Source organism: Balaenoptera musculus, chromosome 17, assembly GCF_009873245.2.
Source record: "Balaenoptera musculus isolate JJ_BM4_2016_0621 chromosome 17, mBalMus1.pri.v3, whole genome shotgun sequence".
Lineage (NCBI taxonomy): Eukaryota > Metazoa > Chordata > Mammalia > Artiodactyla > Balaenopteridae > Balaenoptera > Balaenoptera musculus.
Genome location: NC_045801.1, coordinates 52,340,471 through 52,408,243, shown reverse-complemented (window position 1 = coordinate 52,408,243; position 67,773 = coordinate 52,340,471). Strand labels below are relative to the sequence as shown.

General features: G+C 35.4%; 1 protein-coding gene across 4 annotated transcripts; it reads left to right on the top strand.

Moving 5' to 3' along the window:
* Positions 1-12,021: 12,021 nt before the first annotated feature.
* LRRCC1 (leucine rich repeat and coiled-coil centrosomal protein 1) lies at positions 12,022-47,431 on the top strand. Of its 4 annotated transcripts, none has more exons than XM_036830891.1 (19): positions 12,022-12,252; positions 14,601-14,806; positions 15,120-15,185; positions 19,714-19,881; positions 21,874-22,049; positions 22,150-22,234; positions 26,547-26,724; positions 27,003-27,150; positions 28,100-28,248; positions 33,920-34,124; positions 34,644-34,783; positions 36,188-36,389; positions 36,934-37,119; positions 37,874-38,048; positions 38,950-39,113; positions 41,761-41,969; positions 42,062-42,199; positions 44,704-44,839; positions 46,718-47,431. In XM_036830891.1, exons 1-19 carry the CDS (start codon positions 12,164-12,166, stop codon positions 46,838-46,840), a joined length of 2,943 nt encoding a protein of 980 aa, XP_036686786.1. In that variant the 5' UTR covers positions 12,022-12,163; the 3' UTR covers positions 46,841-47,431. The 4 variants fall into 4 exon arrangements, with proteins under 4 accessions (XP_036686786.1, XP_036686785.1, XP_036686788.1 ...); XM_036830890.1 differs by having other exon boundaries at positions 22,150-22,359; positions 26,528-26,724; XM_036830892.1 differs by lacking the exon at positions 14,601-14,806 and having other exon boundaries at positions 12,072-12,252; positions 22,150-22,359; positions 26,528-26,724.
* Positions 47,432-67,773: the final 20,342 nt, after the last annotated feature.

Here is a 67,773-nt window from a genome sequence, read left to right as displayed (position 1 = left end):
CCCCAAACACGGTAGGTTAAACAAAATGAGAAGGCAGAGAAACACACAGCAGATGAAGGAGCAAGGTAAAAACCCACCAGACCAAACAAAGGAAGAGGAAATAGGCAGTCTACCTGCAAAACAATTCAGAGCAATGAGAGTACAGATGATCCAAAATCTTGGAAATAGAATGGAGAAAATACAAGAAACGTTTAACAAGGACCTAGAAGAATTAAAGAGCAAACAATGATGAGCAACACAATAAATGAAATTAAAAATTCTCTAGATAGAATCAATAGCAGAATAACTGAGGCAGACGAGTGGATAAGTGACCTGGAAGATAAAATAGTGGAAATAACTACCACAGAGCAGAAAAAAGAATGAAAAGAATTGAGGACATTCTCAGAGACGTCTGGGACCACATTAAACACACCAACATTCGAATTATAGGGGTCCCAGAAGAAGAAGAGAAAAAGAAAGGGACTGAGAAAATATTTGAAGAGATTATAGTTGAAAACTTCCCTAATATGGGAAAGGAAATAGTTAATCAAGTCCAGGAAGCACAGAGAGTCCCATAGAGAATAAATCCAAGGAGAAACACGCCAAGACACATATTAATCAAATTATCAAAAATTAAATACAAAGAAAAAATATTAAAGCAACAAGGGAAAAACAACAAATAACACACAAGGGAATCCCCATAAGGTTAACAGCTGATCTTTCAGCAGAAACACTGCAAGATGGAATGTTCTATATATGTCTAGACGTGTTAGGTCCATTTGGTCAAAAGTATAGTTCAAGTCCAACATTTCCCTATTGATTTTCTGTCTGGATAATCTATCCATTGTTGAAAGTGGGATATTGAAGTGCCCCACTATTATTATCTTGTTATCTGTTTCTCCCTTCAAATCTGTTAGTATTTGCTTAATGCAGTCAGATGCTCTGATGTTGGGTGCACATATTTATAATTGTTATAACCTCTTGATAAACTGACACCTTCACTGTTATATACTGACCTTCTTTGTCTCTTGTTACAGTTTTAAGTTAAAGTCTATTTCGTATCATATAAGTATAGCTACTCCTACTTTCTTTTGGTTTCCATTTGCATGGAATATCTTATTCTATCTCTTTACCTTCAGTCTATGTGTGTTCTTAAAGCCATGGTGAGTCTCTTTTAGGCAGAAAACAGTTGGGTCTTGATTTTTTTTATCCATTCAGCCCCTCTATGCCTTTTGATTGGAGGATTTACTCCATCTATATTTAAAGTAACTATGACAGGTAAGGATTATCTGGCTGATTTGTAGTTCCCTTGTTCCTTTCTTTCTCTTATGCCGTCTTCGTTATGATTTTCCATAATGGTATACTTTGATTCCCTTCTCTTTATCTTTTGTGCATCAACTGTAGGTTTTTGATTTGTGGTTAGCATGCAGCTTACATAGAACATCTTATAGATATAAAAGTCTAATTTAATCTGATAACAACTTTTTTTCTGAATAATGATATTATGCCTTAACTTTGTTTTCTGTTATCTACATTTACACACACACAAAGTACTTTCTTTTTTCCTTTTTTTTTTTATTGAGATATAGTTGACTTACAATATATATGTCACAGGTGTACAACATAATGATTCACAATTTTTAAAAGTTATACTCCATTTGTAGTTATTATAATATATTGGCTATATCCCTGTGCTGTACAATATATCCTTGTAGCTTATTTATTTTGTAGATAGTAGTTTGTATCTCTTAATCCCCTACCCCATCTTGTCTCTTCCATTTTCCCTGTCCCCACTGGTAACCACTGGTTTGTTTTCTATAATTTTGAGTCATTTCTATTATATTTTATTCACTTTTATTTTTTAGATTCCACAAGTAAGCAATATCATACAGTATTTGTCTTTCTCTGTCTGACTTATTTCCCTAAGCATAATACCCTCCAAGTCCATCCATATTGTTGCAAATGGCAAATTTTCATTCTTTTCTATGGCTGAGTAGTATTCCATTGTATATATATACCACTTGTTCTTTATCTATTCATCTGATGATGGATACATAAGTTGCTTCCATATCTTGGCTATTGTAAATAATGTTGCTATGGACACTGGGATACATGTGTTTTTGTTAATTAGTGTTTTCATTTTCATCAGATATGTACCCAAGAGTGGGATAGCTGTATCATATAGTAGTTCTAGTTTTAGTTTCTTGAGGAGCCTCCATACTGTTTCCATAGTAGCTGCATAAATTTACATTCCCACCAACAGTGTACTAGGGTTCCCTTTTCTCTACATCCTCTCCAACATCTGTTATTTGTGCTCTTTTTGATGATAGCCAGTCTGGCAGGTGAAATGTGACACGTATTTTGGTTTTGATTTGCATTTCTCTGATGATTAGTGATGTTGATAATCTTTTCAGGTGCCTGTTGGCCCTCTCTGTGTCTTCTTTATAAAAATGTCTATTCAAGTTTTCTGCATGATTTCTAATGTTGTACCAGATGTCTCTTAAACTGTCCTCATTTCTTTTCATTCTTTTTTCTTTTTTCTGTTCATCTTCAGTGATTTCCACTATCCTGTCTTCCAGCTCACTGATCCATTCCTCTGTATCATTCAGTCTATGGTTGATTCTTTCTAATGTATTTTTCATTTCAGTTATTGTATTATTAATCTCTGTTTGGTTGTTCTTTATATTTTCCAACTCTTTGTTAAAAACTTCTAACTTCACACTCTGTGCATTAATTTTTCTCCCTAATTCTTTGATCCTCTTTACAATCATTTCCCCAAACTGTTTCTCAGATAGGTTGCCTATCTCTACTTCACTTAATTCTTCTTCTGGGGTTTTATCTTGTTCCTTCATTTGGGACATGTTCCTCTGTTGCCTCATTTTGCCTAACTTGCTGTCTTTATTACTGTGTACCTGGTAGGTTGTTTACATTTCACGACATTTGCCAGCACCAGTGTCCATGTGGTAGAAAGAACTTCCAAAAATGGCTGCCACTACTGTCTATGTCCCCAGGGTGAGCTGCAGTTGCATCCTGCTTCTCCAGTAGATTCCCCCAGTAGGTCTGACCCAGACGCCTTTCAAATTACTGCTTCTGTCCTGGGTCCCTGGGCATGTGCAATTTTGTGTGCACCGTTTAAGATTGGAGTCTCTTTCTCCCCCAGCCCCCTGAGACTCTGGGACTCCCCAAAGTAAGCCCACTGGTCTTTAAAGCCAAACGTTCTGGGGGCTTGTCTTCCCAGGGCAGGACCCCTGGGTTGAGAAGCCCAATGTGAGGCTCAGACCCTCACTCTTTTGGGAGAACCTCTGCAATTATAATTACTCTCCTGTGTATGGGTCGCCCAGCTTGGGGTATGGGTCTTCACTATACCATGACTCCATCCTTCTTACCTGTCTCATTGTGGTTCTTTATATCTTTAGTTGCAGAACATCTTTTCTGGTAGATTCTGGTCCTTTTCATCAATAGTTGTCCTGTAATAGTTGTAATTTTGGTGTGCCCCAGAGAGGATGTAAGCTCAGGCTCTTTCTACTCTACCATCTTGGCTGATATCTCAGTAACAACTTAACTTTGATTGCATACAAAAGCCCTAACCTTTTACTCCCCCCACCAAAACCTTTCATTTTGATGTCACAATTTACTTCTTTTTATATTGTGTAGCCATTAACAAATTATTGTAGCTATAGAAATTTTTAATATTTTTGTCCTTTAACCTTTACACTAGAGTTAAGTAGTTAGCATGCCACATTAAAGTATCAGACTATTCTGAATTTGACTATATACTTAACTTTACCAGGGTGTTGTATGTTTTCATGTTACTGATTAGTGTCCTTTCTTTTCAGCTTGAAGAATTCCTTTCAGCATTTCTTGTAAGGCAGTTCTCGTGGTGATAAACTCCCTCAGCTTTTGTTTGGGAAAGTCTTTATCTCGCCTTCATTTCTGAAAGACAACTTTGCCAGGTAAAGTATTTTTGGTTTGCACTTTTTTACTTTCAGCACTTTCAATATGTTATCCCATTCTTTCCTGGCCCAGAAGGTTTCTGCTGAGAAATCTACTGATAGATTGATGGGAGTTCCCTTGTATGAGAGATTTTTCTTTTCTCTTGTTGTTTTTAAAATTCTTTGTCTTTAATTTTAGACAGTTTTATTATAGTGTGTCTTGGAGAAGATTATTTTGCATTGAAATGTTTGAGTACCTATTAGCATTGTGAACTTGGATGTTTAAATATCTCTCCAGATTTAAGAAGTTCTTAGCCATTATTTCTATAAATAAGATTTCTGTTCCCCTTCTCCATCTCTTGTCCTTCTTGGACTCTAATAATTCATAGATTATTTCTCTAATGGTATCCTATAGTTCACGTAGGTTTTCTTCACTCTTTTGCATCCTCCATTCTATGTTCTCCTCTAAGTGGATAATTTCAAAGGACCTGCCTTCTACTTCACAGATTCTTTCTTCTGATTGATCCTTTTTGTTGTTGATACTCTCTACTCCATGTTTCTATTCGTTCACTGTATTCTTCAGCTCCAGAATTCTGTTTGGTTCTTATTATTATTTCTATCACCGTGTTAAACTTTTTATTTTATTCATTTATTGTTTTACTGTTTTATTGCTTTCCTGATTTCACTGACTTGTCTTTCTGTGTTTTCTTGTAGCTCACTGAGCTTCCTTAGAACAGCTATTTTGAATTCTATATCTGGTAAGTCACAGATCTCCATATCTTTGGGTTACTGGGAGAGTATTGTATTCCTTTGGTGCTGTCATGTTTCCTTGATTTTTGATGTTCCCTTAAGTCTTGTATTGCTATCTTTGCAGTTGAAGAAGCAATCACTGTCTCCAGTCTTTAATGACTTGCTTTGAGATAAAAATCCCTTCTATCAGACCTTGTAGAGATTCTGAATGCACAGTAAGCATTCAACAAAAATGATCAAGTAAGCTCATACTCTTTGCAAAGTTGCTTTCTTTTATACTATATATTACAATGAAACCACTTTCAAAGATTACATAAGCAGTTATTTTTTATAAGTGGCCTCATTTTTTTTTACAGAAGAGCTGAAATACCTGGTAAAAATATCTTGTAGTAGAGGAAATATTTATCTGCCAACTATTAACCCTTTCCTTCCACACAGACACCAACACCACTACCTCTTCTGCCTCCACACAGTCACCATCCATCACTCATCACCACCTGACATATTATACATGTGTGTTTATTTGTTTGCTTACCTCTCCTGACTAGAATAAGAAAGTACTTTGTCCTGACTAGAATATAGAAGGTTTGACTGTTTTGATCCTTCATATAGTGGGTACTAGATAAATATTTGTTGCATTTTAGGGGGTCTAGAGATTTTGAGGCTGATAAAGGGAAAAGATAAGATCAGCTTGTGATAGCACATACAAGACTTACTTGGGCAGCACTCTTACTGGTTTGCAAGTGAGAGAAGTCATTCACAGCATGAGACTTCCCAGAGGCCATGGCAGGCCACTGGAGGGGAGGAAGGCAAGAAAATTCCTGGGGAAAGGAGAATCAGACAGAGGCTTGTGCATCTAGAAGATGTCACTCAGCAGCATAGCATGCAGTCTCTGGACCAGAGAGTTCCCAAGGGCAGCAGTGATGTAGAGTCTTTATTGCCCTGAGCTTACCTTACTCGTGCTAACAGATGTTGTGTGCAGTTTCACAGGGCATGCAAAGCAGGCAAGTTCTAAATGGCTAAAATATGATTATTTGGACTATATTTAAAACAATGGAATGTTTAAAAACTTGCTTGCTGGCTTTAGAGCTAATGGGTTTCAGCCTGCTGTGAGGAAGCAGACAACCTAGAGTCCAGTATGCAGAGGTCATCTTTGGCTCCTTCACATACCATGTGTGAAATGAACAAAACATCACAAGTTAATTTCTCTATAGCTGATCCTGCTACCAAATTAGTGGCGGAATAAATGTTTGAATTAATGAATAAATATACATTGGGTAAATTAATACCTATAAACTGGTAGAAGAGCAGTAGCCTTGCATCAATTTAATACTAGACTGGTTTGCATATATACTCAGGCCCAATATAGATATACTAGTTAATCCTAATTGTGGTGTAATTAATCCTAATATGTGAGGTAATCCAACAGGTGTTTCACATATATTATCTCATTCAATACTATGGAGCTTATACTACAATATTAAATTGTTATCTTCATTTCATAGATAAGGAAATGTGGATTCTAAAAAAATAACACAACTTGCTAAAAACCATGCCGCAAGTAAGTGGCAGAGTGGGATCCAAACCTTTGCTCACTTGAATGCAAAGTTTACATTCTTTCCATTAAACTACAACTTCCTCCCTAGATACTCATCTACAAAGTATTATTTGAGTTAAATAATATCATTGTTATACCTCCAGTGGAGACTTCTCCACCCAGAACCTTTGAAATCATCCTTTCTTAATTAGCTGTGACTAACTTGTTCAGTGACATAGACAATTTTTAAAAAATAATTAACGTGTGAAACATTTTAACTCTGGCCTTCAAAGAGGTCACAACATTGCATAACAATTCACAAGTAAATCATTTTTAAAACCAAATTAGGTTTAATAATAAAACGCTTGTGGAAGGATGAGATGGCTAAATTAAGGCCATGCCACTGTTTGGGGAGCCTTTCAGGAATATGGAAGGAAAGTATAAAGACACAGCAATCCACATGAAATTTTAAAATTATTTTTCAGGATTAAAAAAAAAAAAAAAAAAAGCATGCAACTCCTGAGGGCAATAGGATTCTTCTGTGGAAACATTTTAATGTTTAGTGCCACAATAGGGGCAGGAATCTTTGTCTCCTAAAGGGGTATTGAAATATTCCTCACTGAATGTAGCTGTCTCCCTGAGAATTTGGGCTGCTTGTGCTGACTTTGATCTCCACTCTCAGTCACACAGAGCTGGGGATGACCTTCCCTAGAAGTGGAGCACAGTTTTATTTCCTCAAAAGATCTCTTGGATCCTCTGTTACTTTCCTCAGTCTTTGGATCAAACTTTTTGTTAATCCCTTAAGAATGGATGCTCAAATCTTATTACCATCTGGCTATATATTTCAGACTTTCTATGCCAGGTTCTAGGTGTCCATGGAGCGCAGGTGGGGAAGCAGTGAGGTTAGACAGTAAAAGACTGTGAAAAACATAATTTTGTAAATTTGTTTTATTTTTTACTTGAGTGAGCAAAATTTCTCATCGATGGTGACCATCAAGAACTTGAAGAGATCATCATTAAAACTTTTTGAATTAAAATTTTATAGTCATTTCAAATATAAAATCTCTTTTTCATCTTCAAAATTAATTTTTGAAACCATATACATTTTAGAATAATTTTGTCAAGTTCTATAAAAGATTCAGTGGGGATTCTCATGATGGAATTTTATTTGAAGTGTATTTGGGGAAAATTGCCATCTTTATAATAATGATTAAAGGTTTCTCTTGATTAAACTTTTTGATAAACTTCAGTTTCTTACACAAAATTTTGCATACTTCCTGCTAGACTTATTCCACAGCTTACAATTTTTGTTGCTATGTTGATTTAGAAAATCCAAGAGAATCTATGCAGAAAATTATATCTTATGCAAATAAAAGCAGTTTAATCTCTTCTTTTTAAATTCTTAAAACATATTTTTCTTTCTTACAGCATTGGTTCTAGTTCATTTTTAAAATAGAGCAGGAATCCTTGATTTGCTCATGACTTTAACGAGAATACTTCTAATGCTTCATATTAAGTATGATGTTTGCTGTAGGTGTTTAGAAAATGCTGTTTAGTTACAGCACCATCGTCTACCCTTCACTTGCTAAGATTTAAATTATGAAAGAATTTTGAATCTACTAAATGACCCTTGCTTCATTAAGATAATTATGCTTTCTTAATCAACTAATGTAGGGCATCTTTTTTAGCTTAATGAGTCTTCCCTCTTTTTTTCTGTTAGTCTAACAGTTTCTTCATTTTATCTTTTTGAAAAACCAACTCTGTTTTGTAGATTTTTCCTAGTGTTTTTCTAGTCTCTAGTTCTCTTTCTGCAGGAGCCCATAGCCTTTTACTCCCTCTGGTGCCCGACTGATGTACTAACTAGGGGCCAGGATGGAAGGCAGTTCCACTGCTCTCCCTGCTTTCCTGTGGAGAAGCCTCAAGCCCTGGCCTTCTCCCAACCTACCAGAGCTGTGCCTGGGTGCACAGCAAGGCTCTCATCCCTTTTCCTTTGTTCTTAGCTGCCCCAGCAAACTATGCCAAAACCAGCCCCACTGGCAGTGCCATGAAAGGCCAGGACGTTCTGGCATGCTCTACCCAGTGTTTGGAGGGGGTGGTGCATACAACTAAGTAACTAGAATTCATGAGTGATGCAAGTTCTTTCAAGGCCACAAATCACAAAGGGGACTGATCTTATGCTCCCATGCCATTGACCTGATGTTCTGCACTGGGATCTGAATGTAACAAGTCATCATAAAATTTTTAAAGCTTTGGGTTTTATTTTGAAAAAAGCTTATATATTTTTTAGATGGTTAAAAAGCCAAATGATGCCTTTGTGTATCTTGTCTGAGAAATTAGCATAAAAGTGCTAGCTGATTCTAACAGAAAAAGACAAACGTAAATAACAGGATGTAATAGCACCATTACATTTTGGTCTCACAGGAATGAGGTAAAACACAAAAGGATATTCAAAAAATATCAATGAAGAAAAAGTTAACAACTATAGTTGCCTTCTACCCTGCATCCAAATCAGTCAACAAAGTTTATAAAACCTATGTTATTAACTTCTCCTCAGGTATTTTTCTCTCCCATCAGTCCCACCTCTAGGGCCTTTGTCCAGGCCTTCATTTTCCTCAGCTGGTTTACTGCAACTGTCTCTTAACGCCTGCTGCCAATCTTTTCCCTCCAATCCAGCCTCCACTCAGTTTCTAGATATGTTATAAAACACAAATCTAATCCTGTTATTTTCCTTCCTAAATACTCATCTTGTTTTCTTGCATCTCCTCTCAATCTCCCTCTCACAGCTGCTGCAACCACCACACCATCACTCCATCATCACCTGTCTTCAGACCAACTATCAACTCCTAACCTGACTATGGCAGGTTCTCCAAGATCTGACTCAAGCCTAACTTTCTATCCTCATCTCCTGCCTTCTCTTGCACACATACACCCTCACCACACGTCAGTCTTTCTAAACAACTTATCATTTACAGAATAGATACTATTCTCTCTACCTCCCCAGCAATGCCATCTCACCAGCCCCAGCCTGACTGCCTATCTCATACTTGATGTCATACTGGTAAGATTGATTCCAGATATATTGCCCATTTTGCACCCATGAATACATCATAGATATCATGTAAAGCAAGTCCAAGGCAGATTGAAGTACAATTTAAAAATATAAAATAAAACTGCAGAATGTAGTTATTGAAAAGAGTTGATTACAGATTATTTACAATTACAATTATTTACAATTACAACCTATTAATGATAGGTTTTTTGAATTTTAGAACTGAGATGTCCTATAGAAACTACTTTAATAATTTTTGTTTTGCAGATAAAGAATTAGAAGCAAAACTGCAGGTTTCTAAGCACTTGTGATTTTAACAGGCAAATAATAGAAATACAAATTCATCAAATTATCTTTCTGAAAAATCAATCAACCTTTAAGTGCTGAGGTAACCCAGATACAATCTATAATTTTTAAACTCTACTAACTATAATAAATATCTTGATTAATTAATTTAATTAATTATAATTAATTACATAATTTTGGAGGAAATATCCAGTACATTTAATATCATTGCAGAATGACTTGTTTCTTATATCAGTTGTTTGTTTTAGGTTAGACTATAATACTTATCCTCATTGAAAAAAATCTCTATTTTAATTGATATTCAGTTATCGTATTAGTGACTTATCTGTCATCTAATCCTATCTCCTCCAGAACAAAACAAAACCCTTTATTTAGCTCCTATTTCTGTTATTTGGCAATTTGCACTGGTTCAGCTAGCTGCTTCCAGGCTCATGCATGTATCTGTGTGTCCTTAGCTGGGGTGACTTGTTTCTGCTACATGTAGCTTGCTCAAATGGCAGCTCAGGCAGTCTTCCAAGAGAAGGAGCAGAAGTGTGCAAGATGTCCTGAGGCCTAGCATTAGATGTCTTGGGACTAGCACTAGAATTCCAATGAATTCTATTGACCAAAACAAAAAGTAACATGTAAGCCCAGAATCAAGGATCCAGTAAAGAGTTTATACCTCTACCTCTTGTTAAAAGGAGTTGCAGACACATGGTAAAGCATGTAGCTATAGGAAATAGTGAATTGTGGCTACAAGTTTTAGAATATATTAGGTACAGCTAAACACTAGGAGAATAATGACAGTTAAGTCTGGATATATCTTCAACATTAGAAAGTTAGCCCTTTATTTGACGGCCAATGATAATCAATAAATGATCTATAATAAAAATAGGAAAGAGTTTTATTCCAGCCAAACTAAGAACTATAGCCCAGGGGACACAGATTCAAGAAGTACTTGAATTATGTTCTGCTGGACAACAAAATGGGAAAAGTAAAAAACAGCAAAATTATATAAATTGTCAAGAATTGGGCTTGGAGCTGGTTAAGAAGTAAGGGTGTTTGTTAAGCAAGGTTAGGTTGGGGTCTGAAATGGTTGCATAGTTACAAGGGGAGACTTTGAGACCATAATGTTGCAGCTGGCAGCTGCTAGCAGATATTGTTTTGAAAACAGCTGGTGGTGTCCTTGAGTTTGATACAGTTCAGAAAATTCAAGTTCTGGAAGATGCAGGAATGTGTTTGAAACCACATCTACAACGGCTGCTCAGCTCCATTTTGAATGCCTGAATCAGTTAATCCATTTTGATTTTTAAATGCATTCTTTCCTTTAATGGTTAAAGCAGATGTACAATGCATGTTTGACGTAAGGTAGGCTGTTCCAGTTAGCATAAAGCCAAATCATCTATAAGCCAGAATGACTTCCCCATGCCTCAGTATGTGAAAATTTCTTCTGTCACCAATGGGGAACCACGGAAGATTTTAGTTTAGGATAGTGACTGGTCCAGGGTTGAGATAAACATTTTGTCTCCATTTAAAAATATTCCCTTGGGCTTCCCTGGTGGCGCAGTGGTTGAGAGTCTGCCTGCTAATGCAGGGGACACGGGTTCGAGCCCTGGTCTGGGAGGATCCCACATGCCGTGGAGCAACTAGGCCCGTGAGCCACAATTACTGAGCCTGCGCATCTGGAGCCTGTGCTCCGCAACAAGAGAGCCCGCGATAATGAAAGGCCCGCGCACTGTGATGAAGAGTGGCCCCCACTTGCCGCAACTAGAGAAAGCCCTCGCACAGAAACGAAGACCCAACACAGCGATAAATTAATTAATTAATTAATTAATTTAAAAAAAAGAGTAACCAGATTTAAAAAAAAAAAAAAATATTCCCTTGACTCAGAAAGCAATGTAACCAGGAGGGTTCTTGCACCTTATTTGGGTATTGTTTTCCTACCTGGAATGCCATTCTGTCCAGAACACACTGTGAGCTAGCAAGACTCTGATCAGTCATCTACTAATGACTTCCTTTTATAAAACATTCCCACTACCCACAGGAATATACAGTTGGCTTAAATGCTTCTGTGCTATTCCTAGCACTGGCCCTGCTGCACAGCAAGTCTCCTTCCTCCACTGAACTATGAATGCTTCCAGGAACGAGAATGGGCTTCATCTTATTCCTCACTGCATAGGGAGGTGCCTGGCACAAGTAAGGCATCCAGTAGACGCAATAACCTGGGGGAACAACTTATAGGTGTGTAAGACTATAGGTCTGTAAAAACAAACTGCTGTGAAATCGCCTTCAGAAGTCAGTCGCTTACAATGCAAAAATCATACAGAAGAGCCACAAAGGTAAGACCCATTCCTTCCCCAGCCACCAAAGGCCAGGCAAAATGTTTCGCTTTACGGCAAGGCTCGGGAGTCGCGCCGTAGATACCGTAAAAGGGAGGGAAGCCCTCGTTGGGGAAGCTCAGGCTTCTGGCTTTGCGACACCGTCGGGGCGGGAAAGTGCCGGCTGTCGGTTGGAGGGAGGGTCCTCGGCCGCCCCCTAGGGCCGGACTTCCGCGCACCCGGGAGGCGTATTCCGGCCTTTCCGACCCAGCGCTGGGCGCGGGTTAAGACCCAGCTCCGCGTCGCCGGTGCCATGGAGGCGCCGCTGGAGGCGGAAGTCGAGAATGAGGACGGCGAGAGCAGCTGCGGGGATCTGTGCTTCATGGACAAAGGCCTGCGGAGGTAAAGGGCAGCTTTACCGGAGACCGCACGGCAGGGGCCGTGGGCAGCGGGCGGTGTCGGTGGAACGGAGGCGCGGGGCAGCTTTACGGAGACCGCACACAAAGGCGTCTGGCTGTCGCCCGCCGTTCTCCGCCACAACTGCGCTGCTGAAGTGCCAGATCCAAATCCAGCGAGCCCCCTTTCCTTTCCTCCAGGGACTAATGAGCACCCTGGAAACTGCCCCACGTCCTGGTTCCCTGCCGGCGTTTGACCATCCTCCCTTCTTCGCTGGTTCTCCTTTCTTTACTGGCAATTATTTCTTTGCTTGCCCTGTAATTGTTGGTCTTCGCGGGTTCTGTCCTCTCTTCTTTGCTCTTTCTCTATGACAGAAAGTGGTAAAGTAGTATCTCTGGCAACCGTAAAGCAAGAGTGTGCTGCTCTTCATTGGTTTTGCCTTGATTCTCTTAGCTCCTGGTCTAATTTCTACTTTGCAGAGCCCTGTGATACACATACTGTTATACTTCTTGAAAATACTAAACATAACATATTTAGTTCACCGCTTTCCTCTTTCATGCAGTCCAAATTTGTTCACGATACTAGGCTCTTGGTTCTGCGTTGCTGATTGGTCCCTCTCTGCCTTTTCAGTCTTACCTCTTAACCTTTCTCCGGTTACACCCTGTGATTAGCCACACTAAGCTACATGCGGGCAGTTCCATAGTAGGCTTCTCTGTGCCTTTCCACACACTGTTCCTTTGTTGCCTGCTCTCTCTGTGCACCTTGCTGATAATTAAAGCAACTTGTTCTGGATCCTGATCTAAAATTTGCCAGAAAGCCCCAGGAAGGTGTTTTTCAAAAGAATATTTATATTTATATTTAATAATAGCTGCCATTTACTGAATGCCATTTGTGTATCCATGTTACATATATTATCACAAATCTTCACAACAATTCTGCAAGGTAGTAATTTTATGAGGGACAGATCTGAGATTCAGAGGATCTTTATAATTTTCCCAACATCATGCAGCTGGATTAAGTTTGAATTCAAAACCATTTCTATCTAATTTCACTGTCTGCTTTTTCGACTATACTATATTATATGCACAATACTAATTTCCAGAAACCGAAATGCTTCAGAAAATAGATGGCTGTCATTAAGAGCATGTGTTAATAGCATAAAGTCTGGCACTAAATAATAGCTCAGTAAATGACAGAAGCAAGATAATTGGAAAATATTTAAAACAGTCACATTTAGAGATTGCTAGTTTGAAATTTAGAAATGCTTTATCATTTTCTGCCAGGGGTTCTTATGTGCTTCAGTCTGAAGACTAAAGGATAAGTTGAATGACCTTATGTCATATTCATACTTTTCGTGTTTTAATTTTAAATTTGAGATTCTTAATGCAAATTTGGAAGCAAACTTGAATTCCTTGTTTTCCCTTTACTCCCTGACTGCTAAACTTCTCATTTTCCTGCTACTAGATTTCCTACAGCTTTACTATAGCTGCTATAGAACATAGAACAGATGCCACTGACATTGTGTGTCCCAGTTCAAGCATCTCTGAATTATGTGCACTGTAGTTTATATCCCTGGAACTCCTATCTTCAGAAGAGGTTCCAGTTAAAAATAGCAGTAATTGACAGCATGAAGAGATGAGTTCCATTTAGAGGAGATGCTTTCCAAATTTCAGCAAGGGAGGACAGGGACTGTTGCACTACGAATAGCAATAACTAGTGGTTTATTTTGAAATCAACTACATTCTGGGTTAAACAGTCATAGCAGACAGTGAAGAGAATAAGATTGTAAACTCTAGTGCCAGATCTGTATTTATACTGGCTCAATTTGGTAATAGCTACAAGAATTTGGACAAGTTATTTAATTTCTGTAAACCGTGGCATCCTTTGATACCTACTGCTTGGAGTTGTTCTGAGGATTAAATGGGCAGAGGAAACAGGTAATTCATTTACTCAAGTAACACAGCAAAAGTGGTAGAGTGCAGATTTGATCTTGGGGTGGTAATTCATTTACTCAAGTAACACAGCAAAATTGATCTTGGGGTGTTATGATTCTAAGAACTGACTTTACAAATAACTGCTTTCACTCAGTGCTGATGACTTTGTTTGCATATAAAAGCTAGAAATGCCTGGTATCCCTTGCCTCTCTTGATAATGGTCCAAAATACTGGTTAGTTGTAAGAAGCACTGTACCTTATGAGACATTTCAAGGCTACCACAAGTAGGAAGAATTTTATTATAGAATGAATAGAGCACATACTTACTATCTACATGCTGTTTGGTTAATTTTAGTTATTTGGTCATGATTTTTAATCCATTTTTTACTTGTTTTTGATAATATATATTTTCCTTTGTAGCATATCAGAGTTATCCTTAGATTCAGCCCTTCATGCCATCAATCTTCATTGCAATAACATCACGAAGATCAAAGCCATTGATCACATTTGGAATTTACAACATTTAGATCTGTCATCTAATCAAATAAGTCACATTGAAGGGCTAAACACACTGACAAAACTACGTACTTTAAACTTGTCCTGCAATTTGATCACAAGAATAGAAGGTTTGTAAGTGATTTTCATCTAATACTTTGCATAGGGGAGCTGATTTAAGTCCATTTTTCATCTTCTTCCCAAAAGAATGGGATAAGTATTATCATAAACTTTTCAAAACTGACCCTAAAACTCTATATAAAAAGTTTTCTTCTGGAAAAATTATCAATTTTTAAAAAATTATTTTGTAAAATACCAACAGAATTGATTTCACTGTTATCAGACTGTAGATTTGCTTCAGAGCAGTCTGAAATAGTATTGTAATACCATATAACTCTAATTAATTGATTATTTGAATCTTATAATGGCTTTATTTTATTTTAGGACTTGAAGCACTAACTAATCTGACTAGACTGAATTTATCTTATAACCACATAAATGATCTTAGTGGTAAGTAGATATGCTTATGTTTTCTATAATGCTGAGTATTTGCTACGTGTAATGAGTTAGACTGAGCTATGCATATTGAAGAACTGAATAATCCAATTTTTGACCAAAAATCTTATCTAGAGGGTGTTTCTCAGTCATATTTGGTTTTTGTTGGTGCTAAAGCTACAGCTGGATAAAAAACTAGGAATAAAAACCAGAGTAATCAGTAACAGAAAAAACTTGGTTAGAAAGAACCTACTTTGGGAGAATAATGTTTTAATCTTAGATAATTAATATACTATTATGTAGAGAGGAATAGTTCCAGCAGAACTTTTTACAATGATGAAAATATTCTGTATCTGTGCTATCTGGTACGGCAGTCAGTAGACAGATATGGCCTTTGAGCCCTTGAAATGTGGCTAGTACACTGAGGAACTGAATGTGTAATTTTATTTAATTTTAATTAAATTTTTATTTAAATTTAAAAAGCCACATGTGGCTAGTGCTACCGTATTGGACAGTGTAGGTATATAGCATTCCAAAGGCTATAGCAAATTAACAATCAAGGTTTTTTTTCTTTTAAAGATTTATTATTATTTGTTTATTTAATTTATTTTTTTGGCTGTGTCAGGTCTTAGTTGAGGCATGCGGGATCTTTTGTTGTGGTGTGTGGGCTTCTCTCTAGCTGTGGCGTGCAGGTTTTTCTTCTCTAGCTGTGGCACGCGGGTTCCAGAGCGCATGGGCTCTGCAGTTTGCGACATGCGGGCTCTCTAGTTGAGGCGCGCGAGCTCAGTAGTTGTGGCACACGAGCTTAGTTGCCCCGCAGCATGTGAGATCTTAGTTCCCTGACCAGGGATCGAACCCGCATCCCCTGCATTGGAAGGTGGACTCTTTACCACTGGACCACCAGGGAAGTCCCAGGATTTTTTTTTTAATTTTCTTTTTGACTGTACCATATATAAGAAGGTTAAAAATTGTTAATCTTTTAATTGATTAAAGTGATACACTGATAAAATGAACGGAGTTTTATGATAATTTTTAAAATTATCTGTCAGAACTAGCAGAATTTCTCTAATTATCTTCATAATCCTTATCAATATTTGAAACAGTCTTATTCATTTGTTTGTTTTTCTCCCCTGCTAGAAAAATACGACCCTACGCCAGGTATTTAGTACACAAAAAAATAAAATACAATGACCTAGTCCCTACCCTTAACCAAGGTAGCAACGGTATTTTAATTTTTAAAAACCTTTTTCCCCCAAAATGTGAAAGTATTAGAATTGAGTATTAACTGTAGCTCTGTCTCTGCTGTGTGATGCTGAGCAAAGTATATTGTTCTTTGGATGCAATTTCCTTAACTGAAAGATGTGCATTTTGGATAATATAGTTCATTCATTTACTTCTTTAGTGATGAAAAAATAACAACAACAAATAGATAAAGTTCTTATCACAAGGCTTACATTGTAGTGGGGAAGTAAAACAAATAAATGAGATCATGTCAAACCCCCCCAAAAAAATAAGCAAAAGATTTGAGCAGACCCTTCTCCAAGAGGATATCCAAGTTGCAAACAAGCCCATGATAAAAAAAATGTTTAGCATCCTTAGTAATTAAGGAAATGCAAATTAAAATCATAATGAGATCCACTTCATACCTCCGAGAATAGATATACTTTTAAAAACTTAAAATACAAACCGCTGGTGAGATTGTGGAGCAACTAGAACTTGCATACATCGCTGGTAGAATTCAAAATGGTAAAGCTACTTTGGAAAACAGTTTGAAGGTTTCTTATAACGTTAAACAAATACTTAGCATATAATCATGCATTTCTACTTCTAGTTGTTTACCTAAGAAAAATGAAAACATGTCTAATCAAAGACCTGTACATGAATGTTAATATGATTATATCACTTTTTAATATAATCATGTTTATATGATTATTTATAATCTCCAAAAACTAGAAACCACCCATTTGTCTATTACCTGGTAAATGGATAAACAAATTGTGATACATCCACAGGGTGGAATACTACTTGGCAATAAAAAGGAATGAACTATTGATATATGCAGCAACATAGATAAATCTAAAAAGAATTATGCTAAGTGAAAGGAGCCAGACACAAAAGATTACACTGTATGATTCCATGTATACGATATTCTGACAAAGCCAAAGATACAGGGGCAGAAATGAGATCATTAGTTACCAGGGGTTGAAGATGAGGAGAGAAGATTGATTTACATAGGGACACAGTGATTTGGGTGATGAAAATGTTCTGTATCTCCATTGTAGGGGTTACGTAACCGTATATGTTTGTTAAAGCACATCAAACTCTACTGTATATATTTTCTGCAAACCTATTAAGTTCTAATAGATAATTCTTAGAATGATAATATTTTATATGTTCAGAAACACTTCAGTAAGTAAATAATGACAGTTCATACAATTAAGAACATGCAAAAACACTAGGGCGTGATCAAGCTTGCCATGATAAAGGCAGAAAGAAGGCTGCTGTGGCTAGAGCATAGCAAATGAGGGATTAATGTGCTAAGAAAAGAGATACAAAACAGGCAAAAGTGAGATCACGTACAGCTTCATAAGCAGGGTAAAAAGTTTGCATATTATTCTGAGTACAATAGGAAACCATTGGAAGGCTTTAAACAAGTAAGTGACTCAATACATCTGTTTAAAGGATCACTTTGGCTGCTGAGTAGCTGAAGAATGGACTTCAGTAGGACAGGGGTGAAAGTCAGGTGACAAGAAGCTATTCCAGTGGTCTGGATGAGAGATGATGGAGACTTGGACTAGGATGGAAACAATATAGAGGAGTACATACATTATGTTTTGCATGTGGAGTTCATAGAACTTGCTGATGGATTGAGATGAGGAGATGAAGGGAAAAGGAATCAAAGATAATTAAGAGTTTTCTTTGTAGTAACGGGTGGATGATGGTACTATTTCCTGACATGGGGAAGACTGGAGGAGGAACAGGTTTAGAGATGAAGGGGTAAGAATGAAGGATCCTATCTTAAATTCGAGAGCCCTATTAGATATATGTGTGTGTATGTGTGTGACCTGCGGGTTTGGGGTAGGGCATCAGGGGTGGTGTTGCAGGTTTGGCACATCAGTGGTGTTTGTTGCCTTGACACTATAGGAGATTCTGGAGAGTGTATGAATAGAGAAGGGGGCGACCAGGAATGCGCCCTGGGGCACTTTAAAATCAAAACATAAAAGGGACATGAAGCTGCAACATAAGAGAAAGAACCAGTAACATGGAACAGGAACTTAGAAATGTGATGGTAAATTAAGAAGAAATGCTGAGTACTCATAAGAATGCTTGACAGGAAATCTGATCCTGTAGTGAGTGGTCAGAGACTTTTCTGAGGGTGTGACGGATGAACAGAAGTTAGTGATGAGGACTGTGAAGAAAATAAAAGAGGCAACCCTGTAAAACAGATGAGTAGAAGTTAGCCAGATATGATAAAGATCATTGAGGAGAGAAGAGTATTCCAGTCAGGTTGAAGAAATTGAAGGGGAAAAAAAAAAAAAAAAGGTGAGTAAAGTTGAATTTATACATGGAGAGTACTAAACTAGGCAAAATTGAAAAATAAGACCTTCATCTGAACAGTGTAGAGTGTATCTCAGAATGGCCCTTCCAAAAGAAGGAAGGCTAGGGCATTCAGCCATGGATGATTCTCCTTTTGTTGAGGGGTTCCTGGAGGTGTTAACTCCTTCACACTTCTGAGCTAAACTCTTGCTCAACAAGCTCCATTTTGAAGAAAATTCTGAGGCATGGCCCCTGTCCACCACAGCTGCAGCTGAAGTCAGGCTGGCCAGGGAGATGTGCCAGGAACCAGTAGCCTCTGCTACAAACCTAGTTTCTAACATTACCATGCTCTAGATAATCTCATGCAAGAAATGTTACCAGGGAGCTAAATCAAATGGGTGCTATTTATATTTATTTTATGCTCAAACCAATGAAATTGGAGTGTTAGCTTATGTCTCCTAATTTAAAATAATGTGTTGATTGAGAGCCTAAAGCCATTGCTTTATTCTTATTCTCATAAAAGTACATGGGCCCGTAAAATAGATAGCTAGTGGGAAGCAACCGCATAGCACAGGGAGATCAACTCTGTGCTTTGTGACCACCTAGAGGGGTGGGATAGGGAGGGTGGGAGGGAGGGAGATGCAAGAGGGAAGAGATATGGGAACATATGTATATGTATAACTGATTCACTTTGTTATAAAGCAGAAACTAACGCACCATTGTAAAGCAATTATACTCCAATAAAGATGTTTAAAAAAAAAAAAAAAGTACATGGGCCTGGGGAGGTACCCCTGGGCTAAGGCCTCAAAGCGATGCCAAACCTTTGTTTCTTCAAAACAACAATTGACTTTGCTGATAGCCTGTTCATTAGATATAGCTGTTTACAGAAGGGTCTTATTAATGCTACTCCTTTGCCTCTTGAAATACAACTTATATAAAAATTATTTTTAGTTAGCTGTTAGAAAAATTACTGTTGTGACATCAAAAAATTTTTTTCCTGTTGCAGGTTTGATGCCCCTTCATGGAATTAAACATAAACTTAGATATATTGACCTACATAGTAATTGTATAGATAGTATCCATCACCTACTTCAGTGTACAGTAGGATTGCACTTCTTGACTAATCTTATTTTGGAGAAAAATGGAGAAGATAATCCTGTCTGTCATTTACCAGGTATGATCGATTAATTTAATACTTTTTGTAACAGTTGATTTTCAGAGCTCTTTTATTTCCTGCAACTTGTATTTATGACCTCCTTGAATTTGTCTTAAGCTTTGCAACTTTTTATGATGTATTTGGAAACGTATAATTGCAAATAAATTATTTTATTAAGACAAACTAAATTGCTGTTAAAAGAGGAATACAAGCTGAAGAGATAAGTAATTCTCTTTAGACAGTTTTATATTTGATAAGTGAATGCCTCAAAATTAAATTGTGCTTATGATATATTCTTATAGTATAATACTAAGCAGCCATAAAAAAGAATATAGAATCTCTTTAGCTACTGATAAGCAGTTATCTCCAAGATATACTACTGTTAAGAGAAAGAAAAGCAAGTTGCAAAACATTGTGTATAGTACGCTCCCATTTGTGTGCAAAGGATAACGTGTGTGTGTGTGTGTGTGTGTTTGCTGAGTATATATATATATAAAATATCTAGAAGGATACACAAAAAACTGATAATAGTGGCTAACTTCAGTATTAGGTAGGTAGGGATGAGGAAATGAGAAAAGGGCATCTGGGGATCAGGAAATGTTAGGAAAACTTTTTACTGAGTACCTTTTGAATTTTATACCATGTGAATGTGTTCAATTATTAACAAGTAAATGACTTTTTTAAGAAGAAAGCTTAAACTTAATATGAGCTTAAACTTATTAAGATACAAGATATATAGACGATGCTGCTGAAATGCCATTTGACCTAATTCAAAATCATTGAGGTTGGCAAAGATAAAGCAGACCAGACTGCCATTTCTAGAACTCACTTACTCAAATTGCTTAACCCAACAATAAGATACAAACGTAGAATATGAATATACATTCTAAAGATGTGTTTGGGTAGAAGTTGGCTGCAGAGGCTGTGTTCTCATTAATATGCAGCTATGAGAAGGCTTTTGCCAGAATGGAAACCTATTTTGATAATTTTACTTTGCAGAAGAGTGTATTAGATTTGAGATCCACTATTTTCCTAAGCCCATATAATGATAGAGTCTCCCTAAAAATCAGAGCAGATTTCCATTTTGGGGGGAAACCCTTTTCTTGGAAAAAAAACCTTATTCCTAAGACAACTTTAATTTACTGACCCACAAGTTGGATTTTTTTTCCTAATAATCTCGTCTCAAGAACCTCTAGTTCCTATAGTCTGAACCTTTGTTTTTCATTTTCTTTCCTAGATGAGGTATTTCTCTGAACACAGTTGCCCTCCCCCCAGAATTATTACTGAAATTACTTTTCTTTCCTCAAAATTTCTAACATGAATTTGCCAGACTTCTTTCTTTTGTAGTTCTTCCAACCACTTTATTTTACTTGGTTTTAAAATTTATCAAAATTGAAGTGTTTCTATTAGCCTAAACACCAAATTAATGTTAATTTGCCAGACTTCTCATATGTAATTAGGGAAAATAAACATATTCTTAAATACTTGATTGATTGTTTTAATCCTAGTTATATGGAATTTAAGAGGAGAAAGCAGGAATGTTTAAGTTTGTTAATGCTTAGGCCTCACTAGCAAAATTCTTGCTTCTCTGATTGTTATTCTCATCATCCTGATTTACATCTATACTAATCATATTACAAATAAACAAGAGATATGTTTGGCTTTCTGTCTGGAATAAATTGCCACTGGTTTCATGCATTTATAGCTTTACAGCAATTTTATGAAAGATAGATCCAGAAATGATGATATTTTAACTTTCTGACTTTCATCAGGAGGGTTGTTTGGGAGGGATTGGGGGGGGGGGGGTAGTGTTTTGTTTGTTTTGTATTTAATGATTATGTACTGGAGAAGAACTAAGTAGTTTTTTATTACACGTTTATTAGTTGCATTCCAGGACTAATTTTATCATTCAGGTGATATATCTGGTAGCTGATAAATTTACTTCGTTCTAGAAATAATTAACCTTTCTTTCTATGCTTGAGTTTTCATTTTGAATGATTTGTTTCCAAGGGTACAGAGCAGTTATGCTCCAGACTTTGCCACAGCTTAGAATCCTAGATTGTAAGAACATATTTGGTGAACCAGTAAATATGGCAGAAATAAACTCATCACGCCTACAGTGCTTTGAAGGTCTTTTGGATAATTTAGTTTCTTCTGACTCTCCCCTAAATATAAGTGAAGATGAGGTATAGTACAGTTTTTTTTTCTAATATAAAAGATATCTTCAAATTTTAATTAATAAATAAATGTAAATTTAAAGGATTTTGGTTTGTTTCTGTGTCATAGATCATTGACAGTATGCCAGTGGTAACACCACCTATCGATGAAGTAGCTCCCTTGGATCACTTTGCAAGTACACCAGCAGATACTGGTTTGGCATCCTTTATATCTGTGTGTCCTTCTTCTGAGCCAGAGAAAGTTAATAATGAAAGTGATTTTCAGAATGAGATGAAACTTCAGAAATTAGATGACCAAATTTTACAGCTTCTCAATGAAGTAAATATTTTTCCTACTTTTCTAAGCAATGTGTTTGTTGAAGAAAAAAATAGTAAGAAAATGTGCAATAAAATTGCATACAAGCTGACCCACCAGAAACAATCTATATTTATTGCATTGGTGTGTATGTTTATTTTTTTTTTCTTTAAAATAGGATTCTATTGTAGTAGCGGTAGAAAAAACATACTTTTTTCACTCATTTTCCTTAATGTCCTCCTTCAAATCTTCATTATGTAATTCCTTTGTTGTTCTGCTGTACTTCACATTATTTCCACCCACCCACCTTTTATTTCAAGTAAATAGAACTCTTTGGATTCAGTGCTTATTAACATAGAGGCTACGTGAGCTACTTTTGGCCTCTACTTTCTCTTCAGTTGTTTCATGGTCAAAACCACTTCTATAACCTATAGCTAAATGGCAAGTTATTTTATATAATTCCTGCTTCAATTCCTGTTTGCAGCAGACCCTTACCAAATAACCTCTGCTTTCTTGAAATACTAATCCTTTTTTACGCCTGCTACTGGTTCTCTGGTTTTTAGAAATCTTTGAACTATGTGGATGATCTGTAATTCCTAGAATTTTCTACTATTTGAGTCTCCAACCTTCTCTCTAGCATTCTTGCTCTGATCTATACTGACAGTTGTTTCCTTAAACACTACATCTCCCAGAATGCAATGGATTTTTCCTTTATCCCCTACCTGGACATGGGGGAGAAAGACTGTGGGATAGGCCTGAAAGGCTATTAGTCAAAAGTCAGTTTGACCTAGAAATTTGTAGTTGAATTTTAATATTTAAATTTTTTCTGAAAATGGTGGGTAGTGGAAAATGCTTATGGAATGATTATGGTTCAATGGGTTTTTAATAATCCTGAACTATTGTCTTAGCTATAACATTAGCAATGCTTGATAAACATGAGGTCTACCTTAGGTGGGTGCGTGAATAAGACTATAAGGATTCTGTGTGCCAAAAATCCCTAGAGATTTCAATTTGGGCCACAGAGGTAGATTGTAGTAGAACTGGGACAAGAATGCTGGCAGATGCATTCTTTGACATCATTGATATATTACTGAGATACTAGGCTCTTCATCTCTTCAGGTTTCATCTTCCATCTTAGAATGGCTCACTCTTCTTTCTCAATGTCAGAACTTAGATTTAAGCTTAATAACCTAAATTTGAAGTGAACTTTTCAGCTTCTCTTATGCCATCCTCATTTCATTCTCACAGTAACTCAATCAAGTAGATAGGGATTAATATATCGTTGTTCTTGTTTTATAGAAAAGAAACTCAGTTTATTTAAGAGTCGTTTATTTTAGTGAGGCAGAGTTGAACTTCAAACCCAAATGTCCTGATATCCAATCTGATATTCTTTCCACTGTCATGCTTCTTATGCAGTTAGTGATAATTCTTCCTACTTTATAAATAAGAATAGGAGTCTAGCTCTCTGGGGGAAAAAGGATGATTTGTTGCTATGCATATAAAAAATGTTTAGGAGAAGGACTTCTTGTTTGCTAACTTACTTGCTATAAAGGGTAAACATACAATTTGAATTTCAGTTGATATATACACTTAAATTATAAGTGAAGTCATAAAGTTACTGAAAATGTGCTATAATATAATGATGGTTATTGTTCTTAATTACTGGACTTATAATTGTTACACTGATTTTGAGAATTCTCTCTGTGAAAGGCTGTTTTGTCTTTAAGTTTTCATTTTTCCCCCACCGTTTTATTATGAACATTTTAAAACTTCGAGCAAATTTAAGAGAATTTCTTAGTGAATTAGCAGTATACCCACCAACTAGATTCCACCATCAACATTTTACTATACTTATTTCATCATGTGTCTATCCATCTACTCATTTATCAAACTATCTTATTTTATGACACATTTTAAAGTGAATCACACGTATCAGTATACTTCCCCCTAAATACTTAAGCCTGCGTATCATATCATTATAGTTCAGTATATTTTTACAGTTTTTTTACTTTTACTTTTTCTTTTTTTTTTTTTTTTTTACTTTTGATGTAAAATAGCGATGTGTGTATTCCCTGCATTGACAGTACGTAGGCCTGTTACCCAAACGTTTATGAAGGTAAAGCATCACTGTCCTAAAATGTTCCCTCATGCTGCTGCTCACAGGCATTCCTCTCCTGCACTCCCCACCCTCACCATCACTTTTCTCATTTTTTTTGACCATAGATTATTTAATACTCCTTCCAGAACCTAATATAAGTGGAATCATACAGTATATGTACTCTTCTGTGTAAGGCCTCTTTCACTCAGAATAACCTTGAAATCAGTCCATTATTATGTGTATCAGTAGTTTGTTTTTATTGCTGCGTGGTATTCCGTTGTATGAGTATACCACAGTTTATTTTTCCATTATCCCTCTTGATACGCCACTGGGTTCTTTCCAGGTTTGTGGATAAAACTGCTATGAACATTACAGTACAAGTCTTTTTGTGAACTTAGGTCTTCATTTCTCTTCAGTAAATAGCTAGAACTAGAATCTCTAGATGATACGGTAGGTGTGTGTTTAGTTATATGAGAAACTGCCAGAGCTTTCCTAAGGTGATTGTTCCATTTTATTCCTGCCAACAATGTATAACTGACTGTTCCAGTCGTTCCATATCCTCACCAGTGTTTGGTGTTAGCATTGATTTTATTTTAGCCATTCTAGTGGGTGTATACTGGTATTCATTGTGACTTTAATTTGCATTTCACTAATGATCAGTGATGTTAAGCACTTTTTCATGTACTTATTGAATCTTTTGTGCAGTGTTCAGAAATTTTGCCCATATTTTTATTGAGTGATTAGTCTATTACTGGGTTATAGGAATTCATTTTATATCTTGAATACTAATGTTTTGTCAAATATATTTTCTCCCAATCTGTGGTTTGCATATTCATTTCCTTAAGGGTCTTTTGATAAGCAACAGTTTTAATTTTACTGATGTTTATTGTCTAGTTCTATCAGTTGCATGTGAGATATTAGATTCTTCAACTATGATTGTGGATTTGTCTACTTCTTCCTTTAATTCTCTCAACATATGCTTGCCATATTTTTAAGCTCTCTTACTAAGCACATACACATTTATGACTACTTTTTCTTCCTATTTAAGTGACTCTTTTATCATTATGCAATGTAAATTTATGTTTTTACTCAATTTTGGAATTTTTGGACATCATTGCTTCAAATATTTCTCTGTCCCATTCTCTCTTTTCTCTTTTTTCAAATTCCATTTAGACCTTTTGATGTGTCCCACAATCCCCTGATGCTCTGTCTGTTTTATCAACTTTTTTTCTCTGTATTCTTCATATTGAATAAGTCCACTGAACTATCTTCAAGTTTACATATTCTTTCTTTTATCACCTCGTTCTGTATTAGTCCAGCCACTCAATTTTTACTTTAGACATTGTATTTTTCAGTTGTAAAATTTCCCTTTTTTTAAATAATTTTTACTTCTCTGCTGAATTTCCTTTTCATTCATGATAAGCATTTTTTATATCATTGAGCATACTTATGATCACTGTTGTAAAGTTCTTCTCTGCTTATTTGAACATTTAGGTCCTCTCAGGTCTCCATTGATTGTCATTTCTCTTGAGAATAGGTCATATTTTCCTGGTTCTCCCTATTGTGAGTAATTTTGGATTTTGTCCTGGACAATGTGAATGTTACTTTGTGGAGAATCTAGATGCTGCTATAGGCCTCCAAATCCTTTGCTGGGCTTCTTGCAGTCTATTCCATACTATCCTCAGATTCTTCAGACCCAAAAGTTTGTGGGTTTCCCACCTGAGTTTTAAGACTCCCTACGTAGTGCCGATTGTGCTGTTTTCTTAGGATAAAAGCCATAAAGCAGAAACAATCCATTCTGGTCATATTTCCAGGTGTCAACGCTCCTCTAGAATAAGACTACTTTTGTTCACTTTCCAGGTTTGTTGTTGTTTTCTTTGTATTTTTCCCCGGTTTGTAATTGTTATCTTGAGAGCATCAACCTCATAGGAGCTTACTTGTCCATACCAGAAGTTGAATCTTGTCTTTAATTCCAAACATACCTAGTTTATAAATCTTTAATCTTGTAAAAAGTTATAACATTTTAGAAAATGTCAAATTATGTTCTTTTATACTGAATTGAACTTTTGAAAAACTTTGGTTTTTTTATTCTAGACTTCTAATTCTTTAATAGATAATGTTCCTGAGAAAGATCTCAGACCAAAAAGAGACACAGATGTGACTTCTGAAAGTGACTGTGGAAACAGAAAAGAATGCAATAGAAAAATTCCTCGAAGATCAAAAATCCCATATTATTCCAAAACTATTCAAACTATTAAGCACCACAGTAAAAACAACAGTGCTTTTATAAGGTACTTCTTTTAGTTCTATAAATTCAGATAAGGCACACAGAAGTTAATATTGCTGGCTTCTTTCTTAAAGCTATCTCATGGTCATATTTTTTTACTATTCTAATGTCAAAAGATTTGACTTTTCAGCCTTGCAGCCTCAGATTTAGTCAGCACTTTCATATAAATTTATATAAAAGGCTCTCTTTCCTTATGCTGGATTGTCATTACCTAAGTTGTAAAAAATAGTTATAAGTATTATACATTTCTTTGAGTTATTTTTTGTGTTTTTTTCTTTGCAGTTGTAATCGTAAAATGAAACAACCTTTCTTTAAAGAATTACACGTAAGATCATCTTTAGTGAACAATAATATATTAGAAGAATCAGAAAAGCAGAAGACTGAAATAATTAAAGTAAACAACGGTAGCTCAGAAAATGCCACTTACCGGGTATGATTTAAGAGATTAAGAAAAATTGGATATGAATAATCTTAGTTTTATATTCAAAGTTAGTCCCAGAAAAATTATGCATGTTTTTATGAGCAAAAAAATATTTCGTGTAATTTTATTGGGGTTTGCGGTTGGGTTATTTTCCCCTTCCTGATTTCCAGATTTTGTGTAATGTTACTATTTTTGTAATTTTTAAAGGAATGGAAATTACACATTTATTTAAGATCAGATTTCAGTGAAATCATTTTGTTGTATGCTTTGGAGGAGAAAACATGTCTGAATTTTTGAATTCTTCCTAAAGCAATGGTTCCTAACTTATGAGTCTCAGACTCCTTTAAATATCTAAGGAAATCTATGGGTTTTTGCAGAGAAACTTCCTTAGAGAAACTCATAAAATGTTGTATATAATTTCAGGGTATTCATGGGCTCTCCTGAAACCCAGTTTTGGACCCACGGATTCCAGATTAAGAGACATTCAAGAATTTTTAAATTCTTCAATATTTTCCTTAATCATTCACATGTTGTTAAGAATCTTTAGCACACATTGATTTATTTTATATTTTTTATTAACTTGCCCTTATTTTACTGTGAACAACTGGTTATACTTATGATTGTAATGTGCACTATTCTTCCAATAGTATGATTACTTTTTGAAACATTTCACACCTTTCATGCTATTGGTTTTGTCCCCTTATTCTCAGGTATAAAGGCCTTAATATTTAGAAAATAATAAAAATCATTATGACAATAATAATAGCAGCTAACATTTATTGAGTGGCTATTTTGTGCCAGACACGTTCTGCATGCTTTACTTCCATTCTTTTGGTTAATTCTCACCACAGCCCTTTGAATTAGATGCTCTTATTCCCACATTATAAATGAGAAAATTGAGGCAGTGAGAGGTTAGGTAACTTTTCCAAGTTCACATAACAATATTGTTTTCTTTCAGGCACTTGTTGAGGAACTAGACCAAGAGAGAGAGAAGAGATGGAAAGCTGAACAAACTGAAAAGAAACTTATGGATTATATTGATGAACTGCATAAACATGCAAATGAAAAAAAAGATATTCATAGCCTGGCTCTTCTTACTACAGATAGGTAAGGGGAAAGTCTGTAAACCATAAGTTATCTCATAGCACAAAGAATGCTGAACTTGGAACTGGAATGCCTTAGTTTAAACTAGCTGTAGTATGATAAAAAAACTATGTATGTGGTTTTAGTTTGAACTAATTTTATTTAAAGATTTACAGCTTTGTCAGTTTTTTACATTAACAAAGGATTCAGGATATTTGAGCCCTCAAGCTGGGAGATGTCAGATCAATAAAAAAAGTATTATAAGTAAAAAACAGGAAGAGTGTAGAGCTGGGATTGGCAGGCTTTTTCTGTAAAGGATGGGGCTTTGCACACTTTTTCTTTAGGCTTTCTGGGTCATAATCAGTCTCTGTGTTGCATATTCTTCTCAACAATGGGCTTCAGTACCAGATAACCCAAGTTTCTTAATTCTAATGTTTTTATTCCATCTTATTCCATTTCCCGTTTCATCTCTTTTTTTCTGTAGTAAATTATGTAATACAAGATTGTCTTATTCCAATATGTGAGAATACCAAATGGTTTTCTGAAATAACAATAACTTTTTTCTTCTGTTTCCTATAGGCAATTACTTCGAAAGTTATGCTTTTCCTTAAAAGGTTATAAGATTTTTTCCATGGGGTTCCTTTCAATTTTTATCTCTTCTTCTCCTTGAATGAGCACTGGGTTTCTAGACTTGGTATTTGCCAACAAATAGGGCTTAGGAAGTTGCTCTTGGTTCCATTTCTTAGCTGCTTATACAGTAGATAATTCCCTTTCTACAATCTTCATTCATTAGTAAGTTGACGTACACAGCTCTCAGCCCAATTCCCAGGTTCTTTTAAGCATTTAACTAGTAAAGTTGTGTGGTACTGATGTGGTATTTTCTACCCCTCACTACCTGATTCTCTGATTCTTTGTACTTATGGAATATAAGGAAAATTACTATACTGAACGTGTTCCATGAAAACCTCTGTAATTACTCAAGCTATGATGCTTTGTGCTATTACTAGCCAAACCACCACTACCCACCAATTACTTGCCTTATACAAGACAGTGCTGGACAGGGGTAAAGGAACAGAATGGATAAAATAACTGTCCTCTGACCACCTCAGAAGAAACAGCCCTTTTGTTTGCAGTAGGTGCTTAGGTAGCCAACATAGTTTAATGATAGATTTATAGAGACTGTGTGACTCAATGAGTCACAGTCAGACAATGAAAGAGAGGATATATCTTCCCTTTTTTTTTTTTTTTTAATCCAGAAAGATACAAGGCAAAGCCTGAGTGTTCTAAGAGCTGTTATTATTTTAATTTAGTTCCATTTGCCTTATTGTTGAAATTCCTCCCTGATTTTGGCACTGTGTTTTCTCTTGTTTAGCGTCTTATGTGTATGAATTTTTGTTTTATTCTGTTTTGTAGGTATTATCTAGTGGAATATTAGAGAAAGTTATGTCTGGGGTTGCTAGCCAAATTCTATTTTAATTGGAAAGCTTTGGACACACCTCATCTTTATACTTCTTTAACCTCTCTGCTGTTGTGCCATGTTTCCCGTGTTACATATTTGTTGTTCTCTTGAAAATTCATCTTCAATCTTTTCTGATTCTTTTTTCATCTATACCCCAAATGTTTTTTGGGGATTAGGTCCTCACCAATCTTCATATTCCCTTATGTGACTTGGTAGGGACTCTGTTTTCCTCATACCTAAGACAGGGTCTAGCATCTAGGTACCATGCTGTGAGTATATATTACCTCAAAAAGTGGATCTTCTCTACTATGCTTTCAGTACCTAACCAGTAAGCTCCCAAATCTTTATCTGTTTTATAGGCCTCCTTGATTAACAAATTGTTCATCTAATCATCTACTAAAAGTTTCTTGTCTACATTGCTTATAAGTGTCTTAAGATCAACATGTCCTTAGGTTGACTTTTTCCTGCTCCCTTATTCTGTATTCTTTGTTCTAATAAATGGTGTTCCATACAGTCAGCCACGAAAGCTAGAAATTTCAGAATGATTTTTTTTGCTTCCTTTCTCTTTCTCAAACTTCATAACCAGTTGGTATTGATACCGTCTTCATTCTGCTTAAAAGGTGTTGAACTATCTCCTCTCTATCCCCAAACGGTTGCATCAGTTTAGGCCCTTATCTCTTGCTTTAGAGGATTTCTCTAATTTTACTGATCGGTAGCTTCTCTGACCCTTCCACCATATGGTCCACAGAATAAAGTCCAATATTCTTTCATATAACATACCAAACTAGAGTTGAGAGAGTGAACAAAGGAAGACCAGTTTGGAGACGACTCTCAAAGGCAAGAGGACAAGAATTGGAGAAATGACTATAGTATAGAGGCTGATGAGTATAGGGATTTTTCTCAGTTATGGCTTGGCAATTATAGTAGGTACGCATTGGAGTGGCTGCCTAGCTCAGAAATTCCTTCATGAGGCTATGCCTTTGCTATTCGTTGTCCCCTTTTCAAACACTCGACTTCTGTTCTGTCATGAACTGCCTCTCTGCCTATAATATTGGTTAAGAGGTGAGCCCCTGACCCAGGCTGGGTAAATATATGCCTGAGCCCACATGGCCACAGTGACCACTGCATGGAGTGGGCATATGAACCAAATTGGACTAACCAGAGCCTTTCCCAGAGCTCAGTTCTAAGCTGAGCTAGAGAAAGGTAACCTTTTCTGTTTGGTTCTCACTGCTGTCAGAGATGTTTATAGCCTTCCCCATCTCCCTGGCATATGTTACAAAGAAGCCTGCTATAGGAAAAACTGAAACCAGCCTGTAGGGAATCAGAGAGAGAGACCTGATGGTATTCATATCCTTGGTTTCAGCTGTCCCTTGGAATAGTGCCACCCCAGCCTCTGAATTGGTTATGTGGGTCAATAAATTCTCCTTTCTTACTGAAACTAGTTAAGAGTTTTTAGTCAAAAGGCTCTGAGTAACACAGAGGTAGTATAGTACTAGGATATAGTACTTAGTGTCTGGGGAAGATACAGGGAACTCAGAGTTGACTTCCAGGTATCTGTTCAGATATTGCTTCTCTCCTGTAGCTTTATAAATGCATCTGTGTCCCCTCTGCTAAATATTAAGCTCCTTGAAGACCAGGCTGTATCTTATTCATCTTGCTTGCTTTTAAGCCTACATCTAACACAATGCCTGAAAAAATAAGGTGTTTTGTAGTTTTGCTGTTGAATAGTAAAGTTCACATAAGATAAAGTTTCATTAATTTATTTTTTTTCTCAATCTCAATATTTTATTTTTCAGCTTTGTTGAGGTATAATTGACAAATAAAAATTGTATATATTTAAGATGTACAATGTGATGTTTTGTTATACATTGTGAAATCATTACCACAGTCAAGCCAATTAATATATCCTTCACCTCATATAGTTGTTTTTTGGTGTGTTGAGAATACTTAATATCTACTTGCTTAGAAAACTTCAAGTATACAATGCATTACTTTTAACTTTAGTCACCATGTTGTACATTAGGTCTCTGGAACTTACTCATCTTATCACTGAAAGCTTGTACCCTTTGGCCAACATTCCCCCCACTCCTGACCCTTGGTAGCCACCATTCTACTCTCTGTTTCTATGAGTTCAACTTTTTTTTTTTAATATTTATTTATTTATTTTGGCTGCACCAGGTCTTAGTTGCGGCACACAGGATCTTTAGTTGCGGCATGCAGACTCTTAGTTGTGGCATGCTTGCAGGATCTAGTTCCCCAACCAGGGATCGAACCTGGGCCCTCTGCATTGGGAGTGTGGAGTTTTACCCACTAGACCACCAGGGAAGTAGCATGAGTTCAACTTTTTTTAGATTCCACATATAAGTGATATCACCATTTATTTCACTTAGCATAATCTCCTCCACGTTCATCCATTTTGTCACAAATGGCCAGATTTCATTCTTTATTAGGCTGACTGATGTGGCATTTATTTACTTATTTATAACCTTTTAATCCATTCATCCATTAATAGACATTTAGGTTGATTCCATATCTCGATACTGCAAATAATGCTGCAATGTAGATGGGAATGCAGGTATCTCTTTGAGATACTGGTTTCATTTCCTTTGGATATATACCCAGAATTGGGATTGCTGGATCCCACTTTTATGGTAGTTCTATTTTTAATTTTTTGAAGAACCTCCATGCTATTTTCCATAATGGCTGCACCAGTTTAAATTCTCACCAACGGTGTATAAGGCCTCCCTTTTCTCCATATCCTCACTAAGACTTGTTATATTCTGACTTTTGGATAATAGCCATCCTAACAGGTGTGAGGTGATACCTCACTGTGGTTTTGATTTGCATTTTCTTGATGAATAGTGGCATTGAACATGTTTTTATATACTTTTTGGCCATTTGCGTATTTTTGGAGAAATGTCTATTCGGGAGTTTTGCCCATTTTAAAATTGGTTTATTTGTGGTTTCTCTGCTTTTGAGTTGTATGAATTCTTTACATATTTTGGATATTATCCCATTATCATATATATGGTTTGCAAATATTTTTTCCCATTTATCAGGTTGCCTTTTTAGTTTCTTGATTGTTTCCTTTGCTGTGCAGAAACTTTTTATTTTGATGTAGTCCTACTTGTTTATTTTTGCTTTTCTTGTTCATGCTTTTGGTGTCCCCATGGAAAAATCACTGCCAAGATCAATATCATGGAGTTTCCTTCTATGTTTTCTTCCAGGAGTTTTATGGTTTCAGGTCTTATGTCTATGTTCTTAACCCAGTTTGTGTTGATTTTTGTGTATGGTGTAAGATAAGACCCAATTTCATTTTTTTTCATGTAGATATCCAGTTTTCCCCATACCATTTATTGAAGAGACTGTCCTTTCTCCACTATGTATTCTTAGGGGCTTTGTTGAAAATTAGTTGACCATATATGTGTGTGTTTATTTCTAGATTTTCTATTCTGTTCCATTGGTCAATGTGTCTGTTTTTGTGCCAGTGCCATACTGTTTTAGTTACTACAGCTTTGTATTTTTTTTTTAATTTTTATTGGAGTATAGTTGCTTTACAAGGTTGTGTTAGTTTCTGCTGTGCAGCAAAGTCAATCAGTTATACATAGACATATACCCACTCTTTTTTAGGTTTCCTTCCCATTTAGGTCACCACAGATCATTGAGTAGATTTCCCTGTGCTAAACAGTAGGTTCTCATTAGTTATCTATTTTATACATAGTGGTATATATATATAAATCCCAGTCTCCCAATTTGTCCCACCCCACCCCCCTTGGTAACCGTAAGTTTGTTCTCTACATCTGTGACTATTTCTGCTTTGCCAATAAGTTCATCTCTACCATTTTTCTAGATTCCACATATAAGCGATATTATACGATATTTGTTTTTCTCTTTCTGACTTAAGTTCACTCTGTATGACAATCTCTGGGTCTGTCCACGTTTCTGTAAATGGCACTATATCATTCCTTTTTATGGCTGAGTAATATTCCACTGTGTATATGTACCACATCTTCTTAGATAAAGTTTCATTAATTTATGTAAAATGTTTTTCCTCTTGGCCCAATGCTAGTTTCAGGGATGGGCGAAAGGCATACTGTTTTTCAACTATTTTTTATCTAAGGAGAATTTGTAACATACTTCAAATCTTCCTCTCTACTGTAACTTTTAACGTTTAGTACAGTTTTTATCCTTCTATATGTGTAATATACTTAAAGCAACATTTGATTTATGCTTTAGGCTAAAGGAAATTATTTTTAAAGAGAGAAATTCCAAACTACAACTCGAAATTATGGTTCACAGACTTCAAAATGAAATTAAAAAACTAACTATTGAATTAATTAAAGCAAGAGATCAACAAGAGGATCACGTTAGACACTTAAGAACGCTGGAAAAAGCATTAGAAAAAAAGGAGAGGCAAAAAGGGCAACAGCAAGCAGCACAGGTATTTCTCTATTTTACTCTATCAGTCCCATGAATTAACACATTCATAGCTTCTGTCCTGAAACAAATTATGTCATTATATAGTAAACATAAAAGATGTTAGGCTGAATGCAAAAATTAGTTTAAATGTACCAGTAATTTAACCTATGGAATCATTTCTTCAATTAGGGCTGCCAGCATTCACAAAGCAGAGTTGGTGGAAATGCTGCAGGTTGTTAGGCTTGTGTTTAAGAGCCAGTTTTTAAATGTCTCCTTGGGGTGCTTGGAGACTTTTAATTTTCATGCCTTTTGAATAGAAATTTTCAATAAAGTCTGTGGTGAAATAAGAGTTAATGTTAATGTGTTTGATGCTTCTAAGACTACACTTTACGTGACCATAGCATTATTTAATAAATTTTGAAAATCAACTTAGTCACTAGGTCCTGTTATTTAGAAGGCACTTGTCTTTGGGGAACTGACATTAAAATAGAAGCAGAGGAGATTATTATCTAAATACTGTAATGGTGTGTATTTTACTCAGATGCAACTTATCCAAGAGGTGGAACTCAAAGCCGCAGCTGCTGATAGAGAAATAAACTTACTTAGAACTTCTCTTCATCAAGAAAAGGAACAGGTGCAACAACTTCATGAACTTCTTGCATTGAAAGAACAAGAACACAGGTAAATAAGATATGTATATTTTAGGAAAATATGGACATTTAAAAATAGGAAAAAGTTATTTGGTTTTCCCCCCTGCCCCCGCCAAGACTAGACAGTGATTGAGCAGTGGTAAAGTCTGGCACAGTTAGCTCATGGAGAATGACATGTTTATGTATGTATGCTTTAGAATCAGTCTTAGAGTTAGAACTAGTAGCTTAAAAACAAATCAGTAACTTTATTGAGGTTGAGGTATGGCCTTATAGCAATGAAGCTCATTTTCCATTTCTCTAAGCCCAACTAAAAATTGATCATTGTAATACAGAGAAAGCTGTTTTAATTGACTTCCAAGTAACTACTTGTTAAATTATCAGTATTCTTTATCCCTTTGAAGCAGGTTTCAACAAACTTTCTCTGTGAAGGTCCAGATAGAAAATATCAATACTCTAGGCTTTTCAGGTCATGCCTAGCTCTCTCTTTGTACCACAAAAGTAACCATAGACAGCACATAAGTGAATGGGCGTGGCTGTGTTTCAGTAAAAGTTTACTTCCTCACAAGAAGGGCAGCAGGCCAGATTTGGTCCATGGGCTGTAGTTTGCCAACACCTGCTTTTTAGAGTCCACAGTAATTTAAGCACATTCAGCTAGTTATCTGCTTACTACCAGTTGAATGATTGCCATGAGTTAATTGTGTTTGTTCTCAGGCCTGTTTTGGTTTTGTCCTTGTGTAAATTAAGTTTTAATATATAAATTAAATTTTGATGCTCTGGGGAAAATTGTCATCATATGTGTGGTCAAGACAACTATAAAAGATTGGGGGGCAAATAATCACAAAAATCTAAAAATTGGCACTTAATTTTCCTTTCACAATATCTTTTAACTTGTTTTAGTTTAAAGAAACCAAAACCAGAAATAATGGGTTTTGTTTTATGAGTTTGATTTATTCAAGAAAAATAATGGAGAACTCTGAAGAATGAATTCACATTTAAATTAAAAAACTGGCCCTATATTAAAAGATTGGTGAAGTTTCACACGTAACTGTTGTTTTCAATTAACCAACCACCAGGACCAGTCAGACTGTATTTATTGTATGTCAAAGACTCAACCAAAGTAGAAGATGCAGTGAGATAGAACCTGACTTCTGTGAATGCACCCAAAGAATTTTAGAAACCATAAAATGATTCTGAACTATCTCAGTGAAGTTAAGATTTGGCATACTCCTCTTATCCCTGTCACCACTGAATGTGCAATCAAAACTCATATTCTTTCTGTATCTACCATCCTATCCCCAGTTTTCTGTGTTTGAAAGTGAGGAGCTGATCTTTAACAATAGGGAATATAGAACATTTAATAACTATTTAAAGACCTTTAAAGTTTTCCTTTCCAGATAAACAGCATCCTGTGATTTTCATTTGTTTTTCATTCCAGGAAAGACCTTGAAACAAGGGAGTTTTTTAGTGAAGCTGAGTTCCAGGAAGCCTTAGCTAAAGAAATTGCTAAAGAAGAGAGAAAACATGAACAAGTTATAAAAGAATACCAAGACAAAATTGATGCATTAAACCAACAGTATATGGATTTAGAAAATGAATTCCGTATTGCTTTAACTGTTGAAGCCAGAAGATTTAAAGATGTAAGAATTGGCGTCTAGCTTTTTATTGAAAACAGAATCAACAAGATACGGTTTGATAAGAGGACTACGTTTTAGAATTCTAGCTCTATTTGCATGTTGGCTATATGATCTTAACCAAATTACTTAAATTCTTAGAGCCTTATTTCTTCACCTAAATAATAGCTAATCTTCAGTGCTGTTGCCAAAGCTAAGTGAGGTTATAAATGGTCAAGTAAAGAGAGCACGAATAGGAATTAGGAACCCTGAATTCTCTATTACTATAGAGCAGGGATTGGCAAACTAAAGTCTCCGGGCTCGATAAATGAAGTTTTATTAGAACAGAGTCGTGCTCACTTGTTTACATAGTATCTGTGGCTGCTTTTATGTTATAATAGCAGGGTTGAGGACTTAAAACACAAACACATACGGCCTGGCTAGCCTGCAAAGCCAATTATCTGTGAATTTTATTCTGATTCTAAAAATGAAAGAAGTAAGCTGTTTCCAGAAACAGATATTTTCTAAATATTTGCAGAACTGCTATTTATAATGCAATTTTGAAATATAGGTTAAAGATGGTTTTGAAAATGTTGCAACTGAATTAGCAAAGAGCAAGCATGCTCTTGTTTGGGCTCAACGAAAAGAAAATGAATCTTCCTCTTTAATTAAAGATCTAACCAGTATGGTGAAGGAACAAAAAACAAAACTTGCAGAAGTTTCTAAATTGAAACAGGAAACAACGACAAATTTACAGGTAAGACATTGTAACATTATATTTCCTTTTTAATTTTTTGTGTCATTTTCTCAAGAATATTGTGATGATTTTAGGAAGTACACAATTATGAACTACATAACACTACTTATATATTCTTACGTGTGTGAAAAGTAATATAATTAGGCGATAAACCATGACTGCACAGATTGTATTGCTTACACTAAAATAGTATTTAACTAAAATAAGTGAATTAATTTTAAGAAGCATACTAAGTAAATGTACCAGTTTTACGGTGATACAGGTTGTTGAAGTTTGGGAAATACATGAATTGTTGATATATTAATTTTGTGGTAGTGGTTGTTTTTACATATACCTAATAACTATAATAATTTTTTAATTACTTTATTTCTGTTGTCTCAATTTTAAATATTAGTGGTATTTTGCCCAAAAGGATTCACTTTCTATAAGTAACCTTTAGACTATTGATATAAATATTCAATATTTGGTGAGAAATTTTGAGTATTACATGTGTAGTTGCTCTTTTAAGATATTAAATAAAATTCAGAGCGTTTAAAGGAGTAGGCTCTTAAAATTTGACTTTTTATTTCATGACCTACATTTATCTTTAGTTAATGAAATTTAAACATTTTCTGATGTAAAATTTAGGAACATTTACTTTGTATTTGCTTAAGTAACATTTTTTCTCATTATAAAATGCAAAAAGAAAATAAAGAAGCACTTAAATATAATAATTACTTTGCATTTTTTTTCAATGTGTTTTGGTGGTATACAGAATCAAATCAACACACTTGAAATTTTAATTGAAGATGACAAGCAGAAGAGTATTCAAATAGAACTTCTCAAGCATGAAAAAATGCAGCTTATTTCCGAACTAGCAGCCAAGGAATCGCTAATTTATGGTTTAAGGACAGAAAGAAAAGTATGGGGACATGAGTTGGCACAACAGGGTAAAATTCTCAATTTTCAAAGGGAAAAAATAGCCCATTCTGCTAATCCAACAAATCTGTGTATTAGAAAAGGAAGGGCTTAACTCTGCCTAGACATACCAAGAAAGAAGGTGACACTGTATATGAAAGGAGAAGTAGTCATTTGCCAGTCAAACAGGAATGAAATTATACTTAGGAATTGGGAAGTAGTTTATTACACCTGTTATGAAGTTATAGCTCTGATTTTTTTGCTGTTGGTTTTCTTCCCCACTATAATTTGGTTACGTTTCTGAACAGGTATACATTTACAATGCTACAACTGAATAAGTCATTGAAAACAATTCTTTCATATCTAGTGATTTTAAATTATTTGTACATATGCAGCATTCATTTTTTTTTAGCTAAAAATGTTGGTAACATTTACGTTGTTATATGTGGAGAAATGTGAAATCGTTTATGAATGAAAACCACTTTAGGTTCAGGTAAACTTACCCTCAGTCTCATTCCCTTTCCAGTCACCATAAGGCAAGAGATATATACCATTTTAAGGCATTCTTAGAGACTTTACAAATTATGAATAGTAGGTGTTGGCCTAAATGGAACATTGTTCATTTGTCCATTCCATATAGAAATCTGTAATATGATTTTGTTTGGACAGCATAACATGACCCATTAAATATTTCATGTCTGAGTTAGTTGTTCATGATTTGTGGTTTTAGGTTCTCAAATAGCCACAGTTGTTTAGAAGGCCTTTTTGTTCTTTTCCCCCTTCCTCTTCATATTGTGTGCTATTATATATTTTGTTTCTTTATTCAGCTTTTCTTTTTATTTACTATATTATACATTGTGAAATTAGATGTTCATAAAATATAAATTCTCCAAGGTCTTTTTAAGTTTTTTACTGATGATGTTTGTTTCTTAGGATCTTCTCTAGCCCAAAATCATGGGAGACTAGAGGCTCAAATTGAAAGTTTGTGTAGGGAGAATGAATCTCTGCGAAAGGCAAGTGAACGTGATAATGACACATTAAGAATTAAGTGCAAAATCGTAGAAGACCAAACTGAAACCATTGGAAAATTAAAAGAAGTAAGTTTGACATTTTATTATAGGAAAAGAGCATGTGGAAAGTTTGAAAAATCTGTGGATCAAAGTATAATAATAAATATTTGTCTCAATGCATCCCAACTGTTATGGAATTTAAGACATATTATCATGTTTTTTCTTTTATGTTTGGCTCTTTGCTTTTAAAAGTTATATATGACATTTATTTATTAACTTATTAACTTGAAATTACTTTTACCTCAAGATTTTATGGAAAATGTTATTATGGCCCTTTGAAATAATTGGAAGTAGTGTCCATAAAGGGTTAGGAACCACAAAAACAAATATTTTATTTAAACTTTTCATTGTTTAATATCTTCCAGTATTGCTAATTCACGTCTCGAAATTATGACAGAACCTACTATCCTATATTTTAAAGTATTTGAATAGAAAGAACGTAAAAGATTCATGCTTGTTCCCAAGGGAAACCATTTTTACCCTCTTCTTCAATATGGCCTATCTTAAGAGAGAATACTAACAGGATCACTTGTTTCAAAGTATCTTACATGAAAATTTCCAGAGAAATATTCTGAAAGTTAGATTGAACAGTGAATCAAATTTGAACTCCAAAATTTTCTTCTAGAGATTATCTTTAAGGTATAAAAATAGCTGAGAAAAGGGTTTTTAAGAAACTTGTAAGTGAGATTATCACCCATAAAGTTAGGAACTCATTCTTTAGAGTAATTATAACTACCTAAGATTTGATTTTTTTTTCCCCTTAGTCATTTTTAAGAAACTCCTTGAGAACTTAACTTCGTCAGGTACAGAAAATAAAGAAACATATTTATCACCATGTTGCTATATCCATAGCTAGATTTAGACTGTGAATGCTAGAACTGTATTACCCTAAACAATTATATTGGTTTTTTGGTTTTGCATGAAACCAGAATTTCAATTATATCTGTCATACATGCCAAGCTACACTGAAAATTATTTACATTTTTTAGCAGTGAGTATTTTTTCTTGTTTAAAAATCTATGCTTGGTATAATACTTGTGGTTGACATAACTACTTCCACAGTAAGACTACTGCTTATTAATCTCTGAGCAGAGTTTTGGGAGGAAATGACTAGTAATGAATAACATAGCGGAGCCAAAAAACAGATGACTTTTAGTTTTAGATTTTTGGTTAAAAAAAAGAGTTTTCAGATTTTCAACTCATCATTTTTCTTTTCACAACTTAGTACACTTACTTTAAAGAACACTGTATCAGCCTCAAAGATATGAGCATTAATGGTGCATTCCATCTAATCACAGAACATACAGAGATAGCTAGGCATAATTTCTTTTAGCAGTAAATTCATCATAGCTAATAACTTAAAGGGATAGTGACCTAATCTGCAAAATTTGGAGTTCGATGTTTTCAATTAAGTAGATCCTGTAATTAACTTCTGACTATGGAAATCAGAAACAAATCTTTTGAGATTTGGTTTCCTCCTATGTCTTATTTTGGTACTTTTAAGTATGGATCACAAAATTCTCCGATGCTACAATGTTATTCTTTTTATTAATGGGGTTTTTCATAAGAATCTTCTATAGCTTTTGTGGATTCCTAATATAATATGTGTCAAGACTGCTCTCCTCTAAGTACTTACTTAAGTATTACTCTTAAGTACGAGAGTTGTGTGGAGAAAATAAACAATTCATGCCTTTTATGCAAATGTTGGTCAAGACTAGAAGACTACCTGATATCTTTGCTTAGAATTTTTAGATATATAACACACTGAGGAATTGAACCACATTTTTTAAAATACTGATGAATTCATGCCTAAATTAGCCTTGTTCAGTATTTGTTTGTTTGCCTGCATCTTCTTCCCAAAAGGGAAAAAAAGGCAAGGTGGGGCAGGGGAAACAGGGTAAAAACAAAAACTACCAATTTCATCTTTTCACACTTTTGGAGACTGATATCAGTAGTTGGTGTTATAGCAGGGCTGTTCCAGCCGTTCAGGCATACCCCCTTAAAGCAAACATGTTCACTGAAGTAAGTAACCCATATAAGGCCTAATACCTGCAAACACTTAACAGTGCCTAAGGTGGTCTTGAGCTTTCATTGTCCTCTGATTTGTAATATGCAAATAGAGGATAAAGTATGACTCACAATATAGAAGATATAATAAAAGGAAGTTTTGGAGGATGTAGAGCCTATTTTCATGTGACATTGTAATAGTGATGAAATCATACTTTATTTCAAAGTATTTGCTCACCCTAATGCAGAAGACGCTTGTTAGCATAGTAGAAATAGCATTTTAATTTGTGTCATACATGTACAGTGAACATGTCTCTGCTGTATTCCATGTTAATTGAAATTTTCATTGCACAGTTTTCTTTTCCTTCTCTTCTGCTCCCTCTGTGTGGTTGGTAGTTACTAACTTAATGAAATAAAAAGTGTAAATAGTTCATCTTTCTTAGTGGCAGTTAAAACAAAGTAGTAGTGCTATTCCTTACTGATTGTGATTTTTAAAATGTTCTGTAAATCTTTTCTAAAACATTCTTTGAATGTTCAATTTATTTTTTAATCTGTAGTTTTTATAATAATTTTAAACCATATTGAATTAATTAGGAAATGAGATATTCAAGATTAATAAAAATAATTATTTTTTTAAATAATGATTTTTTTTTCTGTAAAAATGAAGTGTTTACAGGAAAGGGAGGAACAAATCAAAATATTACACAAAAAGATCACTGAAATACAAAAATGTACCCAAGAACAACTTGATGAAAAATCTTCACAACTGGATGAAATAATTGAGAAATTAGAAAGACACAATGAAAGAAAAGAAAAACTAAAACAGCAGTTGAAAGTAAAGGAATTAGAACTCGAAGAAATTAGAAAAGCTTACAGGTATTATACGAATTTCCTGTTGAGAAATAACATGTGGCTTAATAATTTCATATAACCAATTTTATTTTTTTAATTATTTCTTCTCATATTAGTACACTTAATCAGAAGTGGCATGATAAAGGAGAGCTTCTGTGTCATCTTGAAATGCAAGTAAAAGAAGTGAAAGAAAACTTTGAAAACAAAGAAAGGAAACTTAAAGCAGAAAGAGACAAAAGTATTGAACTGCAAAAGTAAGGATTAAGTCCTAAAGTATGTGGGATATCTTTAAACATAAAACTGAATTGGGATGGGTGGGTTGTGTAGAACGGCGGGGGGATGGGGGTGAGGAGGGTAAAAACATGTTGGACATAGGTATTTGCCAAGTACTTTATTTCCATTCCATCTATAAAATGAAGATTATAATAGTTCCTACCTTAATGTTTGATGTGAGGTTTAAACTTTATGTATATGTGTATTTATATGGTTTGTATGGATTATTTAGCATTTAAATAGTACCTGACACATAGTAATTGCTGTATAAATATTTCATTTTTATTACTGTGATTATTGTTTTCAAACTCTGTTTGAATGAAAGCAGCAAGTGATATTTTTGGCTGTTGTATGTGGAGTTTAGAGGAGGAAATCACTGACTACCAGGGACAGTGAGCTCCTGAAGAAGCTAAAACAGATTTAGGTAGCAGTTGGCCTGCACCAGCTGAGGATAAGAGTTGATTTTAAAGAAGGGGAAGAAAATGTATACATATATGCCATTGTTTTATGGATTTTATAAAATACTCTAGAGGAAATGAGGGTTTTACCTTGTAAGCTGTATAACTAGGCTTGTTAAAATAATTTACAAAGTTGACTGCCTTAAAAATTAGGTAGCATGGTTTAGTGACCAGTGCTCATGTCAAGATACAGAATGGCATAGATAACATGGCATATAGGTAGCCCAAAAATCTCATATAGAGGTAGGTTCCCATTATATCAAGTCTAATAGAACCTGGAAATTTGGTTTCTCATATTTTAATTCTTTATAAATGAAAAGGTGTTATTATACTCCCCAGAAAGTTTTGATTGATAATACAGTCATTTGTTTATTTGCTAATGGACCCTGTTCCACTTCGCTTTACAACCAAGCACTAATACAGAGACCTTGACTTGGAACCTATTACAGTTTTCTCTCCTGCTGGTCACAGCTTTGCAATTTGGAGTCCTTTCGATCCTAAAAGAAACAATCATTTCATGTAACTAGCAGTTCCTAAACTTAATAAAAATCATAAAGCCTGACAATTTTTAGAATCTCTTATATTGCATTGTTCATCATGTCTTTAAGAGCAAAACAATAAAGGCCTGATTTTATACATTAATGCTTTTATGACTAAGATTGATATATGATTTTTAATTTAATGGAATTTTAATAAAATAAGTAAATTATTATTCATAAGAATAGATTTTATTTGCATAGTTTCTTATAATGTATAAATTGATTTTTTTCTTATATCTTATTTTGAACCCAGCAATAATTCTGTGAGGTTGGCTGAACAGGCAGGATTATTGTGTTTTATAGTTGACAAACTTTAAACACAGAGTTTGTGACTCGCCCTTAGTTTCATAGCTACCAACTGTTGCAACTGGGAATAAAAAAAAATGCTTTTGATTCATGGTCCTGATGCTGAAAACTCAGCCTCTGTACACTGGTGGAGAATCAAGTCTCAGAGACAGAGTTTCGGGTGAAATAGAGAAGAATAGCTTTATTGCTTTGCTGGGCAAAGGGGGACACTACAGGCTCGTGCCTCAAAAAACTGTGTCCCAACCTGGGAAGTGAGGAGTTTTATAGCAATGGTTCAAGGGCAGAGTGGCTAATAAGGATCCGGGTGTGTGCAGTGCCTGGACTCCTTTAATCTGGCCTCAGGTGGTCTCCTGATGAGCTTCTCTGGTTCCTTTAATCTGGCATCAGGTGGTCTTCTCCCTAGTCTCTGTGTCCCCTCCCTTCCCTCATTAGCAACTGTTTGAATCTGCCCTTTGGAACTCAGGGAAGGTCATGGAGGCCGGAGTCTATTCCCTACAAACAAGAAATGGGGACACAGAAAGGCTTCCATGCCCAGGAGCCCCACAGGGTCCTGCTCGGTTTCAGTCCCAATGTTCAATCTGGTATTACAATGGGCTATGCCAAAATCAGGAAGTTTGTTCATTATGGACTTAACATTTTTAACAAAATTATTCTTACTTAATACAAAGGAATGGGCATTTGGCCTATAAGAAACTTTTAGCACTAAAATTTTGTGAATACTGTTTATAATTTGTTTATTAACATAGGGTTTTATCCATTAAGCATTAACATAGGGAAGTCAGACATATATGCTTACAAACTTGAACCTTCCTATAGTATATATACCTCAAATTATTATCACACTGCTAATACGTGGAGGAAAAAAAGATTGATAGTAGCATCTATGAAGGTGCTTATAAACCATATTCTTAGACTCAAAATAAATGAGAACCAATGTACTCTAACTTTCAGAGGGTAATAGTGTAACAAACTTCCATTGATATTACCCTACTCTATTCTGTTACTAAGATTCTGTTGGATGGTGAACTACTTATATCTTTAGTTACTGAAGATAGCCCTTTGCTATTTAATGGAGTTATGCTTCCATTAAAATATGAATGTAAGAGCTTCCATCTGAAAAGACAAAAAACAGCCTAATTTTTATATGTACAGGTAGATATGTGGGTTTGTTTTGTTTTTAAGGGATGCAATAGAAAAGCTTCATAGTATGGATGATGCCTTTAAAAAACAAGTTGATGCAATTGTTGAAGCTCATCAAGCTGAAATAATACAGCTGGCAAGTGAAAAGCAGAAATGTATTGATTCTGCAAATTTAAAGGTACTGTAAGTAAAATTCACTTTGATAATCAGTATTAAATTGTTATAGCTAAGTAAATTGGATCTTTGACAATGATGAAAGAGAAAAGGAAACATGATTTAATAACCAAATAGATATGAAGAAAATTGCCAGTACAATCATGAAGCCAGACCAAAATGTCGGTAATACTTAGATTAGTTGTAGAATATAATTTTAATGAAACCAAGATTATAAGTTTGATTCTGATGTGCACCTGCTCCATGAACTCTGGATAAAAATTTCCATATCCCTAGCCAATTTCAGCTGGAAGCCCCTTTGGTTACACATAGGCAAGATGAGAATGTGAATGTATTAAATACAGTCCATCACTACCTAGGACAAGTTCTCAAGGAGTGTTTTATTATCAATTAGGCTTCAAAACTGTCAAGTTTCTCATTTTAATATCATTGACAAAGGAATGGGTTAGGATGATAATAAATCAGAGGCAAACATCAGAATTACCTGCAGAGCTTTTTAATAATACATATGCATGTGCTTTCCCCTCAGACTTTCATTCACTAAGACTGGGATCAGACCCAGGTATTTTCCTCAACAGGTGATTCCCATATGACCCCTCTGTTAAGATCCACTAGATGAGCAGACAGTTATGAATTTCCATTTTTCCCTGATTTTGAAGTAATAATAAGAAACAGATATCTTTAAGACTGGAGATTTAGAAATCAGCAACTGGAAAAGGAAAAGAGTTAATAGAAAAGGAAAGTAATACTTCATATATTATAATCAAGGTTGTATAATTAAATGACATTACCATCAGGAGTCTATGTAACCAGGAGTCTATGTAACCAGAAAGAGGGATTTAGGTCTTTGGAAATAATCACAATGAATAAGGAAATATAACTTGTTCAAAATTTAGTTCTTTATTTCATTTCAAGCCAACAGATGTTTCAGATATCTTATTTAAAATCTACTGATTGTTGAACAGGAGTACATTAGGTATTACTAAATAAAGTATAAAAGTAGGCCTTTAGCTAAAAGGAAAATACTATGTTTGATTATGGACATCTTGCCAATATGATGTAATATCAAAGGGAGGTGTTTGTTACAGAATAGAAAAATTTCACCAAAGCTTAAATGTGGTAATCATGAAAAAAAATTTTAAGGTATCACATAGAGCTCATCATTTAAATTAGGAAAAATGTTAGTTTTCAAAGGGAAAAAAATTAGGAAGTCTGTATTAGAGATTAGGAAGAGGGAAGTAAACAGAAAGGGATGGTTATATTGGTAGTACTCTCAGGAATGTTGTATGTTAGGAGAGAGAGTTTCAAGCAGAAATTAATAGTATCAAATACATTGAATCCTAGGAGAATGTAGGTTAACAATAAATCATAAGATGATCTCTCAAAAAGATGGTAATTTATAACCACCACCAGCAATTTTAGAAATGCAGTGTTTAAATTAAAGAGTTTCTTTGGGAACGGAGGTTGTTTCAGTTTTTAAAATCTGTAAGGGTAAGTCAAATTCATGATTCAGCATTCATAATCAGTACAGGACAGTGGAAAGATTAAGTCAGAAGACTGGGTATCATCCAAATATGCTACTGAGAAGCTACACAACTTGAACAAGTTTTCTAAATTATAAAATAGAGTTAAAATAAATTACCATGTGTCATCACAAGAACCTATGAGAAATAAATGGATAATACACATGTAAGTACTTTGTATACAGTATAACATTTTCCCTATTAGTATTTGAACAAGTTAACATTTTATTAACCTCTGTGCTTTAAACAAACATCACAAAATACAAAATGTATAAGAATAAATTTTTTACTTTTTGCATTTTTTAAAATACATTTTCATTAAGAAATGTAAATGTTATAAAATTTATATGTTGATTTAGGTTCATCGAGTTGAAGAAGAAATGCGTGGACTTCTGGAAGAAACATGCAAGAACAAAAAAGCAATGGAAATAAAAATTAAGCAACTTGCTTTTGCTCTAAATCAAATTCAGCAAGAAATGTGATGGTTCTGACAATGGATTGAATTGAAATGAACCAGCAGACCTATTGTAAAAATGATTAAATATTGTGATAGTAGTAACTGCTATGACTTTGAAATGTCTCTTTCTACACATTTCATTCTGATTATATTTTAAAAGGCTTGATCAAGTATTTATTAATTGTATATGTAGGTTTTTTATAATAAATTGTTGACAATTATGTGTATTAGAAAGACGTATCAAAATAACTAGACTTAAAACACCTTTTCTTGTTTCTGTGCTATACATTGTTTGGTAATTACACATTTGCCTACAAATATGTTAATGAAAATTAAGATTAGTATTTTGACTATATGAGGGAAAGTATTTTAATCTTGTTGTTAACCTTACTGTGTTGATGAAGAACTAATTATATTTATTGGTTGTCCTTTAGTTGACATAGTGCCATTCTTTTAAAATGCTCATAAATGTAGTGAAAAAATATTTTAAATCTGTATAAGGGATGTGGTATATTTAAGAATGCATATGTATGCATCTCCACATCACTCATAATGACCCCTTTTTATATAATGCACATGACTTTTTCATTAAAGATTACATTTAAGGTTTTATAAACATTGTCTCAAGAGGAACACTACTGTTCCACTGTCATTCTTTCATTTTCCCTTTTTAGTTACTATTTATGAAGAGAATTCTTATTTTGTAGCAAAACAGTTTTCTTCCATTTCATATCAGTTCACTTATTACTATTTTACTTTTGTCATCTCTTATGTTCCTCTGTATGCAGAACAAAGATCTAAATGCTATTCTCCTTACTATTTCCGAAAGAATATAATACCAAATTCTTAACTAATAGCCAGTGAACTAAGTTTTTAAAATTAAATGGAATCAGAAAAAATGTAAATGTAAAGAGAGGGCCCCATTTTGTTATAGGCAAGATTTATACTGAAATCCGTGGGACATCAAGCATGTCAGTATATGTAATGGGAGTCTGTGGGGGAGGGGAGGACATAAGAAATATTGGGGAAAATAATGGCTGAAAACTTACTAAATTTGATGAAAAAGATTAACCTACAGATTCAAGAACTTCAGTAAAACCCAGGATAAGCACAAAGAGAACCACACCTAGACACTTTACAGTCAAACTGTTGGGAAAATCTTGAAAGCAGTAAGAAAGTATGATTTATTTCATATAAAGGAACAATATAACTAACAGTTGACTCCTCATCAGAAATAATGGAGACCAGAAGGCAGTGAAAGACATATTTTAGGTACAGGAAGAAAAGGAACAGTAAATCAAGAATTCTACATCCAACAAAATTATCCCTCATAATAAATGCAAAACAAAGGAGACTAGAAGCAGTGGGCTGACAGAGTACTCAAAGAAAAAAAAATTAGCTAAGAATCTTATATCCTGCAAAACTATCTTTTAAACATGAAACCAAAATCAAGTCATTCCCAGGTAACACAAAATGTGTTCCTACCAGACCCACCTTACAACAAAGGCTGAAGGAACTTAAGGCTTCAGATCCCTTCAGAAGGTGACCCTAGAGAGTAATTTGAATACACATGAGAAGAAAAACAAAAACACTGGTAAAGGTAATTATGTAATTATAAAAGAATATAAATACATATTTCTTTTCCTTCCATCCCTTAGCTGATTAAAAAAGCAAATATATAAAACAATGTGTATAATTGTATTATTGGGAGTAAAACATAAAATGTAATATTTCTCAATATCAGCACAAAGGTGGGTGAAAGCAAAGCTGTATGGAAGCAAGGAAATAACAGGAGACAGTAACTTGAAATCAGGAACAAGTGACAATAATAAATGAAAATAAATATGAAAATTTATAAATTTATAAACTATAAATATATATTTGCTCTCCTTAGACTTTAAGTTATATAAAACAACTATAAAAACATAGTTGTAATTATAAAATAGATGTAACATATATAACAAAAAGCACAAAAAGAGGAAGAGAATAGAGCTATATAGGAGAAAGATTCTATACTTCATTGAAACTGGGTTAGTATAAATCTGTTGTATATTCTGATAAGGTATATATAAGCCCTTGTGAAGCCATTAAGGAAGTAACTCAAAATAGGTAACTAAAATATAGTTAAAGGGAATTAAAATGTTATACTAGAAAATATTTGTGTAATACAAAAGAAGCAGAAGTAGAGCAATAAAAAAGTATAAAGCAATTATTAAACGCAATAAAAAAGACAAGATATTTAGAAAACAAAAAGTAAAATGGCAGAAATAAGTTCAACTCATGTATAATTCAACTACAATGATTATGTTAAGTGGGACTGGATTAAATAATCCAATCAAAAGACAAAAATAGACAAGAAAACAAGATCCAACTATATGTTGCCTACAAGACACTTTCAATTCAAATATGCGAATAGGTTGAAAGTAAAAGGACAGAAAAAGATATGTAAATGCAACCATAAGAAAGGTGGAGTGGCTATACTAATATCAGACAAAATAGACTTTAAAACAAAAAATGTACTAGTAGGAAAGATGATAAAATGTCAATTTATCAGGAGTATATAATAATTATTAACATGGATGTACCTACCGACATATTCCCAAAATTCATGAAGCAAAATTGACAGGCTTGAAGGGAAAAAAAGGTAATTCAACAGTAACAGAAAATTCATTACTTCACTTTCAATAATGGATAGAACAATGAGGCATAAGATCAACAAGAGAACAGAAGACTTCAACAACACTAAACCAACTAGGCCTAACAGACATCTGCAGGACACTTTCAACAACAGAATCTTTACATTCTTCTGAAGTGCACATGGAACATTCTGCAGTATAGATTAGATGGAAGGTCAAAAAGCAAGCCTCAATGGGTTTAGAAGTATTGAAATCACACAAAGTATGGTCTGTGACCACAGCGAACTGAAATTAGGAAGGAATAACAAATTTTGGAAATTTACAATTATGTGGAAATTAAACAACACACTCCTAAATAAGTACTGGATCGAAGAATAAATCACAAGGGATATTAGAAAAATTCTTTGAGGTGAATGGAAATGAAAAGAATGTAACAAAATTTATGAGATGTAACTAAAGTAGTTGTCAGAAGGAAATTTTTATCTGCAAGCAACTACATTAAAAAAGAAGAAAAACCTGAAATTAATATCCTAACCTTCCACCTATAAATACTGGGAAAAGTGGAGCAAACTAAAGCCAAAGCAGACAGATTGAAGGAAATAAAAATTAGAGCAGAAATTAATGAAAATAGAAAAACAATACAATCAATTCACCTAAAATTTTGACTTTGAAAAATCAACAAAATTGACAAAGCTTGAGCTAAATTAATTAAGGAAAAAAGGGCTCAAATTACTAAAATCAGGAATGAGCACAAGAAAATAATAATAATAAGGGTGGGAGGAAACTTTGGAAGTTGTTGAATATGTTTATGACCTTAATGATGGTGATAGTTTCATGAGTTTATACTTATCCCCACTCATCAAATTGTACAGATTATGTACAGCTTTTACATGTCAATCGTACCTTAATACAATGGTTTAAAATAAAAAGAACAACTCCACAGGCACTAGAATCAAAAAGAATAAAATTCTTAGGTATAAATTTAACAAAAGTGCAAATCTCATATGCTGAAAACTACAAAACATGGTTGAAAGGAAAAAAAGAAGACAATATTCATGGATTGGAAGACTTAAGGTGGTAATTCTCCCCAAATTCATCTACAGATTAAATGCAATCCCTACCAAAATCTCAGCTAGTTTATCTGCATAAATTGACAACATGGTCTCTAAAATTCATACAGAAATTCAAGGGACCTAGACTATCAAGACAATCTTGAAAAAGTTGGAAAACTCACACTTCCTCATTTAAAAGCTTACTAGAAAGGTACAGAGGGACAGCAGCCAAGATGGCAGAGTAAAAGGACCCTAAGCTCACCTCCTCTCAGGAGCACACAAAAATAACAAAAATCTGCAGAACAACCATCATTTAAAAAGACTGAAACCTACCAGAAAATATCCTCTACAGCTAAAGACATAAAGAAGGAACCACAATGAGACTGGTAGGAGGGGCAGACTCATGATATAATCAAATCTCATCCCCCCAGGGTGGGTGATCCACAAACTGGAGAATAATTATATTACAGAGGTTCTCCCACAGGAGTGAGAGTTCTGAGCCCCAGCCTGGGGTTCCAACATTGTGAAGAGGAGTTCCCAGAGCATTCAGTTTTGAAGGCCAGTGGGGCTTAATTGCAGGAGCTCCACTGGATTGGGGGAAATAGAGACTTCACTCCTAAAGGGCACACACAAACTCTCATGCATACCAGGACCAAGGGCAAAAGCAGTAATTTGATAGGTGCCTGGGCCAGACCTACCTGCTGGTCTTGAAGCATCTCCTGGAGAGGTGGGTGGCAGCTGTGGCCCACCATGGGGACATAGACACTGATGACAGAGATATGGGGGTGCATTCATCTATATGAACTCTCACTGGAGGGAGACATCTTGCTTGGGTCCTTAGCACCAAGACCTGGCCCCACCCAACAACCTGTAGGCTCTAGTGCTGGAATGCCTCAGGCCAAACAACAAACTGAGTGGGGACACAGCCCCACCCATCAGCAGACAGGCTCCTAAAGACTTCCTGAGCCCACAGACACCTCTAGACCCACCCCTAGACATGGCCCTGCCCACCAGAGGACCAAGACCAACTCCAGCACGTCTCTAGACCAGCCTCAACCACCAGGGGGCAGGCACCAGAAGCAAGAAAACTAAAGTCCTGCAGGCTGCAGACAGAGTCCACAAATGCAGGCCAGACATTATCCTGGGACCAGCTGGTCCCTAGCCATTGGGTGACGAGAGGGGAGTACACTGCTGGGATGCATAGGACATCTCCTACAGGGGGCCACTTCTCCAAGGTTGAGAAACATAAAAAGACTGCACTCTTAAAGGGCATGCACAAAATTTCACACACTCTGGGACCCAGTGTAGAAGCAGTGGTTTGAAAGGAGCCTGGGTGACACCTAACCTGCTGATCTTAGAGAGTTTACTGGAAAGGCAGGAGACAACTGAGCTCACCCTAGAGACATAGACACTGGGACAGCCATTTGAGGGAGCTCATTCTACCATGTGGACACTGGTGCTGGCAAGCGCCACTTAGAATCTTCCCTCTAGCTCATAAGCCTCAGGACCCAGGCCTGCCCCCATGCACCAGCCTATAGTCACCAACACTGGGACAACTCAGTAGGCAGGGACAAAGCCCCCTGCACACACACACACCAGCATAGAAGCTGCCTTAAGACTCAATGAGCCCACAGCCTCCCCTGGACATGACCCTGCCACCAGAGGGCCAAGGAACTTGTCCCCACACACCAGTGTGCAGGCCTAGACCTGGGACCCCAGGGCCCTGCAACCAGAGACTCTAGTACCCAGATCCACGTACCAGTGGGCAGACACCAACCTCAGAATCCCTGGCCTCGCTCACCAATGAGCCTGCTCTAGCCTTGGGATCAGTCTCACAGACCAGAGGGCAGACACCAGCCCCAGGACAACTGCAGCCCCACAGCCTGTGGACCCAGCCCACCCACCAACAGTCCAGCCCCAGCCCTGGGACTGGCTGGGCCCTGGCCCTGTCCACCAGCAGGCCAACACAAGCTTCAGAACATCCCAGACCCCACAGCCAGGGGTGTCAGGAACCAGTCCCATCCAATAACAGCTCTGGGACACCCTGGGCCCTGAAGGCAGAACTCAGGACATCGTTCTGCCTATGGGTAGGTCATCACTAGCTCCAGGACATGGCTTCACCCACCACTGGGCAGGAACCAACCCTGGGATCTCCTGTAACCTGACAGCCCACCAGTGAGCGAGTACTAGCTGTCTGGGGTTCCACCACCAGCTACCTCATGACATAGCCTCAACAACGAATGGTCAGCAGCCTCCAAACAAGGCAGAGCCTGGCAACCAACTGGACCAGGAACCAACCAAGTCTACCAGACTTCCCACAGTAGTCAGCCCACCACAACAGAAGGACCCAAGCAGCCCACATAGGGGGAACCCCTAGAGCATATAGCTCTTGTGACAAGAGAGGAGTGCACTGCTGGGACGCATAGCTACATCTCCTACAAAAGGCTACTGTTGCAAGGCTGGAAAATGTAACCAACCTACCAAATAAGTAGAAACAAAAACAGCAAGTTAGGCAAAATAAAGTGACAGAGGAACACGTTCCAAAAGAAGGAACAAGATAAAACCCCAGAAAAAGAAATAAGTGAAATAAAGATAGGCGATCTACTTGGGAAAGAGTTCAGGGTAACAATTGTAAAGATGATCAAAGAACTCAGTAGAAGAGTGGATGCACAGATTGAGAAGTTAGAAGTATTTAACAACAAAGTGTTAGAAAATACAAATAACAACCAAACAAAGACGAAGACTACAATAACTGAAATGAAAAATACACTAGAAGAAATCAACAGTAGACTAAATTATACAGAGGAAAGGATCAGCAAGCTGGAAGACAAGGTAATGGAAATCACTGACACCAAACAGAAAAAATGAGAAGAAATGAAGACAGTTTAAGAGACATTTGGGACAACATCAAGTCTACTAACATTTGCATTATTGGAGTTCCAGAAGGAGAAGAGAGAGAGAAAGGGACTGAGAACATATTGAAGACATAATAGCTAAAAAATGTCCTAACCTAGGAAAGGAAATAGACATCAAAGTCCAGGAAGCATGGAGAGTCCCAAACAATATTAACCCAAAGAGGAACAACACCACAACACATTGTAATTAAAATGGAAAAATTAAAGATAAAGAGAGAATATTAAAAGCAGCAAGGGAAAAGCAGCAAGTTACATACAAGGGAACTCCCATAAGGCAATCAGCTGACTTTTCAGCAGAAACTCTGCAGGCCACATAGGAGTAGCACGATATATTTAAAGTGATGAAAGGGAAAAATCTACAACCAAGAATACCCTGCTCAGCAAGGCTCTGGTACAGATTTGATGGAGAGATCAAATGTTTTAAAGACAAGCAAAAACTCAAAGAGTTCAGCACCACAAAACCAGCTTTACAAGAAATGATAAAGGACGTCTCTAAGTGAAAAAGAAAAGGCCACAACTAGAAACATAAAATTATACAAGGAAAAAGCTCATCAGAAGACAAATATACAGTAAAGCTAGGGAATCATCCACATACAAAGCTAGTAGGAAGGTTGAAAGACATACTAGTAAAATCATCCATATTCACAATAAGCAGTTAAGGGATACACAAAACAGTTAGATGCAATATATGATATCAAAAATAGTAATCATGAGGGGAGGAACGTACAATTGCAGGGTTGTCAAAATACATTTGAAATTAAGAGATCAGCAACTTAAATTAATCATGTATATATAGATTGCTATATGTAAACCTCATGGTAACCACAAACAAAAAAATCTATAATAGATACACAGACACACAAAAAAGAAAGAAATCCAAGTATAACACTCAAGATAGACACCAAATCACAAGAGAATAGAACAAAAGAAGACGAAAGGAACAACAACAAAAACCCCACAAAAATAATCCCACAACAATTCACAAAATGGCAATAAGAACATACACATAAATAATCACTTTAAAAGTAAATGGACTAAATGCTCCAATCAAAAGACATAGAGTGGTTGAATGAATACAAAAACGAGACCCATATATATGTTGCTTACCAGAGACTCACTTCAGATCTAAAGACACACAGACTGAAAGTGAGGGCATGGAAGAAATTATTCCACACAAATGGGAATCAAAAGAAAGCTGGAGTAGCAATACAAATATCGGAGAAAATGGACTTTAAAACAGACTGTTATAAGAAACAAAGAAGAACATTACTTAATGATGAAGGGATCAATCCAAGAAGAAGATATAACAACTGTAAATACATATGCACCCAACATAGGAGAACCTAAATACATAAGGCAAATATTAACTAACATAAAGGGAGAAATTGACAGTAACACAATAATAGTAGGGGACTTAAAACTCTGCTTACATCAATGGACAGATCACCCAGAGAGAAAATCAATAAGGAAACACTGGGATAGAGGACACATTAGATCAGATGAACTTAAGAGATGTAATGGAACATTCCATCTAAAAGCAGCAGAATACACATTCTTTTCAAAGGCACATAGAACGTTCTCCAGGATGGACCACATGCTAGACGACAAAACAAGCCTTGGTAAATTTAAGAAAATTGAAACCATATCAAGCACATTTTCCAACCAAAATGCTATGAGACTAGGAATTAACTACAAGAAAAAAAAAAACTGCAAAAAACACAAACATGTGGAGGCTAAACACTATGCTATCAAACAACCAATAGATCACTGAAGGCATCAAAGAGGAAATCAAAAAAATGTCTGAAGACAGATGAAAATGAAAACACAATGATCCAAAATCTATGGGTTGCTGTAAGAGGAGATCTAAGAGAGAAGTTTATAGTTATACAAGCTTACCCAAGGAAACAAGAAAAATCTCAAATAAACAACCTAACCTTACACTTAAAGGATCTAGAAATAGAAGAACAAACAAAATCCAAAGTTAGTAGAAGGAAAGAATGCATAAAGATTAGAACAGAACTAAATGAAACAGAGACTAAAAAAAAATAGAGAAGATTAATGAAACTAAAAGCTGGGTCTTTGAAAAGATAAACAAAATTGATAAACTTTTAGCCATCAAGAAAAAAAGAGAGAGGGCCCAAATCAATAAAATCAGAAATGAAAAAGGAGAAGTTACAACCAACACCACAGAGATACAAAGGATCATAAGAGACTATTATTAACAACAATATGCCAACAAAATGGACAACTAGAGGAAATGGACAAATTCTTAGAAGTGTACAATCTCCCAAGACTGAACCAAGAAGAATTAGAAAATAGGAACAGACCAATTACCAATAATGAAATTGAATCAGGAATTTTAAAACTCCCAACAAACAGAAGTCCAAGACCAGATGGCTTCACAGGTGACTTCTACCAAACATTTAGAGAAGAGCTAACACCTATCCTTCTCAAACTATTCCAAAAAATTACAGAGGGACAAATGCTTCCAAACTCATTCTATGAGACCAGTGCCACCCTGATACCAAAACCAGACAAAGATATCACAAAGAAGAAAATTACAGCCCAATATCCCTGATGAACATAGATGCAAAAATACTCAAGAAAATATTAGCAAAGTAAACCCAACAATATTTTGAAAGGATCATACACCATGATCAAGTGGGATTTATCCCAGGGATGCAAGGATGATCAATATCCAAAAATCAATCAATGGGATAAACCACAATAACAAACTGCAGAATAAAAACCATATGATGATTTAAAAGATGCAGAAAAAGCTTTTGATAAAATTCAACATTGTTTACAATAAAAACTCTCCAGAAACTGGGCATAGAAGGAACATAATATAATTAATCAAGGCTATATATGATAAGCTCACAGCTAACATCATACTCAACAGTGAAAAACTGAAAGCATTTCCTCTAAGGTCAGGAACAAGACAAGGATGCCCACTTTCACCACTTTTATTCAACATACTATTGAAGTCCTAGCCACAGAAGTCAGACAAGAAAAAGAAATAAAGGGAATCCAAATTGGAAAGGAAGAAATAAAACTGTCACTTTTTGCAGACATGATGCTATAGAATTCCTTAAGATGCCTCCAAAAAACTACTAGAGCTCAGCAATGAATTTGTTAAAGTTGCAGGACACAAAATTAATACACAGAAATTGGTTCCATTTCTTCTTTTTTTTTAAACTATATTTTTCTTCCCTCTCTTTGTTTGCCAAGTGCTATTTAAATTTATTTATTTATTTTTATTTATGGCTGTGTTGGGTCTTCGCCTCTGTGCGAGGGCTTTCTCTAGTTGTGGCAAGCGGGGGCCACTCTTCATTGCAGTACACGGGCCTCTCACTATCATGGCCTCTCTTGTTGTGCAGCACAGGCTCCAGACGTGCAGGGTCAGTAATTGTGGCTCACGGGCCCAGTTGCTCTGTGGCATGTGGGATCCTCCCAGACCAGGGCTTGAACCCGTGTCCCCTGCATTGGCAGGCAGACTCCTAACCACTGCGCCACCAGGGAAGCCCCTGGTTCCATTTCTATACACTAACCACAAGCTATCAGTAAGATAAATTAAGGAAGCAATATTTACCATTGCTTCAAAAAGAATAAAATACTTACAAATAACTTACCTAAAAATGTAAAAAGAACTGTACTCAGAAAATTATAAGACACTAATGAAAGAAACTGAAAACAACAAAAACAGATGGAAAGATAAACCATGTTCAAGGATTGGAAGAATTAATATTATTAAAATGACCATACTTCCCAAGGCAATCTACTGATTCAATGCAATGCCTATCAAAACACCAAGGGCATTTTTCACAGAACTAGAACAAATAATCTAAAATTTTGTATGAAAACACGAAAGACCCTGAATAGACAAAACAATCCTAAGAAATAAGAACAGAGCTGGAGGAATCATGCTCCCTGACTTCTGACTATACTACAAAGCTACAATAATCAAAACAGTATGGTACTGGCCCAAAAAATAGACACATAGATCAATGGAACAGATTAGAGAACCCAGAAATAAACTCACACACTTATGGTCGATTAATCTACAACAAAGGAGTCAAGAACATACAATGGAGAAAAGACAATATCTTCAGTCAGTGGTGCTGGGAAAACTTGACAGCTACATGTAAAAGAATGAAATTAGAACATTTTCTCATACAAAAATGAACTCAAAATGGATTAAAGACCTAAATGTAAGACCAGATACCATAAAACTCCTAGAGGAAAACATAGGCAGAACACTCTTTGACATATATCATAGCAATATTTTTGTTTTGATCTGTTTCCTAAGGTAAAGTAAACAAAAGCAAAATTTAATGAATACAGCCTAGCTAAATGTAAAAGGTTTTGCACAGCAAAGGAAACCATTGACAAAATGAAAAAACAATCTATTGAATGGGAGAAAATATTTGTAGGTGATATGACCAATAAGGGGTTAATATCCAAAATATATAAACAGCTCCTACAACTGGATATCAAACAAACAACCAACCAAACCATTGATTAGAAAATGGGCAGAGGATTTGAATAGACATTTTTCCAAAGAAGACATACAGATGGCCAACAGGTACATGAAAAGATGTTCAATATCAATAATCATCAGAGGAATGCAAATCAAAACTACAATGAGATATCACCTCACACCTGTGAGAATAGCTATCATCAAAAAGATCACAAATAATAAATGTTGGCAAGGATGTAGAGAAAAGGGAACCCACGTACACTGTTGATGGGAATGTAAATTGGTGCAGCCACTGTGGAAATCAGTATGGAGGTTTCTCAAAAAACTAAAGATAGGGACTTCCCTGGTGGGCCAGTGAGTAAGACTCTGCGCTCTCGATGCAGGGGGCCCAAGTTCAGTCCCTGGTTGGGGAACTAGATCCCACATGCATCCTACAACTAAGAGTCCACATGCTGCAACTAAGAAGTCCACATGCCACAACTAAGAGCTCACGTGCCACAACTAAGACCTAGCGTGGCCAAAATAAATAAATAAATAATAAATACATATTTTAAAAAAAACTAAAAATAAAACTACCATATGATCCAGCAATTCCGCTACTGGGTAAATATCCAAAGAAAATGAAAACACTAATTTAAAAGATACATGCACTCCAATGTTGATAGCAGCATTATTTACAGTAGCCAAAATAGGGGAGCAACTTAAGTGTCCATCACTAGATGAATGGATAAAGACAATGTGGAATATATTTACTATGGAATACTACTCAGCCATAAAAGAGAATGAAATTTTGCCATTTTTAATAACATGAACGGAGCTGGTGGGTATTAGGCTTAGTGAAATAAGTTAGACAGAGGAAGCCAAATATTGCTATGGTATCACTTATATGTGGGATCTAAAAATAAAACAAACTAGGGAATATAACATAATAGAAACAGACTCACAGTTATAGAAAATAAACTAGTGGTAACCAGTGGGGAGAGGAAAGAGGGATAGGTAAGATAGAGTAGAGGATTAGAGATACAAACTACTATATATAAAATAAACTATAAGAATATATTATACAACATAGGGAATATAGCCAATATTTTATAATAACTATAAATGGAATATAATACCTTTTTAAAAATTGTTAATTACTATGTTGTACACCTGAAACTTATATAATATTGTAAATCAAGTATATCTCAATAAAAATATCACAAAATGTAGAAAATATTTTGAATTGAATGAAAATGAAAATAGAACATGGAAAAAATTATGGGATGCAGCAAAACAATGTTTAGAGAGAAATTTATAGATTGAAATGCTTATGTTAGAAAGAAGGAAAGGTTTCAAATCAGTAATTTAAGTTTCCTTTTTAAGAAATCAGACAGGGACTTCCCTCGTGGCACAGTGGTTAAGAATCCACCTGCCAATGCAGGGGACATGGGTTTGATCCCTGGTCCGGGACGATTCCCACATGCTGAGGAGCAAATAAGCCCGTGCGCCACAGCTACTGAAGCCTGCATGCCCTAGAGCCCTCACACCACAGCTACTGAAGCCCCTGTGCCTAGAGCACGTGCTCTGCAACAAGCCATCACAATGAGAAGCCCACGCACTGCAACGAAGAGTAGCCCCCGCTCGCCACAGCTAGAGAAAGCCTGCATGCAGCAACAAAGACCCAATGCAGCCAAAAAGAAAAAAGAAAGAAAAGAAACCAGAAAAAGAAGATCCACTTAACCCCAAGGATAAAAATATTAAATCTCAGAGCAGAAATCAATGAAATAGAAAAGAAACAAAAAAAGTAATAGAGAAACTAGCAATCAAAACGAAAGTTGGTTCTTTGAAAATATTTTCAAAAAATGATGCACTTTTAACAACTCTGGGCAATAAAGAAGAGAGAATAAAAATTTCTAAAATCAAGAATGAAGAAGGGGCAGCATTACTGACTCATTAGATGCTACAAAGGATTATAAGAAATATGATTAACAACTTTATGCTGACAAATTAGATGACTTAGTTGAACACGTTTTTGAAAAGATACAAATTACCAAAACTGACTCAAGAAAAAATAGACTATCTGAATAAACCTATAATAAGTAAACTGAATTCCTACAAAGAAAAGCTCAGGTTCAGACAGCTTTGCCAGTGAATTCTATAAAATATTTTAAAAAGAAATAAAATCAGTCCATAACCATACTCTTTCAGAAAAGAGAGAAGGAAGGAATAGTTCTCAACTCATTCAATATGGCGAGCAATAAGTTGATAATTTCTGGTGGCCATTAATTATAAATAATATTTATTAACTCACTTATAGTAAGTCTCTACTAATCTGTACCCCCTATGATGTGTGTGTCAATGTTAAAGAATGGCTTTGATGGCCACACCAGCCTGGATTTCTTCTCTGAACCATTAGATACTTGATATTTCACCTCTGACCATACTGTTGGTGGTAGATGGCCATGTGCACTTCTTTCCCTTTAAAAGTCCCCTGCCAACAGTCGTCACTGTCAAGCTAATTATCAAGGAGACTTTTGTCTACTTCAACCTCCTGGAGGAAAGAGTAGTTCCTTAATATTGTGTGGGTAGGTAAAAGTGAGGATACAAGTCAACTGTGATCCATAGATATTGTTCAGCTAAATACCAGTCAGCCGCATTCATAAATCATCAAGGTTTTTGCCTGATGATGAGCTCAGCATGTGGTTGATCCCAATTTGTTAAAATAGATGATATAATATAAAGGGACACTTCAAGAAGATTCTGGAATCCTTAGTGTGCACTAAGGTAGCACATGCTCCATCAAGCTTGTCTAGTTATTATCATTTATCTAATCTTCATTTTACCATTTCTACTAGCTGCTAGAGTACTAGGCTTACTTATCTGTGAGAAGGAAGAGCTGAGAGCCCTCAATTCATAACAGGTAGTTCAGGCCGTTGTGTGATACAGAATTGGGCTCTGTATTGACCCATGCTGTGTGTGTGTGTGTGTGTGTGTGTGTGTGTGTGTGTGTGTGTGTGTATGTGTGTGTGTGTGTGCCTTTTGCATAAAGATGATTGAAAAGATGTTAGAGGTTTAAAAAATTATTTGACTTTCTGGGTCATGGGACCTAAGAAGGGTTGATTACAGCTGAAGCTTATCCCTGGATCCAAAATCTTGATTTAAAAGTACCTCAACTGAAATTTACTAGACTTCCAGCTTAACTAGTACATACAGCACATCAAATTTCCAAAGCCAAGATATGCTATCTCAAGACTGCTGACTCCGTCAAGGTTGGGATGTTAGGTATAGAGGTTTCAGTTTAATATTCTGGAGGATAATTAGAAAAGATATTCTACCTTCTCTCATCCATTGGAATTCCAGTATGTTCACTTACATGGCAAGACCCTAAGTTTTTTGGAGGGATAACAATTTATCCCTTCTCCTTTTTTGTTGAGATATTAGTGAATAAGAAGTTGATATCTTGCTTCATTAAATCCTACTAACATTTAAATATCATCAATGTGGTTGATGATAGTAATGTCCTTAGGTTGATCTCATCATTGCAAGTCCCAGTAAATAAATCTGTGACAAATAGTAGGTGAATCCAGATTTTATAGGGGTGGGAGAGCAACGTTGCCAAAGTTATGATTGCTTAATTCAATTGGTAGACTTTTATCAAGAAATCTTGATATTCCATCTTATTTATGATTTATCAGATGGCCATACTGGAGGATTGAAAGGAGATAGAGTGGAAATACCAAAGGTGGTCCCCAGTTATCTCATCTATTTTTTTACTTCCTCTGGAGAGATGGTATTGCTGCTCACACCTAATACACATGGCTTGAATCACAGTGATCAAGGGAGATATGACAAGCTAAACACATTTTATTAATATAATTGATTCAATTATATTAAGTGAATGTAACCACTGCTTTTGTCCAAGTGTCTCCTCTGGAGTACATAAATTTAAGACAGCTGTTTAAGGGTGCCTAGATTCTGATTGAGTTCTTTCATTACAGCTCAGTCATGCTCTTATTCCCAACATTAGTGGCACAGCTTGGGTCTAAGTCAACAGTCTGTCCCAATTGCTTCCCATCAGATAGCTCAAACCTTGTCTTTTCTAGAGCTCCCTACCAAATCTCTTACCCCATTATCACTTTTTGAAAGGTCTATTGAATCAGGCCTACAGATAGCCACCTACAAAGCAAAAGAAACAAACATCTATTTATTAGAACTTATGAAACAAAAGCTAGAACCAATCCCCACCCTCAATGCTACCTCAGGATCTAGCTGAGGATATGTTCAGGCTTTAAAGAAAGGGTAAGCATCCTTCTCATGTGGCCACTCTCTTTGGTTTGATATACATACTTAGAGGGAATTATATAGGGTGATCAGTCTGTGGGTCTTAACCTGAGTCTCACCAAATCAAAACACTAATTTCCAGGGGCTGCTGTACAGTTTTCCACCATGACTCCTACCAGGTTTTGGAAGGGAATTTAGAAGTATAGTTGTTACATCTGTAAGTAAATTATATTTTTCCTTATACTTCCTTCAAGAAGTATATAAGCTGTAGTATGCTTATATACACATGGATCTAAGTAAGCATGTGATTTATAATTGAGGTTGGATTTTTATTTTCCATTTTATCAAATTCTTGGAACACCTTTTACTTAAACCTAAGGAAATGGTTGTTCTTATAATCTTGAGAATTTGGGGTCTAGTTCAATATCATAAGAATTTTCAATATCTTTCTAGGATTTTGACTACTGTCTGGCAGTACTGCCCACAGTAGATAATTACTCTTGACCCACTTCATGGTTATATGCTTCCCAACCACCTCCCACCTTGCCGTAGGCTGTTCTCATAGCTGCCACAACTTTCAATGGATTATCTTATTTTTGTTAGCCAGTTTTTCACTTGCATATACATACTGCTATATTTGTTGGTAATGTACCTGTCTTGATTTTGGAGTCGTTTTCTTAGGATGTGGTCCACTGAGAGTAAGGACACAGTGGGAGACTTTGAAGATCGGTCTATACCACTTCTTTCCATTATCCTTAAACCTTTGTGGGGAGGGGCTTCTTGACTGGCAGATATTTTCTTCTGGACAGTGGTGAAGAGAACACTAGTTTATACTTTCAAATCCTGGAATGCCCTTCCTACTCTTAGTGTTAACAATGCTGGCAGGTATCACCTACTATTTTGTAAACATTATTGATCTTATAGAAATCTGTGTACTTGCTCTCTTTACTGATAAAACCCGCATAACAATTCTGAACTTTGAGAGGAAATTCTTTGCGATGCATAATTGGCTAAAAACTACAAGAGTAGTTTTAGTTTTCTAAATGGTTTTCTTCCTGTCAGTTAAAAGATAAGTAAGTGTTTACCAAAGTTCAACTGATTATGATCATTGAATAAACTGACCATATAAAAATTGGCATAACATCGTTAACTTCACCTTCATGATTTTTGGGTTCACACTACCCAAACTGTTAGTTTCTTATCAGTTTTCCAAAAATGGACTTACTTTTAAAAATTAAATATCTCTTTTAGCCACAACTTAACTAACATAAATGAAATCACTAGTTTAATGTTCTGGTCATGTTTATTTTTAATTTTTGCCTAATCCACATTAAATTAATCCTGAAAGTATTAAAATAACAAACGATTTACCATGTATCAGCTACAGTCATTCTGTTAACACTAGTAATATGTATATCATACAATTACAAAAGACAGATAAACTGTTGGATGATCTACTGACTGAGGAAAGATCCCAAAGGTAATTTTTTTTCCAGTTTACAAAGCATTTTTTTTCAGAGATTCTAAAAGCGTGTATTATTTCATTTTGTAATGTGTATGGCTGACATGACTTAGTTGGGAGATATCCACTGAGAGTCTGAATTTAATTTTTGCTGAATAAATTCCTTAACTTTTATAAATGGCACACATATAATTAAATAAATAGGTATTTTTATAAATAAAATAGTCAGTTACAGTAGAGCAAGATAGGATGGTACATTTGTTAACATTAGATAATTCTAGGGTACCTATAATCATTATCTTGAGGGATTTATTTATTTAGAGTGCTTTATTTTTTCATTCTGGGGAATAGATGTGACACTGCACAAGGAATTGAATTATGTGGGGACCATTCACTGGTGAGAAATTCTTTTGATAAAACCACTTTTGACTTAGAATTACTCTCTCGGTGATAAATTCAAAAATTTTCAACACTAGGTTGACACAGCGTCTTAGTTACCAAAGGGTTTGTATCAGAGTGTATGATTTTTAAGTTTGTGTCTTAATTGGGGCAATGTATTGTGAACAGGAGGTCTTTATGTGATGGCTTCTTATTTGCACAGGCAGTCATCTTATGCTCTGGTAGTTTAGTGATAAACACTTTTACCTTACTGAAATTTCAAAAAAATAGTGTTATCAACAGTGTTGCCAGTGGGAGAGTTGCTGAGCAACTTATTTTTCAGGAAAGTCTAAGTGACATACAGTTTCTGTAAATGTTTGACCATATTTACCTTCCTTTTTTATCTACAAGAGCAGTCAGAGGACTGTTCAGGTGTTAGTAAATAGAAACTTCTGGTGTATATTAGTTGAGTTTATTTTTGTTAAAACAAACTTGGATCTCTTGTTCTTACATTTGAATATGTGTGGTTGAAGTTCAAACCCCAATATCACATCGTAAGTTTTAACTTAATGAAGATGAGAATTCGAATTTTCAATATGACTCTTCAAGAAGATTTAGAAGCAACTATTTCTTTGTTTCTTTTAATATCATGCCATATTTTTGAATGTAAGCTGCCTTTTGAATGTAAGCTTCCCTCTTTCCGTAAGCTGCCTTGATAGGGCAATAAGGTAGAGTATAAGTTACTAAATAAAATTTAAAATCTCTTTAATGTGTGTGAATTATATTTCTATAGGTGTTTGAATGTAATCTGCATTTCCCGTTTCTACTTACACGGTACACACTTCTGAAGTCAAGGTCTTTGGGTTCTCTATCATATTACTATACCATGCAGCTTATAGGTAGGTAAAGAATAATGTTGTTTGTCATAATGTGAGGATTAATAATCCTTGAAACATATATGTTTACCTAATTTTTTTTTAATCTTGAAAATGCATAATAAGATAGATGTTTGTGTGTTATAAGATTTGGAAGGAAAAACAGAAAGCCAAATTTTATCTTCATTAACTTAGAACAGATTAAACAAGGGAGTAATAAAGCTGATGTAAGCAGCCTTTTGATGGAAGTTTCTTAGCTCAAAGGAGACCTGAGAGTTGGAAGTTCCAACCGATCACTTCCAACTGATAGCCTCAGGCATTTGAAAATCAGTATGCCACCCTCAGTGAACAAAATAAAATTTGGTTGAATTTTCTTGAATATTTAACTACTATATTATGACACAACTGCACATATTCTAAACTGATCCTGGACTTCTATGAAAATAACATATGTGAAATTCCACAAATGTGACACTCTTAGTCCAGTGAGCTATGGGCTAATAAGTTATTCTGTCGAATTCAAAACACTGAAGTCCTCCCTCCTACTCCTGAATTGGTTAAGCAGCTACACTTCCAAAATGCATAAAAATAATGAGAATATAATCAGGAGCATATAAACAATATTATAATAGATCATAATATCTGCCCAGTTAATCTGGTGTAATTAGTCTGAATTTAACAAAGGATTACTGTCATGCATTTAGTACTACATAGGTCAATGCAATACGGTTTAGTTTAACTGGATTATTCTAGTGCACAAAAATCTTACCTACTTCTTTTTTTTTTTTAATTTGTTTATTTTTTTTTATTAAGGCGGCGGCTGCGACCCAGGCTGACGTCGGCAGGCAGCTTCTCTCTCCGGTCAGTGGCAGCCGGCGCCCTGCCCGCCAGCCTCAGGAGCGGCCACGGTAGGACCTGTTTGTTACCTACTTCTTGATAATATGCTATGGCTCCTAACTTTTGATGGAAAGAATTATTAGGCTTTTGTCAGAATTGGTGCAAAGAACTAGTGTAGCAATTGATAGCCATTTAGAGTTGTCTCCTTTATAGCCAAAAGGATACAGAAATCAAATTCAGAGTAATATACTTCAAACAGTGACCAATATCAGTTTCTTAAAGATTATTGATATTCTGATTTTTAAAAATCACGTCTTTTAAATAATTCATTAGCAGAAATTCCAAAAAGTTTCAAAATATTAAAAAGAATTTTGCATTATCAGGCTCTGATCTTTAGCAATTTTAGGAAAAATGATATATTTTATTATTTTTCATTGTGTTATTCAGTGTTTCTGAAAGGGGTGACTGTGTGCATGAGAATTACCTGAAACTATCTGTGAAGAAATGCAGATTCCCAGGTCAAATTCTCATATCAAATGCTGATTTAATCTCTGTAATTTGGAAAAAAGAATCGCATTTTTAACAAACACCATAGATGATTTTTCTCCTTAAAGTTTGGAAGCCACTGGTGTAAGTAATTTGTAGTTTCTCTGACAGACATAGGATTTTGAAGGCTAATTGAAATAGCTGCTAACTTGCGAATGTGCTTTAGTTGAATCCTAGTGAGTTTAAACAAATGAAAAATTCATTGTGAAAAACACAAAAATATTGCAAAATAAATTTCAAATGACCTACTAGCATCATTAATAATATAACTGCTTTGTAGAAAAACTTTAAAAACTGAAATTAAAAAGAACAATTAAAAAATTACCAAAATAGTTATGATTTAATACTACATGCTATGGAATGAATTGTGTCTCCCCAAATTCATATGTTAAAGCCTAACCACATTTGGAGAGGGAGCCTTCGAGAGGTATAGGTTTAGACGAGGTCACAGAGTGGGGCCCTCATGATGGGATTAGTGCCCTTATAAGAAAAGACATCAGAGAACTTGTTTGCTCTCTCTCTCTCTGCTATGTGAGGACACAGAGAGAAGGTAGCTGTCTGCAAGCCAGGAAGACAGTCCTCACCAGAACCTGACCATGCGGGCACCCGAACTTCCAGACTCCAGAACTGTGAGAAAATAAATTTCTGTTGTTTAAGTCATCTTGTCTATGGTATTTTTGTTATGGCAGACCAAGCTAAGACACATATAAAAAGTTTTTAAAAATAACAACTTTATTTTTATCAATTCCTGTCCCTGCATCTATAGCAGAATGTTACCACTTCAAATTAAAACTAAAACCTCAAGAAACACTATTGTATTTATTAATTCTATTGATTTATTAATAAGTTAAAACTAATTTGCAAATTAATTTAATTTGTATAATAATGATTTTGTTAATGCCAATCACATAGCAGAACCCATTTTGAGATAACTTAAATTGAGTGGTTTTATTAATTGAATTTTTCATGCTTTACTAAAGATTTTTAATTCCAAGTTTTGCTTATATAGTTCTTTGATTAAAATAAAGGTTATCTGGTTATTAATGAAGTTCTGTACCTATGAATTGGAAGCATAAATATTTTGTTATAAATGGTGTGTCCAGTTTTACTAGCTAATGCTGCTGAGTATTTCACTTCATTCCAGTGACCCTTTTTTGCTAGTTTGTTTTTAAATTTAAAATATTTCTTGCATGAAACTTTCTTGATTAATTACCATCATATGGAATTTTCATTCACCTAATATTTATTGAGCATCTACTATATTCAAAGTGTTGTGTGTGACACCACCTCATTTAAAATTTAGTTCTGACTCTCGAGAGTTTGTAATCAGATGAGGAAAAACTTTTACTCAGATCTGTGTGTTATCTCATTTCCCATCAATAGTTTGGGGTATCACGAAACACAAGAACGTGTGGGTGCCTAATATTCTAAATAACACAATATAATTTGGTTCCAGTAAGGTATTAAGAACACTGTTCTAAATGCAGGAGATCTGGAGTCCAGCGGCGAGTCTG

Excerpts from the sequence above, each read along its gene's own strand:
- LRRCC1 (XM_036830890.1), top strand. The coding sequence starts at position 12,164 with ATGGAGGCGCCGCTGGAGGCGGAAGTCGAGAATGAGGACGGCGAGAGC. Across the intron at positions 39,114-41,760 it reads CCATTGGAAAATTAAAAGAA|TGTTTACAGGAAAGGGAGGA; the intron begins GTAAGTTTGACA and ends GTAAAAATGAAG. Across the intron at positions 41,970-42,061 it reads GAAATTAGAAAAGCTTACAG|TACACTTAATCAGAAGTGGC; the intron begins GTATTATACGAA and ends TTCTCATATTAG.